Here is a 72089-nt window from a genome sequence, read left to right as displayed (position 1 = left end):
AAATACATGGCCCCATATGAAAGGTAGATATTTAAGACGTACAGATAGGGTTCTTGATTGTGTAGTGTCTAAATCTTGTTTTCCGTTAACTTAGTGTACCATTTTCGTTTATGCATTTAGTTGTCAAAAATAAAATTATTAAATTGCACTATATTTTGATGTACGCCACATGGACACACATCTTTGTAATCATTTTTTTTTCAATTGTTGTAATGATTTTGATTACATAAACGTTGAAATCCTTGTGTAATAAGCATTGACATAATGTGCTGTATTCTTTACATTGGATAGTTGTGAAAGATGAATATATTCAAATGCTGTTTGATATTTTAGTTTTGTGCTTAACTTTCCTTAATTTTTATGATTTTGTTTTGCGGTTTTCTTTAAATTATGTAGTTGTGAAAGATGAAGATATTTAAATGCTCTTTGATGTATATACAGTGTGTTTAAAATTATTTATTTGCTGAACTTTAAAGCTATACAAGCTGTAACAGATGGGAAATTAATTGCAAAATAAACGAACAAATGGAATAGCTTATTTGTATTTGAATATATATGATCTGATTGAATCAGAGTGGATCTGAAGCAATAAATCCCCGAAATCAGCAGAAAATGTCGATACATGAATCATTGTCATCCTGACAGTAAGTCCTGCTCGTAGTCTCCGATGTGCATTGATCTCTGTGGTCACTAGCTCGAAAAATGTGGAAGAGAGGCACTGCACAAATTTGTAAACAATTTGATATGCAAATTTTATAGCCAATTCATTATCAAAATTTTATTTGAGTGTCACCTTTGCGTAAATATTACCGATCTTACATGTATAATACTTAAAGTCTTCCATGACACGATGTAATATCTTAAAACAAACGAAACGTGTAGTTACTCACGTCTGTTTCCACCTTTGTATGACCTCGGTCACAGCAACCCAATTACGTTCGGCATTCATCGTCCCCACGTCCTAGTATACGATTATTGCGTCCGAGGCTATGGCTGTTTATACGCAACGCTCATTGTTTGTATGCTGAAAGGCGAAGATAACGAACAGTGATCAATCTCATAACTCCTACAAGCAATAAAAAATAGATAGGTGGGCAAACACGGACCCCTGGACACACCAGAGGTGGTATCAGGTGCCTAGGAGAAGTAAGCATCCCCTGTCTACCGGTCACATCCGCCGTATATCAATGGTAATATTGGTTCGTGAGTTTCACTACTGTCCTGGCCTTCTGAGAAAGAATACGATGCAGAAATTTTAATTTAATTTTAACGATATCATTAGGATTTGTTACTTTTTTTAGTAACTGTACAGTGCCGGGAAATGTCTTTTACGGAAAGAAAGCTGCTGGAAATTCAGAGTATTCGAAAGAGAGTCCTATTGGTCTCCAGCAGTGTGTTCGAATGTGTTATCTTAACAGCTCGTGTAAATCTGTGAGCTATAACAAGATACAGCTGACTTGTCACCTCCACGAAGAGGACATCCAACCGGAAGCTCTGGTCAGCGACGACTGCTGCCACTTTGTCAACAATATCACAGGAACACAGGTCTCCAGTTTAAACCAGTTTATTATTTTTTAAAAATTAAACATGGAGATAACGCGGAGTATAGATAAATGGCATGACCGGACATCGCTCTATCCGCGTGAAATTTTCCCAATGGAAGGTGCAATTACAGGCCTGTCAATTCTTTGATTTTATAGAATGTTCTGAAATAAAACTAGATATAAAGTATTGTACATTAAGGAGGAATAATATATGGTCATAATGGCTGGCTTCTCTTTCGAAGCATGAATGAAAATGTAAATATCAGGAATACTTGTAAATTCATTTCAAATTTAATTGCATATCTCGGTTGCTCCATAGATTAACGTATCCATTGCTGATTTATAGATCGTGGGTTCCAATCTTGCAGGTTTTTTTTTTTTTTCATTTTTCTCAGATATCTATCGATCAAAACTGCTTTTTATTTTAACTAAAGAAGGTAAATTTGAAAGTTTTTAATTTCGATATATCATTTTACATATCCTCCCTATGCCATCCATATCAGATTTCCTTGGTGTGTTTTTTCACCTTAAAAGAGATTTTTTGTCACAAAATATGGGCAAGGAGAGGTAATCTATAATTGAGGATTCAACGGGCTAAAGAAATTGCATGTTCAATTAAAGATATTTCCTATCCACTCGTATGCAATATGGTGCATCAAATAAAAATTAACTTTGTTCATTTTCAGAATCTGATGAAGAGTTGCGCTCAAAACACCTGTGGTCCATAAGAATCTTGCGTAAATTTGAAAAACACGAAAACCTGTATCAAATCCAGTTTGAATAAGTTAAAAGGTTTGGGTTTTTTATTTTTAATTTATTTTTATTTTTTTTACACATTTCTGTGTATTTCGATAAGAATAGTACTACTTACGATAATTGTTCAATAACTCATTCTATATCATTTCATACAAATGTTGAATTATTACGCTTTATACATATACAAATAACGTGATTGATTTATTAATTATCTGAATGATTTATTTACTCACTTTGACTTTTACCTGCATTCATCTAGTTTGCTTTTATAACCCAACTTTCCTTACCTACGCATTAGAAATAACGTTAAAAAGTTAATGACATCAATAATTTTGCAGGGTGTTCACACGGGATGTATTCATATGAGGAGGAAACGAAATTGTGTTTCAGAGTAGTCCACAACACCGTCCTAAACTGGACCGATGCGGAGAACTTTTGTCAAGGAGACGGGGGGCACCTGATAACTGTGGATTCAGCAAACAAAAATACTTTCATTTCTCAGCAATTAAAAAACATCTGTAAGTATATTGCATCTACTTACAATGATTATCAGAGAAAACTTTCAGGGGGAGGGCTAACGTATGAGTATACTTTTTTCTTCCCTGATAAGGGGATGCAATCCTGACATAAAAAAAAATTTAAATTAATGGGACAGTGTTACGTACGTAATATTCTCACTAGATTTGTAACAGAGTTTTGCTACGCATATTGTATTCAAGAGCTAATGTCTTGCATACTCATTGTTATCATCACCATTGTCGTCGTCATCGTCATCATCAAATGACATCTGATAGTCTCGTTAAGTATACTTTCCCGATATATATTAGATTAAGAAGGAAAACAACCCGCTTTGGATAAAGCAAGTATTTCTCCCTAGAAATATATACCCGAAAAATTAACTCTAGAATAAGACTTTTCCCACGGAAAACTAACTCTAGGATCTTATTTCCCCCACGAAAAACTTTCTCTAGAGTTGGACCACCACCACCACCCACCCCACCCCCACCACCCACCGCAAAACTGACTCTATGGGAGTATTTCCCCCGCAGAAAATAAGCTCCAGAGAAGGATTTCTCTCACAGAAAACCGACTCAAGAATAAGATTTCCCTCATGAAAACTGACTCTAGGGGTAAAATTTCCCTCATGAAAAACCGACGCTATGGTAACATTTTCCCCACAGAAAACTAAAACAAGGGTACGATTTCCCTCACGGAAAATTGCCCTAGAGTTGGATTTCCATCGTGAAAACTGTCTTCAGAGTACGATTTCCCTCATGAAAAACTGATTTTATGGTTGAATTTCTCCCACGGAAAACTTGTTCTAGAGTAGGATTTCCCCACGGAAAGGTATGATTTCCCCAACGGAAAACTGAACTTGAAGTAGAATTTCAATCCACTGAAAACTGCTGGTAGGATTTCAATAACTGAAATTTCAACCTTGAGTAAGATATTCTCCCGGAAATTCACTCCTAAATAGGATTTTCCCCAAAGAAAACTTACTATAGGGTAGGAATTTTCCAAAGGAAAACTTGCTCCAGAATAGAATTTTCCCATGGAAATCGTAGTCGAGTGTCAGTCTTCCGAAAATCCTCTTCTAAAGCACAACTACTCCCAAGAATATGAACCATTATTTTCAATATTCAAATTATCTTAAATATATCGATATATAGAATATTTTGATTAACTTAAATACGTTCACTATTACCCAATCGCAGATGTTTGCAATGGCTCGATTCTTTAACAACACGAGCCAGTTGTGGAAACGTAGCTCACATGGGATCAATTCAGGGTTTTTAAAGAAAATACTTCTATGGGAGAACAATTTTCCAGAGATTTTCATTGATATATTAACTTTCCATATTTTCTTTTGGTTGATATATGTTGAATTTTTTTAATCTACAATTTTAACCAAAAATGTATCATTTGTAATGGGGATTCTTTTTGTCATGTTTTGAATCCACCTACAGGCCCCACTTTTGCAGTTACTTATTTCGCCTTTTTAACACATTTTCATATTTTGTATAAAAATATGTACATGTATACATGCATTTGCATTCCAAAACGTGTTTCATATAATTAAAATGCATATTCATTCCTCATCTAAAGTGCATTTAAGTGAAAGCAAATTGTAAATCCCCTGTACACAAACGAAATCAAGCGGAACTATACCTCGAGGTAGCAGACTTTGTTCCTAGGATAGGGGTTTCAACAGTCTCGTTTAAAGGCAGCATTTCGCAAATTCTATAATCGTTATAACAATCTAGTTTGCCAATGCAGCCTATCATTGATTCAAATGCTGTGTCTGACGTGTTTCATACCTATTGTTAGGCCGTACTTGGCACACTGATTTTGAATACGGATAACTCCGTCTACCTGATCAAGAGAAAGGGCTTACGGTGGGTGTGACCGGTCGACAGGAGGTGCTTACTCCTCCTGGGCACCTGATCCCACCTCTAGTATATCCAGGGGTCCGTGTTGGCCCAACTCTCTTTTGTATTGCTTATAGGAGTTATGAGATTGATCAATGTTCGTTATCTTCACTTTTCACAATAATCATTTATTCTGTGTTACTCAAGTACTGTACATATGTAACCGTGTGCTATTAATGCAGACACAACACAGTTGATTTTTTCGTTAGGTTCTATATTTGTGATCTTGAAGATGAATATAATTTATATATACACCCTACAAAACATATAAAAACATATCAATTACAGTATCAACATAAATAAATTATCACATTGTTATGATAAAATCTAGATATCTTACATTTATCATAGGTAATAAAATAATTGCATTACACTGAATTAATCTGTACTATGTACTAGAAATAACTTCTATTTTACTCGAGCAAAATCGATTGAATATAATAAATCTCATTTATGAGTATATATACAATGCTAATATACAATATGATAAGCAATGATTACAATAGTTACCGAATTGTGGATTCAGGCAAAATAAAGAATTGGAACCATGTCCATGGTGTAATTACAACACATCAGACCTGTGCATAGTAATACACACATTCACACTTATGTAAACATATATAATATTGTCTTACATCAAGGCTGATATTATCATACCTACCGATACATAGCATTCATTCTATATCAGTGTAATTTACTTTAAAAACTATCAATACATGTATATTTGATCATTACTCTCTTTCTCTTATATACATGCATAACTATAACTCATCATTTTCATACTTCCATTCATACTCTAGAATTGTTAATGGTAATTATCAAAGAAAGAACTTACTTTCAAGGTCTTCACTAGCTTGTCCAATTTCCTTCAATTCTTAAATAATGGCCAAATACGTAACACTAGCAATCTCTCTTACTGTTAACTTCAAAGTGATTTAAATTTACAGAGTAAAACTCTCCAGAACTTTGACCTTCCAATAAAATTCCAAGAATACTTACAGTGACCAATCAAAGACTACTGACCTCTAAACTAGTCATCTGTCTATACTTGTCTTGAATGAATAAAACACTAAAGACAACTCTTATTATAAAGAAAGATAACTCTGGTTATACTTCAGTAATAGAAACGTGCAGTGCTGGTTAGTAATATGTACATGTATTTTATATGAGTATTTAGTTTGTATTATTTATTTACATTGGTATATCAATAATTATTTTTAGATTAATTGAAGTTTAAAAACACTTCAAAATAACACATTATCACACATAGTACATGTGCCACGTAGAAAAGCATGTCAAGCAAACATTGCTGTATTTGCCCATAAAAACTTCTTTCAGAAAGAGTTCCGTTGTTGGGGAAATACTGAAGAACAGGTGTATTCCGTTGTTAGGGATAAATGTGTGTATTGGTGATGATCTAAAAGTGATTAAGACCAGACATTACCATTACAGAAACATGAAATATTTGGAACTAATGATCTTAAAATGCGTAAACAATACATTATCATGTTACAATGCAGTATGCGACCTACTGAAAGTTTCTTCCTATATTCACATACTAAAGACATCGGGATGAGTGGGGGGAAACAACTTAATTATATCGGTTGGAATCGAATTTACTATTAAAGATTAAAGGTATTGAACTCTAAAGATAGACTAACAAGTTTGCCGATGAAAAAATAACAATAAACCAAATGATAAAAAAAAAATTCTAGTCTGTATTCTGACTACTAAAGTTCATCCCGAAATTCTGTATACTTCCCAAAAATGAATTCAAAAAATTGCCTCTAGACTATTTCGGGTCGACTTTTAGCTGGGCCCTGGCTTATTACCACTAAACAAAATATTTGGGCATTACAACATATGAAATATCATTTTTAGTTGAATTTCCTACCAAGATTCATAACCTGAATAAAACCCGTTAGAGCTATAAGTGACTGATAATTGTAAATCTGTCTACACTTGCACTTGTGACAGACATTTTGACTGGTGTCATTGGTTATCCAAAATGAAGGATAGAACCATAACGATTTAGAGACTCAAATATAAATTTTGATCGGTAAAAATCCATTATAGTACATAAATTATGCTAATAACAAGTATTTATGAAGATACACAGCTCTTATCATATCTATTTCCATTCAAACCACATTAACCATGTGTTTGACGACTTATGATAATGAAGTTCATTTGGGTAGTTAGTGGCACCGGTCAAAACGGCTCAGAAAAGTTCAAAAGGTTTCACAAAAATATCAGACAAGTACCAATCCCCATAATTTTTGTTTTTAAAAAGGTACCAATCGCTTCAAAGTGGAAATAGAAGTTTGTTATCGCTTAAATACGTGTCAGATATGAGGGGTTTTCATATGAAGGGAAACTTTTCTGTGTTTCTGAAATGGAGAGCCAATAAAAGAAAATAGTAGGATAATGTAGTCAAGGTTAAATTCAAAATCTGAAAATGAATTTCGAATTTCTTTCAGATAATCTAGGAATCAGCCTATTAGAATTTTGGATTGGAGTAAGTGATCGGGAGAATGAAGGAGTATACACTGGAATGAACGGATCTTCTCTTAGCTTCGCGAAATGGGGCAGCAATCAACCGAATAATCAGGACAGCGCGTGTACATCAGATGTTGATTGTGTCATCATTAAAAAAAATGGGAACTGGGAAGATGAATGCTGTCACCAGCTCTACGGATTTATCTGTGAAATCGTTTAAACAATATCAAACATTCTGTGAAATCGTTCAACCCTTTCTCTACCGGCACATTTTAAAGGTTTTTAAAGACTAAATGACAATATTTTTTACATCGATTTAAATTTGCATGTATAACGATTTCGAATAGACATGACACATAATTTTGTTAGGAATGGGAAAAGGAATAATTTCTGATAAATTTTGCCAAGGTATCTCATGACCTCAAAGAGGTCTACGGGGTCAAAATCATATAAGTGCACATTTCTGCAATCTTTTTTCTCTGAAATATATATATTACAAATCCTCTCACTAGATTAGAGTCTAAAATAGGAAATTTTAAATGTATGAGCTGATGTGCCTTTTACAATACCACAAAACATCACAATCAAATGAATCAATTTTATTGACAATCATTTTTGGTTGCTAAGTAACAACACTCATAGTACAATTTTGACCATAATTTGCCTTTCTGCATCCATTTGACACAATTTAAACATAATTACACTGCATGATGATTAGTAAATGTCACATTATTTACAAATATAATCTTTAAATAAATCTTAATCATTTTAAAAGGTTTTTAACAAAAAATATGATGAAGAGAATTAAGGTCAAAAGTCATAAAACGGAAACTTTGTACTTTATATACATATCCATCATTTTCTAATAATATGATGTTTTGTCATTATGTTCCACTAAATAGAATAAATATTGCAACATTAAAACAAAGATCTTTATTGTTTATCTAAAATAATTTAATTTTTTGCATTCAAATATATTTCGTTGCTAAGCAACAGCACCTTATCAAACATTATCAAAAAGTACTACCCGTTTTTCCTCCCCAAGTTCACGTATACCAATGTTCAAGTACTTACTTTCAATCACAAGATTTAAATGTACTTGCATTATATTTAACAAAAATTTTCTTATATTCAACCTCGTAAAACCTATTTCTAGACATCATTCTTGATACACTGTACTGGGTTGTTCCGATGGGGCATGCATTGACCAATATCTGTCTATCGACTAGAACTTCACAGCAGACATGTACAAGATAATGCACAAAAATCTGGGGGGAAAGTATTTTTTAATACTTAGCCCTAAATACTAATGTACCGTCAGAGCTTTTGAATACTCAATTGGCTCTGTAAATGTTTTCTATTACCAAGGCCCTCTGAAGATTACTAGTTACATTTAATTACTGATGAAATTTAATCAGAGGTAATTGTAGTACACATCTAATAAATGTGTTAGATGCACAGCCGGATTAATTTTGGTAAAGATTATTATTATGGGTGGGGTTAATCCAATTCATTTTGCCTTGGATTCATGGCCTTGATTTCTTGTTGCTACCCACCCTTTTTTGTGGGCAGGCAATATTTTTATGCTAGTCTTTTTACATATGTGTATGCAATAGGGGGTCATCTTGTTAGACCCCCTATCGGATGTTTTTATTTTGTGTATATATGTTCTCTTTCTCAATGTCAATTTTATAGATGTGTGTAACAGGGGGTCATCTAGTCATTTGCAGCATATGATCTTAATTTTTACTTGGTTTTAATGACCCCCTGTACTGTATATACTTTTCCTCATTTACTAAATAAATGACATTTTCTATTCTCAAACTTGTTCTGTTTTGCCTGCTTTGAGCAAAAAACGAGTGCAGTCCACTTGGCTAGTGCTTTTGAGCTAAGGATCATAAATCAGTGATTATTGTAAATAATAACTTTTATGTGAAGTGCGAGGTATTTGACTCTCACTTTACCCTGACCTGTTGTTATGTCTGGGTGGATTAATGGCTGTTTTTGATCTAATTTTACCCTTCTCCTTACTTGATGTATTTCATCCAATCAAATGTAACATATTCGTCACGTGGTCATTGTCTGTTTGTTTACTATGTACCAGGAGCCACGCTAGTTCAGAGCAGCAATTTTTGTACCCACCGTCCACCCCTTCTACCTCCATGTACTGTATAGGCCTTGATTTCTTGTTGCTACCCACCCTTTTTTGTGGGTAGGCAATATTTTTATGCTAATCTTTTTACATATGTGTATGCAATAGGGGGTCGCCTTGATTTCTTGTTGCTACCCACCCTTTTTTGTGGGCAGGCAATATTTTTATGCTAGTCTTTTTACATATGTGTATGCAATAGGGGGTCATCTTGTTAGACCCCCTATCGGATGTTTTTATTTTGTGTATATATGTTCTCTTTCTCAATGTCAGTTTTATAGATGTATGTAACAGGGGGTCATCTTGTCATTTGCAGCATATGATCTTAATTTTTACTTGGTATTAATGACCCCCTGTACTGTATATACTTTTCCTCGTTTACTAAATAAATGACATTTTCTTTTCTCAAACTTGTTCTGTTTTGCCTGCTTTGAGCAAAAAACGAGTGCAGTCCACTTGGCTAGTGCTTTTGAGCTAAGGATCATAAAGATTATTATTATGCATTTATTATTCGTTTCTATTTCTGTTACAATATGAAGAAAATAATTCAAATTATGATAATTAATTCTCTCATTACAATAATGTAATATGTGTTTTTCTAACAGATTGTGTTTTCTTTTCATAGAAAAATAATTTTTCATAAACATGGAAAAATCTTGGAGAAGAGCCTTCTTACCATCGGCCATGAATGCCCAGTCTGATTAAAACCACACCACCACCCCTTCTCATTATACACTAAATCCACCCCTTCTTACACTCGCGCGTCAAGTAAGGAGAGAATTCTGGAAAAGGGGGGTGTTAATCAGATTGATTAATACCGGACCAGGACAGATCAAATTATGTCAGCTCTTAATAAACAATTGGGTATTATTCACTTGGTTTCGATATTATAAAATATAAATATTTTCTTTCATGAAACGACAAATTATGGCATCAAATCGTGTTAATTAATCGCGAATTTTTCATAACATGACAAAACTGCATTTTTTTTTTCTAGTCGGTATATGTGGCTACATCAACTTGCATGTACATGTTTATACTGAATGCATGATCGTTTGGGTCATCCTGCAACAGGAGATACAGGGCATATTCTTCTTCTGACATCAGGTCGTTTTAAAAATGTAAAATACCAGCGTTCGCTGTGACAGTCACAATGAAGCTGTGTTGTTTTCGTTGAAACGAAACACGTGTGTTCCCTGTGCACGCTTTCAGAAAAGCCCGTGGGGCCCGCGATCCGGATCACGGACAAATAAAAGTATATAGGCTATATGCGAACTTCTTTTTAGTTTTCTTTGTTTGGCAGGAAAACAATTATTACTATGCCGAACAAATATAACGTTCATATCTGAATTTGAAGAATTTTATTTATCTTTTTTTTTAAATTTACTCTGCTGATGTACCTGTAACATTCTCAATAGGTGTTTTACGAAGTTACATCTGTTAGTTATATATATATATATATATATATATATATATATATATATATATATGTGTGTGTGTGTGTGTGTGTGTGTGTATATATATATATATATATATATATATATATATATATATATATAAAGCACTAAATAATCGTAACTAGCTACTGAAAATTTTCGCCCCAGCCTGGGGTCGAACCAGCGACGTCCGGCACCCACCGCCTGGCAAGATTGTCAAACCAGTTCGTAAGTCCACTCGGCCACAACGATATATATATATATATATATATATATATATATATATATCCAATAATAAAAGTCAATTGGCCGTGGTTTCAAAGATTTAGAGGCACTCCTTTTGCTTAGTCCTGTTTTTACGCGCCACCGGTCATATTGACCGGTACGGTAGAGAAGGGGTTAAACAAGTCCAAACATTATACCTGTAAAATTGTCTGAGTATTCAAAACAAGTTTATCTTTGTGAAATCGTTTCAATAAAACAAACGCCTGTCTTTGAATGTTTCTCATTATTCAAAACAAAACCTTTTTTATTTGTGAAACCGTCTGATCAAAACCAAATATTAATTATTTCTTTTGTTATGAGCAATTGTCGGAATAAACCCAAAGACTTTGTTAAAGACATCTAAATTCAATATAGAAGGGTTTTTTTCTTACAAAATAAAGATAATATCTATCCGCCATCTGAATGACTGAAAGTTCATAGGTTTGTTGAAACTGTTTGAATTAAATCATTTGAATTCATTTTGGGCAACAAAGAACACACAGGAGAGTCTGCAATGTATCTCAATTGGTAGTAATGATGATTCTCTAGATTTGTTTTATGTACATCAAAATATGGAAACAGCGAATTAATGGATATAACGAAGTTGCTGTGACGTCTCGGTAACATTTAGAGAATTGATGAGAATCGCGATGTACATAAACACACGGGACCCCGAGAATTCGTTGTAACCGTGTTCTACTGTAGGTCTGTAACACGTCAAGCCTTCTATCAGTTCTTTTCTTTCTGATTATGCAAGAAATCGGGTGCAATCACTTGTTTTCGTTTGTGAGAAAACAAAAATAGTTACTATATGTAGTACTTTCAAAAAGGTTTTTGTGGATGCCTTGTCCGATCTCCTGGTTAAAGACTACATATTCACGTTGGCTGTTTTCAGACGTATAGTAATTATCTGTGCGATTCTGACGGGCCAACGGACCTTGGCGTTGTTTGAAACGCCAAGGTCTTAGAATACCCAACATTTTTCTAAGGTTTTATAGATGTCTCGTCCGATCCCCTTGTTAAAGAGTACAGATGCACGTGGTCTGTTCTCAGACGTACAGCAATTATCTCTAGGATCCTGTTGCGCTTTGGTTGGTTGTCTGGAAAACCAAGACCGTAGAATACTCAACTTTTGGATGCATGAGACGAAGTACAGGACTTTGCTGTTTTTACGTGGAATAATTATCATTCGAACAAACAACAACAAAAGGCGAAGATAACGAACAGTGATCAATTTCATAACTCTTACATAAGCAATACAAAATAGATAGTTGAGCAGACACGGACCCCTGGACACACCAGAGGTGGGATCATGTGCCTAGGAGGAGTAAGCATCCCATGTCTACCGCTCACACTCACCGTGAGCCCTATATCCGGATCAGGTAAACGGAGTTATCCATAGTCAAAATCAGTGTCCCAAGAACGACCTGACAATCGGTATGAAACACGTCAGATAGCATTTGACCCAATGATAGGTTGTATTGACAAACTAGATCGTTATAACGAACATAGAATTATGAACATGAAATACCCTAATAAGAAGACATTTCGGAAGAATTTCAATTTTTTGGATTATTTTGCCATTGAGATTTCATAGGAAAACTTTGATAGATATGGGGTTGGAACTTTTTAGTAGTATCAAAACATTCATTAATAATATCACAAACGTCTATAACATTTTTTTAGGGGAATTATTTATAGAGTAGGGCTAAATTTGCAAAACATTGCAATGAGATAAGCAAACTGGATACTAAGATAAAAGTGAAGATAACGAACAGTAAAGAATCTCATAAATCCCACAAAAAAATACAAAATTTATATCAGGGAAAACATGGAACTCCGGACACACCAGAGGTGGAATCACGTGCCACAAATCACGAGGAGTAAGCATCCCCTGTTGACGAGTCACGTCCGCCGTGAGCACTATATCTTGATCGGGTAAACAAAGAATTCCGTAGTCAAATTAGTATGTAAAGAACGATAAAACAATTTGCATAGAATTCGTCAGACAGCATTTGACTTAATGACAGGTCGGATTTATAAATTAAATCCCTATAACAACGATAGAATTTGCGTTATACTGACTAAAATCAATCTAGTTGAATCTCCTATAACGCCAACTTATTTGTCAGTAGTCTGTCTGGATGTAAAAAATAAATGATCATACGCAGAACATGTTCTTGCGTATCGAATCAGTTCAGAAACATAAACGCAATAGAGGGTTTAGTGGAAATATCCACTGGGATGTTGATAAAGGTGAAGCTGAAGTTATCCTGTTTGTCTTCAATTTAGTTATTAGTTTATGTTCAATAAAGTATCGATATATGAAACAGATGTGGAAGACTGTGATTTCTTCTATTTCGAATTCACGTCGAGATATCGAATCGACATATGCTCACGACATTGACTGCCGATAACTCCGTTTACCTGATCAGGATATAGGGCTCACGGCGGGTGTGACCGGTCAACAGGGGATGCTTACTCCTCCTAGGCACCTGATCCCACCTCTGGTGTGTCCAGGGGTCCGTGTTTGCCCAACTATCTATTTTGTATTGCTTATAGGAGTTATGAGATTGATCACTGTTCGTTATCTTCACCTGCATGAGTGAAAATGAGTTTTGTTATACCTTAATAAATTACTTCCTATATAAATCAATACAATAATACAAATGTTCTCACAGTAAAATGTTGAACGGTCCTTTTTATGTTGGACTGCTCAGTCAGTAAGTGAACTTTTGACCTATGATGTCACGCCTCATTTGCACCAATACGGCCAATACACGGACTCGTTTAAAGAGTAATGTAAACGTCGACATCCATCTACAACAAGATTATGTAATAGACAGGTTCAGCATCATGTGCCTCTGTTGAGTTTTGCGACTCCTTGTTCGACTTAAATGATGTGGATTTTCTCGAATTACCTCTGGACAATATAGAAAGTGTATTATTGTAGAATTAATGTATAATGTAGAAAATTAATTATTTAAACAATCCAAAAACTGTTCATTTCTTGAAAATTTATTTACATGTTAAGTTTGTTACTGATTGGATAATACACATATATATAACATCAGCTACCGTTTTATTCTTTGATTACATATAATGAGAGAAGGTATAATAAAACATTTTTAGACTGCGTTTTTTTGTCAACATGTGTTATGTTGGACCTGAGGACGATACTATTGCATTCGGCCTTTGGTCTCGGGCAACAGTATGGTCCTCAGGTCCAACATAACACATGACTTCGGCCTTTGGCCTCAGGCAACGATATGGTCTTCAAGTCCAACATAACACATGTTGACCGAAAACTGAACGATACCAATATATCTAAATGTCAAGTACACGTTTCTTCATACAAATGTATCGAACCTCAACTTGTCATTACGTAAATGACGGATCCACAGTTTACATAGTATTTTCTTTTCAGATGACTTGGTTGGGTCAAGAATTTCAGGGGGAAAACAACTTTTTTTCACATCCCCCGATGAACGTGTGATTAACTGCTTGACAAGAAGGCATCAACCTATTTACGATGCATTCGTGAAATTTACAACATGCATATATTTGATGATCTTAGAATCTCCTAAAACCCGAACAGACGATGTGACGTCAAAATTATTGATTTTTGTGGTCTTGAATACAAAAGAGTTCCACATCATGGCAGCCTCTATAGATAGCGGGAATTTCAATTTTTAACGTTTTCAAATTAGTACTGAAGCTTATCTAGGCTGTATATCAAGAGGATAGTATGCAAAATGTTTATCATATAATTAATCCTATCATTCATCATGTAAAAAAAATTGGGTTGCCTTTTTCTTTAATAAAGTTCAGATTACGGAGCTGATGGCATAATTGGGAAGGATTATCATCCATAACCCGCGGTGGTTTAAAGAGCCTGTGATGGGCAATATCCAGAATCATAAAATTTAGTCTATATTCTGGTGTTAAACAATCTAGGTATGGATTAGCTTTGACCCCTTCGAATAATATATCTAAAACTTTAGTTAGAACAGAGTAACGTTTCGTGTGAATATCTTGTAGACATAATTGTCTGTTGACATAATAATTATGGTAAATAAGACATTGTGTAACCTATTCCCTCCTTACCGATCCCTAGCAAACGTCAAGAGATGTCATGTCGTTCTTTCAAAGAAAATAATCTACCAATCAGGGTTAAAGGGACATGGACATGATTTGAGCTGAAAATTTTCAAATTTTATTTTTCCAATTTTATTGTTTACTTAGTATTTCTTAGTACCTGCTTATTGTTTATTTCGTATTTCTAATGGTCAACCAAAATTTGAATATCAGTTGTTGAGTTATAAGCGAGATACATACCTCACAATTCTTTGTTATGTTAACAAGGCTCGTGCCATGTACTTGCTTACATATGATATAGATTGATTGATTGATTGATTGAATATTGTTTAACTCCCACTCGAGAATAGTTCACTCATATGGAGACGTCACCAAACAGACTGCTTAATAAATGATAGCATGTTTAAAACAAAATAAGATACGTCAAACACAAGAAACTATTTAATTGTGTTCAGAATTAACTTGTAAATTGAAAAATCTGCTTTAAATGAAACTTTTACTAGTATAGTTAACTATGTAAATAAATACATGGCACGAATCTTGTTTATATAACAAAGAATGGTGAGCTTTGTGTCTCCCATGTACCTTGATAACTGAGTTTCAAAGTTTTTATCACCATTATAAATACCCTAGTTAGTATTAAAAACATTGAAAATGAAAAAATAAAATTTGGAAATTTTCAGATTAAATCGTGTCCATGCCCCTTTAACATTTGTAATGCTTTACAATAAACGCTTGTATGGGCTAAAAGTGAATAAATGTATTATGATTGATTGATTGATTGAATATTGTTTAATGTGCATCTCGAGAATATTTCACTAATATAGATAATACATCCACTGCCGGGAGATGTCACCACTGCCGGTGAAGGACTACAAAATTTAGGCCTATGCTCGGCGCTTATGGCTATTGAGCAGGGAGGGATCTTTATCGTGTCACACCTGCAGTGACACGGGACCTCGGTTTTTACGGTCTCATCCGAAGGATCGCCCCATTTAGTCGCCTCTTACGACAAGCAAGGAGGTACTGAGGACCTATTCTAACCCGGATCCCCACGGGAATATAGATCATTTGAAGGATGAATATGTAAGAAATAATCAAATAAAAATATTCCAAGCAGTGTGCTCTGATACTGTAGCAATGTAGACTAAATACTTTATGTCCATGTCTAATTTAATTCTAATGACTCATGAACGTCATTCAGGTACATTACAGAATAGGATTTATCATCTCTATCAACTGATTAGAAATTAGTAAAATATTAACAATGATATGGGCACCAGTGTGTTCCATCTTGCAGAGAATGGTAGGGAATGCCTAAGAAAAAGAGTTATTGGTTTCCCAGAAAAAGATTATAGAAAATTGAGTAATAGGATTTACAATTTCTGATCAATCTCAAACCATTCCCTGCGTGACGATCGTTTGCAAAAAATCAATATGAAAGGACATACGGGACGCTTCAAATTCAAAATCAAGACGTTATCAATTTAACATTTATCTGTGAAACACGAGAAAATGGACAAAGGCTTTCTATCATATGCTGCGCAAAAAGTCTGTCAAATCCTTGACCTATTAATAAAAAAAATTAATATGCCGACATATATATACGTATTCTTCGTTCCCATGTTTTTAAATTGATTTCGTTAACAACTGGGTAAAATCAATATTTTTTTTCTTTGCGAGTATAAATTTCAAAACTTTAACCTACAAACTTAATTGTTCATTTGTTAATTTCTTTGAAGACAGGTTGATTACTTCTTTTCCTTTTGTTATATTTGATTTCATAGTGTCATTTCTTAATTCCATTTCTTCAGGGGGTAAAAGTTTCATATTGGTAAAATTCAGAGGTTGTATTTTTGTCATAGGGTGTGATCATTCAGACCAAATTTTTAACAATAATGTCCATATCGAAACGAAAGGCTGTCATTATTAGTCTGCCTCCGTGGTCAATAACTCAAAACTTTCAATCTAATAATTTAACATTGTCTAAATCTTTTTGAAAATCCCCATCGATAAACATTTTATAAAAATGCTTTTCTTATCACGTTCTTCTACAATTCTTGAATTGCCGTTTTAATTCTTGCATGTTGCTTTTGATCTTCATTTACACTGCACGAAAAATTGCGTTTAATATAAAATTAAACACCAATTATTCACCAATTAAATGTCAAATTTAAACGTAAAATGCACATTTAATAGAAAATTAAATGTCTTTACTTTGCGTTTCCAGTGGCGTATAATTTTCCGTAAAGGCCGAAATTTAATGACGTTTAATGTCGATTATATGCCAAGTAAATGCCATGTTTAAATAAAATTAAACGTCATTTTACGTCTAATTGAGAATTTAATCATCTTACTTTACTCCATTAAATTTCACATTTAAGCAATATTAATCGTCAATATACTCGAAGTTTGGCGTATAATCCACCCATATTAAATTTCATTTTACTTGGAGTTTCACGTATTTTCATATTTTACTCCATTAAATTTGACATTTAAGCAATATTAAACGTCAGTATACTCGAAGATTGGCGTATAATCCACCCATATTAAACTTCATTTTACTTGACGTTTCACATATTTTCCTCCATTGAATTTCACATTTACAGCTGTAAGCAATATTAAACGTCAAATTACGCAAAATTTGGCGTATAATGCATCCATATTAAACTTAATTGGAGTTTCGCATAATTATTCTGCATCTCTATAAAGCTTCCATATAAGCTAGAGTTCAACTTTCACTTTAGGAAAAATTTCGATAAGTATAAGCATACGAGCTATATAGTAAGCTTCCTTCTGTGAAAATTCACAAAAGTTATCATGAATTAGTTGCCTTAGAAAGAAAAGGCATGAATAATTAACATTTTTTATTACATTCTTTTTTATTTCACATAACATCTTGCCTGGGATGTAAATTCATATATAAGAAAAAAATATATGTAATGAACAATATTACGATACAATGTGAAAAATATTGCTATTAAAAATATCAAAATACAGGAATACCAAAAAGGATTACATTCAGAAATATGTCCCAGACATTTAAGAAATGTATGAAATGAAGACAAATACCATCCAATACAATGCAATCATACTATTAAAGCCTATCACAAGGTTGAATCCAACAACCGCACACCTGAGTATAAACTACATTACTAAACAAATTGATGGTAAATATGACTAGATACACACACACACACACACACACTATGCTATCACACAAAAATCATATAAAACTCATGAAAGGAAATATATAAAAATATATCTTTTGATACAAAGCTAGCATTGCACTGTGATGATGTAAGATTGTCTTGGCATAATATAAAACTACTTCACACATTGATGGGTATGTAAACTGGAATTTTCCCAGTAGGCTGCCCTAAACATTGCTTCTTTCCTCTTTTGACACATTTTTTCTCTAACAAAGCAGTGAAAGTTTATGGGGAGAAGCATGTCCATTCAATGAAGACAAACCGAAAAAGTAATGTTTTCTTATTCCTTTGAAAAGCAAAATGAACAAATCTTAATGACATATGCAATATATCTTCATCTACAAGTATCATGGTATATGTACATAATAACTAGAAAACTGACAGGTCAGAAAAGGACCTGTAATATATATTTCAGAGGCAGGAATGACATAAAAGGTACATATAAAAAAGTTAAAAGTTCCATAACTCTATAAGGCATGACATAAAATATTAAATATAAAAATTAAGTCTCAGAACTCTGCAACAACAAAGTTAATAACTAATCAAATTGAAAGGGATCTTCATTTGCCTAACATTTTATTAATGTTTTAGTGTATTACCTTAAAAGATTTTTTTAAAAAATCAGTTACATAAATGAAAAAGAAGGTATCCATACAATTACAAAATTAACAAGGAAATTGTTAATATTCTATTACATGCAAGTATTGAGAGCGGTAATACGCGTGTTACAAAGAATCTATTTATTTATTGGTCTCATCCTCAAGCTCACTCTCATTCTGTTCAGCTTGAATTTGAATTTGAAGTTTCTTTTTCTCTGCCCTTCTCCTTCGTCCCCCATCTCTATCACTAGCAAAGCGAAACCAGTCTTTTGCCACGTTGAAAATTTCCACGTCTGTTGCATTAACACAGAGGCGATTCTTCCTCACTGTTTCTGATTAAAATAGATAAAAGAATGTTCATCAAAAGTGTTTATTTCTCAAAGCTTGTTCATGAAATCTCTCTCTCTCTCTCTCTCTCTCTCTCTCTCTCTCTCTCTCTCTCTCTCTCTCTCTCTCTCTCTCTCTCTCAATACTGGACTGTGTCCTAAACTGACATGCAGTGTTTTATGTCATCATCGATTAAAATTTGAATTCCCCACTGGAGTCGAACTTGCGATGAATAGATTTGCAGTCGACATGTTAACCTATTTAGCTATTCAGTTAGTACTTAAATATGTGTTACTGATATTCATATTTTCATTCATGTTTAAAAGGAAGTTAGCCATCATTAAGAGGTAGTGTACCTCCTTAACCAGGGCATATTGCATTGCCAATATCTAAAAAGAAATACTTATCAAATGTTTATGAAGAATTTTTACAACACAAACAAAAGCTCTCTCTCTCTCTCTCTTTCTGAATGCTGGACTGTGTCCTAAACTGACATGCAGTGTTCAATGTCATCATAGATTAAAATTTGAATTCCCCACTGGACTCGAACTCGCGATTAATAGATTTGCAGTCGACATTTTAACCTATTTGGCTATTCAATTAGTACTTAATTATGTGTTACTGATATTCATATGTTCATTCATGTTTAAAAGGAAGTTAGCCATTATTAAGAGGTAGTGTACCTCCTTAACCAGGGCATATTGCATTGCCAATATCTAAAAAGAAATACTTATCAAATGTTTATGAAGTTTTTTAATGCTTTACTGCAAAGTGTCACACGTTTCTTATAATATGTTGCTGTAAAGTTAGTATCTACAAAGAGATTGACTATTAAGAACAACTTTGTTAAACAATATCTTAATTACTTAGATAGCATAGGACAGTTTCGCACTATAGGCCCTAGATGGAAATACCTCATATTTGAAGTGATACTACATGTGTAAAACTGTATACAATAATTTTAGGATACATGTTAGATATAGCTGAGTGCTTAATGAAAATGTAGATATGCAACATGTTGGTATCACCATGATTCCTAGCATATAGATGAATGTAAATACGAAACTAAGACACGTCGTCAGTTCCTGGAGAAATTCCGGTGAAAACATGCAAGGTCCAGCAAAAGGTCTGTAGCTGAGAGGGAAGATGGATGGTCCCATATGAAAGGTAGATTTTTAAGACCTACAGACAGGGTTCGTGATTGTGCACAGTGTCTAAATCCCCTCGCTTGGTACCGTGATGGTGTGGGGGTTGTGCGAATTAACCCATATGAGAGAAAATCAAAGCGAGAAAGGGGCACCTGTTTTATGCACCAGCACAGGTATGTATGGATAACATGTAATTTAGGGTCATAATTTATTAACTACATGTACATGAATATGAAATTTAAGTATTGATATAAAAGGGATATATGATTTTTCATTAGTCTGTCATAATCCGACTTTGACCCATACCCACATGTTTCAGGATCCCCCGCCCCCAAATGTACCCTGCCACCTTGGTAAATTACTGTGATCTGATATCCTGCGAATCCGACATATTTTTAAGAACCCTATATCTAGAATGTATTTACAAAATAATATTCAGCATTTTGAGTGTGTACCTGGATGATTTAATCAGTTGGTATTATGTAATGATATCAATGCTCAAACTTTGAAAATCTCATTTTGCATTGCCATGATTTGATCTTACATTTACATTATGTAGTGGTTTAAAATGAACACTTAGATGTTGCTTGCATAATCAACATTTCGACACTAGAATTTTTGTGATTCTTTGCATTATTACAATGACTTTCATTGCCAAACCTTGGAAATCTTGTTTTGCATTAACTTAATGTACCATTTTTGTTTATACATTTCTTGTCAAAATTGAAATTATTAAACTGCACTGTATTTCAATCTACACCCCCATGGACACACTTTTTTCAATTACTGTAGTGATTTTTATGGTATAAACTTTGCAATCCTTGTGTAATAAGCATTGACATAGTGTGCTGTTTTCTTTACATTCGATAGTTGTGAAAGATGAAGGTATTTAAATGCTATTTGATGCTTTAGTTTTGTGCATAACTTTTCTTAATTTTGATGATTTTGTTTTGCAGTTTCCTTTACATTATGTTGTTGTGAAAGATGAAGATATTTAAATGCTCTTTGATGTATATACAGTGTGTTAAAAATTGCTTATGTGCTGCCCTTTAAAGCAATACAAGCTGTAACTGATGGGAAATAAATTGAAAAATAAACGAACAAATAGAATAACATATTTGTAATTGAATATAGATGATTTCATTGATTCAGAGTGAATCTGAAGCAATAAACCATCAAATCAGCAGAAAATGTTGATTTATGAATTATTCTCATCCTGTCAGTCCCTGCTCGTAAACACCGATGTACATTAACCTTGGAGGTCACCAGTTCGGAAAAATGTGCAAAAAAGGCACTGTGCAAATTTGTAAACAATTTGATATACCAGTTTTATAGCAAATTCATTATCAAAATTTTATTTGAGTGTCACATTTGCGAAACCATTATTTTCTTACACATATAATACTTTATAAAAGTTATTCACAACACGATGTAATATTTCAAAACAAACAAAATGTGTAGTCACTCACGTCAGTTTCTCTCTTTGTATGACCTCGATCTCAGCAACACAGTTGTGTTCGGCATTCATCGTTGCCAGCTCGGAGTATACGATAATTGCGTCCGAGGCTATGGCGGTTTATACGAAACGTCCATTGTAGGTATGCTCTCAAGCAATATAATTCCTTTGCTTACGAGTATTTTGCTGAATTTTTCATCAGATTTTGGGGATAATATTAGTTATACGGATAAGTGTTTATTAGTGTCTAGTTATATAGTGGAAAATTACCGTCAAGCCGTTATAACTCGCATTGCTTTGATCAATTTTACATAACGTAGTTGTGAAAGATAAAAATATTTAAATGTTGTTTGATGTATATATGCAGTGTGTTTTAATTTTGTGCTGAGCTTTACTTGATTTGATGGCAGTGCCAACACAAAGTAATTATGTGCTTTTTAAGCGCTAAGCGTAGCTTAAGCGCTTATTGCCGCCAGTTGGATTTTGCTTTCGTCATCATGTTTCCGGTTTATTGCCACCTATAGGCCAATTTATGCATCGCTGTAGTCAACAAGTCGTGTTTAAAGTAGTCGTAATTTTGCAACCGATCTAGCACGGGGATAACATTCATTTCTGCAGTTGCATTTTTTCCCCTGAAATACAGTTCGTTGAAGAGTGAATAAAATATGAATAAAAAGGATGATATTTTTGTCCTCATTCTTGGGGAAAGTGAGACACAGATGCAGGTCATTCTTCAGTTAAAATTCCCATTTCAATCTGCGTCTGTAATAATTAAAGTGATTCAAAATCTAAAATTGAATAAGAATATTTATATGAAACCGTTTTAGCTAGGGTGCCTTTGCATTGTTACCTTCGTATGGCGCTTAGAGGCCAGGAAAATCAATTTGCATGGTGCGATCTATAATTAGAAGCCACGTCATTAAGCTATACACGAGTCAGGAGGGTTTTCCACTTGTGTTTTGGCTGCTGTTCCGACTCAGTAAAATTTTTGTCCGATGTAGCAAAAATGTGTGCAACACGGTAAAAAATTAACTTGTCCGCGTCCATTGTGAACGAGAAAGAATTTGTGCACGATTATGCTTTGACAGCGAAGGACAGGGATCGGTGTTTCAGAAGGATTATATTGCGTAACTACTTACACCTTCCCCGATCATATATGTAAGTCGGTCATGCAGAAATTTAGAGGATGCAACGGTGTAACTTAAGCTTACTTTATTATTTCTAAACGACCAAGATATTCTTCAGAATCATCGTCAACACAATCAAATTTGATTTCGTGATTTAGTTTCAAAAATGAGATTAAAAATAATAGTCTTGGGGCAAGGAAAAGGTAAAAGGTACAACATTATATTATATTATATTATGGAAGACAATACCCCGGTTTCAAGTATTCAAAACACCGCGTGGAATTTTACGAGGGCTGTATACTGAAATACATATGTTTAGAACAAGTGTTAGATAAACATTGCCATTGTGTCAAGCATGAATGTGAAATGGTTTGCGGTCCACAACACGCTACATACAACGAAAAGTAATCATGTTTTCAATTTCTTTGTACTTCAAACAAACAATTGACAATGACATGCATATGCTACATGCATTTCCGAACGTACAAATGATGAGGAAGGGGGAGGGGCATGGATGTACTGTCGTTGTTCCCTGTCCCCACATTTTGTTTTCGCTGAGCGATCTTTTCAAATAAAAAAGATGCATTTAGTTTTTGGTGAGATGCCTCTTCATTATTTCTAACAGCGCTTTGAACATTACCGTTTGAAAATTACTTTTGTAACTTTTCAGTCTCTAGTTTGGGATTCTCATTTAGCTACATTTACATGTTGTAAATCTTGCATATTTATTGCGAGTCACTTCTATTACGTTTTTTTTATTCATATTAAAACTCCTACATAAGCTTCGAATCTTATGGTTTTTTGCTAAGGTTATTAGCATTTTCATATAAAGAACTGTTTTATAAAATTAAAACAATAGCAATGTGTATTATGTCTCATTCAGACAAACGGATGAGTCTCCTTTGCAATATGAATATGAGCTTTTACACAAGAAGTGTAATACACACAAGTTGATGAGTACAGCGTTTAATGTACCTGTGTACAAACTCTTGGGTGTTTTTTTTTTTTTTTTTTTTTTTTTTTTGTTTTTTTTTTAGATTAACGCATAACAAACAATCACTACAATTGCTAAATGTAAATCCATGCTTATATGTTAATCTAATTCATCATCATATTTGAATTAGTATATCCTCTTGCACTAACTTTCATGTTAAAAATAAAATTCTCCACTCTTGTTGATGACGCAGTATTCAGTTTCAAAGTAATATTGCACATGTATGATGAACATCTTTTCTAAATAACTTCCTAAATTTTGTTTTCAGTTATACATGTATTTAACGGACTTATTTGGATTCAGATTCTCTCCAACCTGATTTTGAATTGAAAATAACTTCATTATTTATTGCAAAAATAATTCCACTTTCATGGTTTGATTGCTATTGACATATAATTAAGCACTGGATTCTGTATTACAAGTCATACAGATACATGTTTATGTGTGTATTTAAATGATTTCTGGTAAGGTAATGAAATGGATGTAAAGCGTTTCATAATCCTGCATTATTGGTGTGTTTTAACATGTGGCATTTGTTAGTGTATGTGGTTATGTGTAATTTTCTTTTTTGTCCAGTTTGTTTGTTCCTTTCTATTATAAGTGACTTACCTATATGTATCAAACTACTGATTTGTTTCATTTCAGTTGTATTCTAAAAATATTTCATACACTATTTAACTGGAACACAACAGTAAGTTAGTTGCGTAATAACAATTGAACACTTTATACCGAAAACTACCATTACCACTGTTTTCACATTTTCTACCAAAAATGTTCTTCTCTATAACATCACATCTGTAAGAGAAAAAAATGCATAGTCATGTAGAGCATTTAATGATCCAGGGACCGGAGCAGAGCGAATCAGAAACCCTTGCCTTGGGAAGATGGGTGGGAGCTAAACAGGGTATAAAGTGTTCATTTGTCAAATATTTGAATAACATAGCCTTAAATGCTATTGATTGATTGTATCTTGTTAAACGTTCTTCTCAAAAATTTTTAATTCATATGGAGACGTCACGAAGACCGGTGAAGGGCTTCAAATTTAGGCCTATGCTCGGCGCTTACGGCCATTGAGCAGTGAGGGTTCTTTAGCGTGCCACACCTACTGTGACACGGGGCATCCGTTTTAAAGGCCATCTCCGAGGACCCATGACATTCACACCTGATGCCGAGAGTTTGGGGATGGAACTGTCACTACCTGTTTAACGAACTAGGTCTGTCGCGGCCGGGATTCGAGCCCCGACCGAGCGCATACAGAGCGAACACTTTACATTACCATCCAATATTTCTAATATATATATATATATATATATATATATATATATATATATATATATATATGGGTTTTTTTAATCATTAATATCTTTTTTAATCTACCCTCAGCCCTCAGTGATTCTCCAATTCTATCATTTGGAAGAATATTTGTGGTTTTTCAATAGAAGCAGTGTTTGCATGAGATATCTGTTTGAAAAAGAAAAATCCCTATACAAATTTAATATTCCTCCTATCTGATTTTATTATTCTATAATCTCTTAATATAATAATTCCATTAAAATATTCACGAAATAAGGTATCATTTTAAAATATTTATTAGGATATAAATACGGGTTGGTCACGTCATGAAATTCAAAGTGACGTAAAAAATTGATCACGTACCAACCCGTATTTATATCCCGATCAATATTTTAAAATGATACCTTATTATTTACATTTACATTTTTGATCGATAACTTTGCTGAATTGTGTCAACAACATGTTTCCATACATTTCACATTGTTGACCTACATAACGCTTCGTTCAAAATGACGAAAACACAAAAACGAAGTTCCATCAAATATGAACTGTTTTAATCATTAAGACGGTAAAGAGCAAGTATATCAACATATACATTAACTCAGGAGTATATAAGGGAAAACTCTTTCTTATGTCTAATTGGGGGCCTGATGATTTAAACGGAGGGGGGTGCAAGGTTACACTTAAAAGTTGTGATGCGCTTTCACTTTTGAAAGTTGAAGACGCAGTTGTTGACGACCGACTTTGAAAGATATTTTGTGGACAATACGGAGTTAACAGAAGACTGAGGTGGAGGAACATGAAAAACAGGCGTAGGCAAATCATTTATAGATAGGACAGAGGACACAGCTTAGATGAATCTCCGGAAATAACTGAACATCGCAGAGAATGTGGAAGTGCACAAAGGTAAGGGGCGGTGTTGATTTGGATTTGTAATTGTTGACACACATGAGCTCACTGAACTCTTTTGTTGACTCGATAAATGTGTGTAATAGGTTTTCAACGACGCCTCGCTTCGATGCCCCGACATAAACTTGGAAACCAACATCACATCGTGGCTGCTGTGGCCGTGGCACGGAGGTTGTGTGATGTGTAGGTCTTAATGCACTTTGACGACTTATCGACCCTAAATCACGTGAATGATCTTTTTGCTAAAGCCTAATGTCACCGTCTAGCAGTAGGTACAAAATTCCGCATCACCGACCACCAGGGTGTAATTGTAGCAGACGAAATTTTAGACATATATTAGTGAGACATTGTTTTACAGAAATATTTTTATCAATTATTGATGAAATCCACTGCTTGGAATACATATAAAATCATAAATACATTTTGTGATGCTGATTTCATCTATTGATAGACTTCTGTAGTAAGCGAGAGCGATTGCTACATCTGTATTACCTTAGTAAAATTAGTATCTGTTACGTACTTTTAACAAATATTCGTACACATAGCCGTGACCTCTATTAACCGCGTAGTGGATTTATACAGTGATAAAAAAGTATTGCTCGTAATAGTGTTATAGAGGAGAAAACAATTGAAAATGTAAATATCTTACATTATCAGGAAACTTGCACTTGCATTTTCTATTCATAAACACCGATTCAGTTTTTGCCAGTCTGTGACAGAAACACAGGTTGAAACACATCTCCTTGCAGCGGTGCTCAATATAATTTCAATATACTCAGATCTGAGAAATGATAATAAAAAAATGTTTGTAATGTATTTATCTCTATTTACAATATAATATTTATAATAAAAAAATTTGTAATGCAGATCCTGCTCTGAGTCGACTGTATTGCTTATGTCGATATCCCAGCATTGTTACTTTGGCACATTTGATATCAACTGAACATGTTCTTGATAGAAAAAAATAAAACCCAGAGAATGTATTCGTCAATATGGTACTGACTACAACCCGGTCTTCGATGTCGGTCCCGTGACTGAAACCCGGACCGGCTTTTAGTATTCTTTACAGTTCGTTATCTTCGTCTTTCATATGTCGGTCTCATCGATCCTGGAGTTTTCACATATCATTTTATGAAAGAAGAAAATAGTATGATCAATCAACTATCAGAATGCAGGCATGAGATACCATCTATGAATTAACGAGAAATGGGGCTGAAATATTCTGATAAATTCTTTTTTTTTTTATCGAATAAAGAAGTCTTGGACCAGGACCGAAGACCGGGACGAAGACCTGGTTTTAATCGGTACCCACGTCAGCTATTGATGTTTGATTTATGAGAATGATATTCCTCTTGATATTGAATGGTTAAAATATTTGTTTCAGATTTAACATTGTTTCATTGATGGAATATAGTTGTCTTGTATTTTGGGATAATTCTAAAAATAGCCTGACTTTGAGAAATCGTTACTTTGTATCCAAAAAAATACCCGCTTTGAATTTTTTATATATTGTGCTATAAAGCCCCTTCAAACTTTTGGTCATAGTATTTAGAAATTCCTATGCTTCATTTTTTAGGAAGAAAGACCTGAAAAATCCCCAAAAATTTCAAATTTGAAATTTGAAGAAACCACTTATCTTAGACTGCTAGACATGTTGCTTTCTGTACTGACTATCAATCTGCCTTTTATTGTTTTGAGTGTAGAAACAATTATGATTCAATTAAACAAGTTACTTTAATGATATATTTTGTATGTTAAATGCAATAAAATGTTGAAATTTCGCAAAAAGTGGGTGTTTAATACTATCCAATGGACAAATATGGTGAGAAATGACGTTTTGTTTTATGGCAACAGGGTTATTTTTTTTTAATTTTGATATATATGTTTCCGTAACGTATTTAATAAGAAACATGTAAAGAAAGTATGAGAATATTTTGTGACATACTATTTCTCAGTACCTAAAGTAATTCTTTGATCATTACATGGAATTGCTCTTACGTAACAACTTCCCGTTCTAGTGTTTTGAACTAACCAGCTATTAATTTTTTTAAATTTCATTTTAGCTTTCTCATTTGCCCCGAGCTTTAATAGAATCTATTAGTTTCAAATTTCAAAGCTTTATATTCAAAAGCCGAGACATATCCGCTTCTCCAAGCATAGAACAAATAAAATATTTACCCTTATTCAAATTATTAGCCGAAAAGAAAACTGCTAAGTGACTTGTGGAATTCAATGGACCATTTTTCAGTTACAGACCAATCATATATCAATGGTAATCTTGATTCGTGAGTTTCAATACTGTCCTGGCCTTCTGAGAAAGAATACGATGCAGAAATTTAATTTAATTTTAACGATATTATTAGGATTTGTTACTTTTTTTAGCAATTGTAAATTGCCAGAGAATGTATTTTACGGAAAGAAAGCTGATGGAAATTTAGAGTATTCGAAAGAGAGTCCTATTGGTCTCCAGCAGTGTGTTCGAATGTGCTACCTAAACAGACCGTGTAAATCTGTGAGCTATAACAAAATACAGCTGTCCTGTCACCTCCACGAAGAGGACATCCAACCGGAAGCTCTGGTCAGTGACGACTGCTGCCACTTTGTCAACAATATCACAGGAACACAGGTCTCCAGTTTAAACCAGTTTATTATTTAAAGAATTAAACATAGAGGTAACGCGGAGTATAAATAAATGGCATGACCGGATGTTGTTCTATCCGCGTGAAATTTTCCTTATGGAAGGTGCAATTACAGGATTGTCAATTCTCTGATTTTATAGAATGTTCTGACGTGAAACTAGATGTAAAGTCTTGTACCTAATTAAGGAGGAATAATATATGGTCATAATGAATGACTTCTCTTTCGAAGCATGAATGAAAATGTAAATACCAGCAATACTTGTAAATTCCTTTCAAATTTAATTACATATCTGGGTTGCTCCGTAAATTAACGTGTTCATTACTGATGTCTAGCTCGAGGGTTCAAATCTTGCAGGGTTTTTTTATTTCTCTCAGATTTCTTTCTATCAAAACTGCTTTTTCTTTTAACTGAATGAGGTAAATTTGAAAGTTTTCAATTTCGAATTTTTTTTTACATATCAACCCTTTGTCATACATATCCGATTTCTTCGGTGTGTTATTCCTCCTTAAAAAGAGATTTTTGTCACAAACTTTGGATAAGGGGAAGCAAACTATAAATATGATTTCAACGGACAAAAGAAATTGCTTGTCCAATTAAACTATCTATTTTGTATTGCTTATACCAGTTGACAGGGGATGCTTACTCCTCCTAGGCACCTGATCCCACCTCTGTTGTGTGCAAGGGTCCATGTTTGCCCAACTATCTATTTTGTATTGCTTATGGGAGTTATGAGATTAATCACTTGGATGCAAGATGTCCCATCACGCATAAAATAAAAATCAATTTTGTTCATTTTCAGAATCTGATGAAGAGTTGCGTTCAAAACACCTGTGGTCTACAAGAATCTTGTATAATTTTGAGAAACTCGACTACCTGTATGAAATCCAGTGTGCATAAGTTAAAAGGTTTGGTTTTTGGTTGGGTTGGGTTTTTTTTTTTTTTTTTTTTTACACACTTCTGTGTCTTTCCACAAGAATAGTGCTACTTACGCTAATTTTTCACTAATTAATTCAATATCATTTCAAACAAATGTTGAATTATTACACTTTATGCATACACAAGTAACGTGATTGATTTACTAATTATCTGAATGATTTCATTTGAGAGCAATTTTACTGACTTTTACCTGCATTCATCTAGTTTGCTTTTATAACCCAACTTTCCTTAGCTGCGCATCAGAAATAACGTAAAAAGGTTAAATGACGTCAATTATTTTACAGGGTGTTCACACGGGATGTATTCATATGAGGAGGAAACGAAATTGTGTTTCAGAGTCGTCTACAACCCCGTCTTAAACTGGACCGATGCGGAGAACTTTTGTCAAAGAGACGGGGGGCACCTGATAAATGTGGATACAGCAAACAAAAATACCTTTATTTCTCAGCAATTAACAATAATCTGTAAGTATATTGCATCTACTTACAGTGGTTCTCAGGGTTGGGGTAGGGCTAACGTATATGGTTTTATTTTTTCTTTCCTCATTAGGGGAAGTAATCCTGTTGAAATGCTATAAAATTTCTTTAAAAAATTAATGGGATAGTGTTACATACGTAATATTCTCACTAGATTTGTAACAGAGTTTTGCTACGCATATTGTATTCAAGAGCTAATGTCTTGCATACTCATTGTTATCATCACCATTGTCGTCGTCATCGTCATCATCATATGACATCTGATAGTCTCGTTACGTATACTTTCACGATATATATTAGATAAGAAGGACAACAACACGTTTTGGATATAGTTAAAACAAGCATTTCTCCCTCGAACAATATACCCGAACAACTAACTCTAGAATAAGACTTTTCCCACGAAAAACTGACTCTAGGATATCATTCCCCACACGGAAAACTTTCTCTAGAGTTGGATCCTCCCACCGGAAAACTGACTCTAGGATATCATTCCCCACACGGAAAACTCTCTCTAAAGTTGGATCTCTCCACCGGAAAACTGACTCTATGGGAGAATATAAGCTCGAGAGTAGGATTTCTCTCACGGAAAACTGACTCTATGGGAGAATATAAGCTCGAGAGTAGGATTTCTCTCACGGAAAACTAACTCAAGAATAGGATTTCATGAAAACATTCTCTAGGAGTAAAATTTACCTCATGAAAAACCTACTCTATGGTAACATTTCCCCCACGGAAAACTGAAACGAGGGTAGGATTTCCCTCACCAAAAACTTACTATATGGTAGGATTCCTCCTACGGAAAACTGACTCTAGGGTAGGATTTTCCTCACGCAAAACTGACTTTATGGTTGAATTTCTCCCACGGAAAACTGACCATAAAGTAGGATTTCAACCCAAAGAAAACTGCTGGTAGGATTTCTATAACTGAAATTTGAACCTTGATAAGGATATTCCCCCGGAAATTGACTCCTGAATACGATTTTTCACAAAGAAAACTTACTATAGGGTAGGATTTATCCAAAATAAAATTTCCTTCAGAGTAGGGTTTTCCTATGAAAATCGTATTCTAGAGTCGGTTTACCGAAAACCCTCTTCTAGAGCACAACTCCTTCCAAGAATATGAACCATTATCTTCAATATTCAAATTATCTTTTAGATATACATAGATATACGTTGTAATGAAAGAACCTATCATGTAAGAAACAAACAAGACGGATTTTAAAAAAAAAAAAAAAACTTTTAAATGTTTATTAAATAAATGTTCGTGTTTTCTCTGTACTAGTTATAATGATGAAGCCTGTATTATTAAATGCGTTATCGTTATTAAGAGCATTACCTTCAAGCGTACTTCGACGATTTTGTGCGTTTATCTAACCAGGGACCTATATACTAGTATATAGGTCCCTGATCTAACCCACATGTCAATGATAGCGCGTGTGTCATTCAAAACACCATCCCTGGAATCGGGTGTGTTAGTTCATAATTGGCGGTGAACTTTAGCCGTAATGTTAGAAGGCTTCACTAATCACCCAAGCTGTTGAACCATTTATTGCGACCTGAGTCTACTCGGAAAAGGCGAGCGTGGATTAGCGGTCATTAATTATAATTGATGTAGTCGCGGGTGTGAATGTGTTACTTAACGACGCCAGGTATGGTAAACAGAGCGGAAAATTGATTGCACTTCGAGATAAACCAGGCGAATTTAGGGTATGGGACTTTGAAAATGCTTCGACATAAGCGGAGTATTCGAGATTACCGTGTTCGAAATATCAGAAGTTTTAAAATCATTAATATAGGGAAAACGGCCGGGACCGGCAGTCGACTTCGACTCAAGCGGGGTATTCGAGATAAACCATATTCGAGATACAGATATTTTACTGTATATATATATATGGAGAGAGAGAGAGAGAGAGAGAGAGAGAGAGAGAATATTTTGATTAACTTGAATACTTCAGTATTACCCAATCGCAGATCTCTGCAATGGCTCGTTTCGTTAACAACACGAGCCAGTTGTGGAAACGTAGCTCACAAGGATCAATTCAGGGTAACAAAAGAAAAGACCTATAGGGGAAAACAATTTTCCGGATAATACTCATTATTAAATCAACTTTCTATAGGTTGTTTGGATTGATATATGTTGAATTTTTTAAATCTACAATTTTAACCCCCAAAAAATATCATTTGTGATAGAAATTCCTTTTGCCGTGTTTTGAATCCATCCCACGATACACTCTTACATTTTTTTATTTCGCCTTTTTAACACCTTTCCATATTTTGTATAAGGAGTATACATGCATTTCCAATCGATGAAATGATTAAAATGCATGTTCATTCTTCAATTAAAATGCATTTAAGTGAAAGCAAATTGAAAATCCTATGTACACAAACGCAATCAAGCGGAATTTGTACACAGACGCAATCAAGCGGAACTATACTTCGAGAATACTTTGTTCCGAGGACAGGGGTTTCAGCAGTCTCGTTTAACGTCAGCTTTTCGCATATTTTATAACCACTATAACCCTCTAGTTTGCCAATACAGCCTATCATTGATTAAAAGGCTGTCTGACGTGTTTCATACCGATTGTTAGGCCGTTCTTGGCACACTGATTTTGAGTACGGATAACTCCGTTAACCTGATCAAGATATAGGGCTTACGGCGGGTGTGACTGGTCGACAGGGGATGCTTACTCCTCCTAGGCATCTGATCCCATCTCTGGTATATCCAGGGGGTCCGTGTTTGCCCAATTCTCCATTTTGTATTGCTTATAGGAGTTATGAGATTGATCACTGTTCGTTATCTTCACTTTTAACAATAATCATTTATTCTGTGTTACTCAAGAACTAGTACATGTGCCACGTAGAAAAGCATGTCAAGCAAATGTTGCTGTATTTGCCCATAAAAACGTCTTTCAGAAAGAGTTCTGTTGTTGGGGAAATACTGAAAAACATGTGTATTCCGTTGTTAGGGTAGATGTGTATATTGGTGATGATCTAAAAGTGATTAAGACCAGACATTACCATTACAGAAACATTATATATTTGGAACTAATGATCTTAAAATGCGTAAACAATACATTGTCATGTACCCGGTAACATCGGAGTAGGCGACCTAATGAAAGTTTCTTCCTTACTCCACATACTAAATGCATCGGAATGAGTAAAAAGCAACTTGATGCATTTGCTTGGCCTAAAACACAGGAAATTACATCGATTGGGTTCGAATTTACTATTAAAGATTAAAGGTATAGAATTCTAAAAACAGACTACCAAGTTTGCCGATGAAAAAAATGAATAAAACAAATGATGAAAGGTGAAGATGACAAACAGTAATCAATCTCTTAACTCCTACAAGCAATACAAAATAGATAATTGGGCAAACACGGAACCCTGGACACACCGGAGGTGGGATCGGGTGCCTAGGAGGAGTAAGCATTCCATGTCGACCGGTCACACCCGACGTGAGCCCTATATCCTGTTCATGTAAACGGAGTTATCCGCAGTCAAAATCAGTGTGCCAAGAACGGCTTAAGAATCGGTATGAAACACGTCAGACAGATAAAAACTTCTAGTGTGTTTTCTCAGTTCTAGATTTCATTCCGAAATTCTGTATATTTCCCAAGACACGCAACAATGAATTCAAAAAATCAAATGATGGAAGGAACTATCACAACACATCAACTCAAATATAAATTTTGTGGGTAATAATTCATTATAGCACATACAGTATGCTAATAACAAGTATTTATGAAGATACACAGCTCTTATTACCTCTTATCATATCAATTTTTATCCAAACCACATCTACACAGATGTTTCACAACTTATGATAACGAAGTTAATTTGGGTAGTTAGTGGCACCGGTCCAAATGGCTCAGAAAAATTTAAAAAGTTTCAGACAATTACCAATCTCCATTCTTTTTGTTTTTAAAAAATACCAATCGTTCCAAAGTGGAAATAGAATTTTGTTATCGCTTAATTTCGTGTCAGAGTTTAGGGGTTTACATAAGAAAGGAACATTCTCTGTGTTCATGAAATGGAGAGCCATTAAAGAAAATGGTAGGATAATGATGTCATGGTGGAATTTAAAACTTGAAAAAGACTCCGAATTTCTTTCAGATAATCTAGGACACAACGTATCAAAATTTTGGATTGGAGTAAGTGATCGGGAGAATGAAGGAGTATTCATTGGGATGAACGGATATTTTCTCAACTTTACTAAATGGCGCATGAATGAGTCGAATGATCGGGACCGCACGTGTGTAACAGATGCTGATTGCGTCATGACCAGAAAAGATGGGGACTGGAGAGATGACTGTTGTCACCATCTCTACGGATTTATCTGTGAAATCGTATAAACAAAATCAAACATTCTGTGAAAACGTTTGAAACAACCCAAAGATTATGCCTATGAAATTGTCTGAGTATTCAAAAACAAACGTTTATTTTCTGTGAAATCGTTTCAATAAAACCAAAGCCTGTCTGTGAATATTTCTCATTATTCAAAACAAAACCTTTTTTTATCTATAAAATCGTCTGATCAAAGCCAAGGATTAATTATTGATTTTGTTATGACGAATTGTCAGAATAAACCCAAATACTTTGTTAAAGTAATTTAAATTCAATATCGAAAGTTTTCTTTGGTAAAAAAAAACAATAATGAAAGGTAACATGTAGTCGTCATCTGAATGACTGAAAGTTGATAAGATTGTTGAAACTGTTTGAAGAAAATCATTTAAATTTATTTTTGGGCAATAAAGAAGACACAGGAAAGCATACAATGGATCTCAATTTGTAATAATGATAATTCTATAGATGTATCTTATATACATCAAAACATGGTTAAAGCAAATTAATGGATATAGCGAAGTTGTTGTGAATTCCCGGGAACATTTAGAGAATGTATGGTAATCGTGATGTACATAAACACACGGGACCCCGAGAATTCGTTGTAACCGTGTTCCACTGTAGGTCTGACATTTTGATACATATGTAACGCGTCAAGCCTTCTATCATTTCTTTCTGATTATGCAAGAAATCAGGTGCAATCACTTGTTTTCGTTTGTGAGAAAACAAATATAGTTACATTTCCAATTTACTATATGTAGTACTTTCAAAAAGGTTTTGTTGATGCCTCGTCTGATCCCCTCGTGAAAAACTACAGATTTACGTTGTCTGTTCTCAGACATGCAGTAACGATCTGTACGATCCCGACAAGCTTTGATTGGTTGTCTGGAGAGCCAAGGTCGTAGAATACCAAACATTTTCGATGCATGAGACGAAGTAGGGGATTTTGCTGTTTTTACGTGAAATGTTTATTATTCGATCGAACAAAAATATAAATCGGTCATTAATACATGAAATACCCTAATAAGAAGATATTTCTGAAGGATTTCAATTTTCGGATTATTTTGCAATTGAATTTTTAAGAAAAGATTTTATAGGAAAACTGTGATCAATATGGGCTTTTAACTGTTTAGCAATATCAAAACATTCATAAATAATTTCACAAAATTCTATAACAATTGGGAGGGGGGCTATTTATTAAGTAGGACTTTTGCAAAGTATGGAATGAAATAAGCAAACTAGACACTGAAATAAAAGTGCTAAAAACGCTAAGATGAAAGTGAAGATAACGAAGAGTGATCAATCTCATAAATCCCACAAAAATACAAAATTTATGCCAGGGCAAGCATGGAACTGCTGCCCAAAATCTCTGTCAAAGCCTTGACCTATTGATAAAAAAATTTTAAATCAACATGCCAGCATATATATACGTATCCTATGTTCCCATGTTTTTAAATTGATTTCATTAACAAATGAGTAAAATCAATATTTTTTTCTTTGTGAGTAGTACAAATTTCAAACCTTTTTCCTACAAACTTAATTGTTCATTTTAGACAGATTGATTACTTCGTTTTCTTTTCTTATATTTGATTTCATACTTTCATTTTTTAATTCCATTTCTTCAGGGGGTAAAATGTTTATATTGATAAAATTCAGTAGCTGTATTTTTGCCATTGGATGTGATCATTCAAAGTATATTTTTAACAATAATGCCCATATCGAAACGAAACGCTGTCACTATTAATCTACCTCCGTGACCCATAACTCAAAAATTCCAATCTAATAATTTAACCTTGTCTAAATCCTTTTGAAGATCTATAAACACTTTATAAGAATATTTTTGTAACCACGTTCTTCTACAATTGCCGTTCTACATTTTGCATGTTGCTTTTGATCTTCATTTAGTACGCAACACTATGAAAGAAACACATTCCAGCCCCTTTAATTTGAGTTAGTTTTAGTTCTTCATTGATTGCATTTGTTTCAACCGAAGTGGAAACATGCTCTGGAAGCATGTTATGATTTTCCTGTTTACCTACCAACGATACGAGTCTCTTATTCTTTAACTGATTGAGTTTTAAACACTACCTTCTACATTGGCCTTAATAGAGTTGAGAGCATCAGCAAATTCCTCTACGCCGAGTTTTGATTTTACATCTGCAGATTGGTTTTCTATAGAGGATTCAGTATGCGATACCGTTTCAGCAAAAACCCTTATGACCTCCAGCATTAAATTTCTAGACGTCGAGCCTAAGTTTTCTTGAAACAATTCTTTGTTGGCTTCATGAGCATCCAAACTCAATTTACACTTCAATCGAAATTCTTTAGGGAGAAGTTTCATTTCCAAAAACGAATCTAGGAATTGTTAGTGACTTTCGTATCTGGTTTCTTCGAAAATATTTTACGCAAAATCCTTAAGGTAATTCCCCATACCATACCTTGATATTGAAAACCCTAAAACCCTAAAACCCTAAAAAATTTCTTTCAAAATGTGCGTGTAGTTTGTCGAGGATACACATGTATATATTAACCAAATTTACGAAAGCAAATGTTTAACGGTCTTTCCAAGATAGTTCAATCGCTTCTAAAAATAGAACACATCACTTTAAAACACACCAGTGTCAATATACATGTACATAGGTTTCGAGGCATTCAGTTTATATAAACAACTGAAATGTTTCTTTTATATGAATTAAAGAAAGTATATTTTATTGGACTGTGTTCAACAAATTTCCATCTACTGAACCATGCTGTTCTTTCAGAGTGATGAAAACCTGGTATAATGGTCCTAATTTTGACTTTTGCCAAAAGGCCGGCTTTCGGTACTTTCAGTAATTTGATTAAGTTTTCTGACAGCCCTGTTTATTTCGTCTTTTTTAATCACACAATTTAGAATCTCATTAGAATATCTACACCATTTGTACAAAATTCGAAATTACCGTCAGGTTCATCATCACAGTCACTACGTGTAGCATTAATATCGCTCAAAAATTTGAACATTTCATTAATATTGGCAGCACACTTACTGGAATTAAAATCTTCCAATTTCTAGAACGTAGATAACCGAGTTTCCCTGGTATTCCCTTGCTATGATTTTAATACAATTTTCCATTGCGTGCTTTGATAACTTGGTGATGTACCTACTTTTTTCCGAGTCTTATGTCTATAATTGATTCGTTTCGCCTAACGAAATCCTCATTGAGCAGATTTACAGTCTTCTTTAAAGTAGGGTTGTGTTTGTAGACGGTTATTAATTTTTGTAAATCTATCAAAGGTTTCTTTGACTGTATTTATAAATATATTACCTGTATCATTAGCCACATTGATATTTCCTTTGCAGATACTAGACATTGTTGATTATTCGTCCCAAGAAACTTTTAATAATATTTACTATTTGTACATCGATACCGTTACGGGGGGGGGGGGGATATATCAAATAAATCGTTCTAGTATATGCATTCTTTTGCAAACACTTTGAAAGAATCATTAGATGATAATTTTGTGATTTTGTGTCGTCCTCATTGACTAGCGCACAAATGTGATACATCATAATTGTTTTAAATAAATGATGATTGTGTATACTTTGTGAATTCCAGTTTTTGAACCCTCCCTGACTCTCCCACTCCTCTAGATCCGCGTAATGAATGACTTCGTCTAACGTCCTGATGCATGTAATACACTCCGGGTTTTTCGCAGAAACAAGATAAGATCCCCGTGAGAAGTACCTGAAATGTCATGAAAAATGAAAACATTATAAGCCATCTAACAATTCCACTTAATCACTTAATAATTATATTCGGCTACGTATAGGGAGTTTGGGGAAAGTTCAGAATTATTTTTCTTCACACCCCCCCCCCCCACCCATTTGAAAATGTTATCCCCTCCCAAGTCCTAAATTGCGCGCGCGTGAGTATTTAAGGAGGAGGACAGCGTTCGTCATATACTACATCAGTTCAAGCTCAATTCGAGGACATTGTAGCATACATTTTACATTACAAGTGATCTTAAGAAGAAACTAAATAACACAGAATATTGCATGCCTATCAGTACAAAATCAATGTCATTGCGAAAATTAGAACTTCTGGCTTATTTCTACTGTACAGAACAGCATCGGAAAATCGTCATTGCAAACTGCATCGAATGATTCCAAGTTTTTTTTTAACTTTATTTAGGCACGTAACATTGTTTTCCGAAGTGGTGAGGGGGCGAGGGAGTTAACTTAATTTGTATGCAATATTCTTGACAAGCAAACCTCTCCCTCAAAAGAGTCCGAAGATTAATAAAGACTAGACGCTTCAAATTGTGACTTACATGGCTTCTATCACTGGCATTATCAATGATATAGAAATATTAGTTACTTGAAATAAAACTTGAGCATTTGGGGAAGTCACACTGTGACAAGCAAACTGTAAGAGATGTTCACTGAACCTCTGTTCACTATCGGCACTTTTTCCCACCCATAAGTGTCTATTCTGTAATAAATAAACTCCAGTATGATGGGGAAAATAACGGACTGGTAAAGCGTGTGACAAAAATTAGTAGAAGAAGCCATCTAAAAAAAACACCTGCAAAGAGTAAAAGTTCTCGTGACACAATAAGTAAAGTTAAATATATTGACTTGGTTGTTAAAGGGGTGATGTTTTGTCAAAATTGAAGAAAAACCGAAGGCCGAAAGAAGTCACAAACTAAATATGATATAAGGAGAGGCATTTTACTTTCTCCGAATATATGGAGATGAACATCATGCAGAATCACGTGGTTGAGAGTATGGCAATGATCAGAGAGAAATACTTGTCATTTATCCCGACTCACATGACAGTGATTACAAAACATGAAACCTGAAATCAAATACAGAAAGAAAATTTGGTATCGAAATTGGATTTTGAAAAATCTCCAAAAGGGCGAACTTATATATTTTGCATGTGTTGCTACTGAACAAGCATTTGCGTTAGCCCTTTCAGTCAGATTTTCGACCATGGCCTTTATCATATCTAAATAATTGCATGTTTCTCTCAAGTCGTATCAAACAACCCATCTTCTTTTTTTCAAGGGCAAAAAGGTTTCCCAAATCGTACACTCAGGACATGTGCCTTAGCTATGAATGGCAAATAGATTTTAACTGAAATGACTGTGTACCATCTGACCAGAAGTACTGAGTTAATTACACAATATTTATATATTTTATATTTATATCTCTCAAGTGATTCGATACGCTAGAACTTATTCTACGTATGGTCAGTTTTTAAATTGAGGCAAGCTACTGACAAAGAAATTGATGGGATAGGGGTTTCAACAGTCTCATTTAAACTCATCATTTCACAAATTCTTTGGTCATTATAACGATTTGCCAATACAACCTATCATTGGGTGAAATACTGTCTGACGTGTTTCATACCGACTGATAGATCGTTCGTGGCACACTGATTTTGACTACGGATAACTCCGTTTACTTGATCAATATATAGGGTTCACGGCGGGTGTGACCGGTCGACAGGGGATGCTTACTCCTCCTAGGTGTCTGATCCCACCTCCGGTGTGTCCAGGGGTCCGTGTTTGCCCAACTATCTATTCTGTATTGCTTATGGGATTTATGAGATTGATCATTGTTCGTTATCTTCACCTTTCACAATTAAACATGTTAGGTTACTGTAGAAGTTACTCACAGACGTTGGAGTTGGAAACTTCCATTTGCAATGCAATGTAATTGCACATTCGGGATTAATACTGCCTGCAAGCATAGATATATATCTTACAAATGAGCTTTAATTATATCAGTTAATTTCATAGTGTGTACGCCTATTCGTAAAGGTGTCTTTGTTTTCAGAAGTCGAGAACCATCCGCCTCTCCAAGCATGAAATAGATAAAATCGTTACCCATGTACAAATTATTAGCCGCCAAGACTTCTAAGCGATTCGCAGAATTTAATGGGCCTTTTTCGATTACATGCCAATCATATATCAATGGTGCTATCGGGTGGAGGGTTTCAATACTACATTGGCCTTCTGAAGAATACGATGCAGAAATTTAATTTAATTCTAACGATATTCTTCGGATTTATTGCATTCTTTAGCAATTGTAAATTGCCGGGAAATATATTTTACGAAAAGAAAGCTGATGGAAATTTAGAGTATTCGAAAGAGAGTCCCATTGGTCTCCAGCAGTGTGTTCGAATGTGTTATCTTAACAGACCGTGTAAATCTGTGAGCTATAACAAAATACAGCTGTCCTGTCACCTCTACGAAGAGGACATCCGACCGGAAGCTCTGGTCAGTGACGACTGCTGCCACTTTGTCAACAATATCACAGGAACACAGGTCTCCAGTTTAAACCAGTTTATTATTTTAAAATATTAAACTTGGAGGTAACGCGGAGTATAGATAAATGGTATGACCGGACATCGCTCTATCCTCGTGAAATTCTCCCTATTGAAGGTGCAATTACAGGACTGTCAATTCTTTGATTCTACGGAATGCTCTGAAATGAAACTAGATTTAAAGTTTTGTACCTTAAGGAGGTATACTACACCAGAGAAATTTGAAATGGATGGAAAGTGGATGATATGTACAACAATATTTTGAAATTGAAAACTTTCAAATTCATTTTATTTAGTCAAAAAATGCAGCTTTAGTTCAAAACAATCTGGAAAAAGAATTAAAACCCCTGCTGGACTCGAACCCCCGATCTACAGTTTAGCATTCGATATGCTAACCCACTGAGCAACTCATCTAGGCGATATTTTTTTAATGAATATACAAATATTGCTGATATCTATATTTTCATCCATGTTTTAAAAGGAAGTCAGCCATGATGACGATGTAGAGTACCTCCTTAAGGAGGAATAATTCATCCTCATAATGGGTGACTTCCTGTAATGTATGGAAATGTACATCTATGCAATGCTTGTATATTCCTTCAAAATTTAATCGCATATCTGGGGAGTTCCGTGGATTAGCATGTTGATTGCCGATCTATAGGCCATGGGTTCAAACCTAGCAAGGAGTTTAATGTCTTTCAGAACACTGCATATTGAAAAACTAAACAAGGTATATTTGAAAGTTTTCAATTTCAAAATATTATTTTACATATCCTCTTTCTGTCATCCACATCAGATGTCTGTGATTTGGTAGTCATCCTTAATAGAGTTTATTGGTGACAACATTTGGGAAAGAAGAACAATCTATAAATGAGGTTTCTACAACCTAAAGAAATTTCATGCCCGCTTAAAAGAAATTTTATGTCCACTCAGGTGTAAGATAGCCCGTGAATTTTCATTGTTCATCAAGGGTGATATCTAAACAATATTGTTCATTTTCAGAATCTGATGAAGAGTTGTGCTCAAAACACCTGTGGTCTACAGGATTCCTGTATAATTTTGAAAACTTCGACTACCTGTATCAAATCCAGTTAGTATTTTTAAAAGTTAAAAAGTGTCTTTTATACATTTCTGTGTATTTCCAGGAGAATAGTACTACTTACGCTATTTTTCATTAACTTATTTCTGTCATTTCAAACAAATGTTGACTTATCACGCCTATATATGTATAATAATCAAAACAACATGATTGATTTATTGATGATGTGATTGATTTCATTTGAAACAATTTTACTTAACTTTCCTTGCATTCACTTAATTTCCTTTAATACCATATGCATCTTTCCTTACCTACGCATCAGAATAAACTTTAAAAATCTAAATGACATCAATTATTTTACAGGGTGTTCACACGGGATGTATTCATATGAGGAGGAAACGAAATTGTGTTTCAGAGTCGTCTACAACCCCGTCCTAAACTGGACCGATGCGGAGAACTTTTGTCAAAGAGACGGGGGGCACCTGATAATTGTGGATTCACCAAACAAAACGACCATCATTTCTGAACAATTAAACACTAATTGTATGTATATTGCAATTATTTACATTGATTATCAGAGAAAACTTTCGAGGAAGGGGTGGGTGGGTGTTCTAACGTATGTGGTTATACTTTTCTCTCCATGATGCAGTCCCACAAAAACCTTTACGACATATTCGTATATTAGATTAAGAAGGAAAACAACACGTTTTGGATATATTTTTCATTTCGTTTCTTCCGGTCTTTAAGGGAAGCATTTCTGTCTAGAAATATATACCCGAAAAACTAACTGTAGAGTAGGATTTTCCCAACGGAAAACTGATACTAGGGAAGGATTCCCCCACAGAAAACTGACTCAAGGATAGCATTTCACCGAAGGAAACCTGACTCTAAGGCTGGATTTCCTAAACGGAAATCTGACTCTACAGTAGGATTTCCTCCAGGAAATCTGAATTAAGGGGTACAATTTCCCTCATGAAAAACTAACTTTATGGTAGGACTTCCATCATGGAAAACTGACCCTTGAATAGGATTTCTCTCATGGAAAACTGACTCTAGAATATTTCCCTCGGAAAACATTCTATCGTAGGATGATAGGATATAATATGATTTCCCTCATAGAAAACCGACTTTAGCGTAGGAATTCCCCCACGGAAAATGACTCCAAAGTAGGATTTCTTCCATGGAAACTTGCTCTAGAGTACATGTGGGACATTTCTCTCTGAAAATGACTCTAGGGTATAGGATTTCCCCCATGGAAAACTGACTGCAGAGTAGCATTTCCCTAACAGAAAGCTGACTGTATAGTAGGAATTTCCCCTCTGAAAACTGACACTGGAGTAGGATTTTTTCCTAGGAAAACTGCCCTAGAGTAGAATCATCCCACGGAAATCATATTCTAGAGTCGGTTTTTCGAGTGAAGGGGATCCTGTTCCAGAGTATAACTCCCATCCAGGAATTGGAAGCATTATTTTTTATATTCAAATTATCCTATATATAATACTTTAATCAAATTAAATACGTCCACTACTATCCAATTGCAGTTAAGATTACTGTAGATTCCTTATCAATACGAGCCAGCTGTGGAAACGTAGCTCACTAGGATCAACTCTGGGTAACAAAAGAAAAGACCTATAGGGGAGAATAATTTTCCGGAAAAACTCGCATTGCTATATCAACTTTCATCGGGTTTTATTTTGTCCTGTATCTGTGGAATTTTTAAATCTAATACTCAGTATTTGAACCGATTTATCATTTGCGATGGAAACCCGTTTTGTCATTTTTTTGAATCCGCCTCAGGACACACTCTTACCTTTTTTCGCCTTTTTACATCGTAACACTTTTTCATATTTTGTTTAAAAATTTGTTTAGATGTATTATCATTCAATAATCTAGTTAAAATACAAGTTCATTTTTCATATAACAGGCATTTAAGTGAAAGCAAATTGTAAATTAACCGTACAAAAAACGCAATCAAGAGGAAATATACGTCGATGTAGCATACTTTGTTCCGAGGAGAATGATCATTCAAGTACAAAACAATTCCAAGCAAAGGTGCTTTTATTTGCCAAGCGAGAACCTCTCTGGCAAAGAGTTATGTTGTTTGGGAAATACTGATCAAAGAACAGGTGTATTTCGTTGTTGGGATAATTAATGTGTATTAGCGATGTTCTAAAAATTGTTAAGATCGGATAATTTTATTACGAAAATATGAAATTGTATCACTTAAAAATAAATTAAATTAAAAATGCGATTTAACAATCTCGTTTAAAAGGACAAGGGACGTTATTGACTATATACCGCCGAGAATTTCTTTATTTTTTCAACTTTCATACCATGCTTAATTACTTGTTTTATTTACTCATCTAGGACGTAATCATTATCCCACTTACATGAAAATGACGTAATATTTTATTATGACGTCATGATTGTGCGCTAAAGTTGGGTCGTTTAGCGGAATCTGTTGATTTTTGATAAGATATGAATAAACTTTATTAAAAACAAACACTTTTGCATGCAACAACCAGATTTATATTTTGCATGTTTGATTATCCATTAATAATCTTCTTTCATTATCAATATGGTGTCGGTTGTTGGCTGCAAACAATATGAATTTTGAAAAAGACTGAATGCGGAAATCGGCAGTTTTCCAGTATGAATCTGTGTTATATAGTATTTTCCTTGGAAAGGAAATATTGCGGTGATGCAAAGTGCGACATTGTAGAGAAAATCCACGGAGATACACTGTGCCTCCGTGTTCCACGGTGTGTGTTATTTGCGAATACACACAGCTGCTAAGAGCTTTGTTCTGGCCACGGCGCCTTGTGGAGATGTGAAAATGTGCTGCAGGCCAAATAATCACGATAAGGGTGGAATTTTAAGAAAAGAAAAAAATGTTAATACCCCCCCCGATACTTATTTTATTTTCCAGCATTTTGAGCCAATTCCAACGATACCAAACACTATATATTATGTTTTTAAGAAAACCTGGTTTTGAAATTTTTTGTTTTAGTCTTCTTTCTTCCTTAAAATATTCTTAAATTCTATGTTTAAATAATGCGTACTTGCAGGCAATTCCTGTTTTGAATACGAATTAGTATATTCAGTAAATGAAAAACATACATGTACAATATGTGATAGGGATATTTAATATTTACCGATGTGCTCTCTCTCTCTCTCTCTCTCTCTCTCTCTCTCTCTCTCTCTCTCTCTCTCTGACAAATGCGCTGTTTAACATAATTACTTCGATTATATTGTGTTAATATGCATCTTGACAAATATAACTTGATCCAATATAGAAATTAGAGCATTGTCGATGATTAAAAAATTGGAATTAATTTATTACATAATTAATAGAAGCAAAAATACAAACCATCGAATGATTTATTTTTAAAATCCCGAGTTAATTACATTTGACCGAGACTTATGTTCAATGTACTTTGATAGAGGTTTTCATAAAAAAAATGTTCATCGGGAGTGTCTGGATAATGTAATGATTTTTGTATAATAAGTATATACCATGCAAATCCCTAGGGTCTTTGTCACAGTATAACTAAATTACGGTTAGCTAGTTTGGGTTTTGACTTCTTATGAAAAGTGTGAAATTTATTGGGTCGGCGCGATATCAGATCTAGTGTAAGATCACGGATATCTTGCGCGCCGACCCAATATATTTCACACTTTCCACAAGAAGCTAAGCACTTCTGTTGATTTCAAATACACGGATTAGGTGACCCCCATTGTTCTACTGATGCGAAAACCCCTTCTAATTTGCATGGAATGTACAAGTTATACACAGGTCATTGTTATAGTCATACATCACAGTACTACGAAAGCCTAGAAGGGTCAAATCAGGATAAAAGAAAAAAAATTAAGTCGTAATAACGAGATAATAAGTCGTAATAACGAGATAATAAGTCGTAATAACGAGATAATAAGTCGTAATAACGAGATAATAAGTCGTAATAACGAGATAATAACGAGATAATAAGTCGTAATAACGAGATAATAAGTCGTAATAACGAGATAATAAGTCGTAATAACGAGATAATTAAGTCGTTATTACGAGATAATAAGTCGTAATAACGAGATAATAAGTCGTAATAACGAGATAAAAAGTCGTAATAACGACTTATTATCTTGTTATTACGACTTATTTTCTCGTAATAACGACTTAATAAAATTATCTCGTAATAACGACTTATTATCTCGTTATAACGACTTATTATCTCGTAATAACGACTTATTATCTCGTTATTACGACTTATTATCTCGTAATAACGACTTAATTATGTCGTAATTACGACTTATTACCTCGTTATAACGACTTATTATCTCGTTATTACGACTTATTATCTCGTAATAACGACTTAATTATGTCGTAATTCCGACTTATTATCTCGTTATTACGACTTACTATCTCGTTATTACGACTTATTATCTCGTAATAACGACTTAATTATGTCGTAATTACGACTTAATTATGTCGTAATTACGACTTATTATCTCGTTATTACGACTTAATTAAGTCGTAATTACGACTTGAATTTTTTTTTATATATTCTAATTTGACCCTTCTAGGCTTTCGTCGCTAACCCGACAAACATTTTTTAAAAATTTTGAAAAATGACGAAGTATAACCAAACTGCAGATTGAACTTTATAGAGCCCCGTGCTAAGATTACTTATATTTTTCAATGTATCAAAAGGGGTATGTTGTCGGTTAAGTTGTGTAAAGTTCTTGACAAGTAATAAAAAAACAACAAAAATGGTGCTTAAATTGTCCGATTACGAAAACCTTAAATTGGGAACATGTGTGGTGGTGGGGGGGGGGTGGGGGGGTGTAGTAGTCTGAAACTGTCTCAATTCCCCCTTCCGACTTCAATTTCTTAAATCGTGCTGTGGGTAGGTCGCTACAAGCTACAAGGCTAAATCCTTAACTTTCAAGCTTTTGAATTACACACTCTCCGATTCTACGTGCTTGTAATCAATATTTAAGGATGTAAATCCTCGGTGTCAAATACAACTAGTTCATGAAAAAAAGACTAATATCAATATAAACAGAAATAACTTAACGATTATTTGCTTTTATTCATATTCGCTATCGATTATTAAAATCTTTAATTTAATCTTTAGATGCATAAGATAATGAAAGCAACACACACCACACACACACACACAGAGAGAGAGAGAGAGAGAGAGAGAGAGAGAGAGAGAGAGAGAGAGAGAGAATCTTGAAAGGACAATATCTTTCTGATTAATTATCCATTTCCTTTCATTCTGATATTTTTTTTTTTATTTCCCATGTTGCTTCCTCTAAAACGATGCTACGTGCTTAGCTGTCTATCTCTTTCTCAGTCAAAAATAAAATAAATACATGCTATATATACTGCAACATCATTGGATTTACTGGATAATTCTTCGATTTCACCTTCATAATACATGTTAATGCAAGTGGGCTATCTAGGCATTTTTTTTCCATCTTCGCTAGCCAAGATTATTCGTACACAAAGGCACAGTTGACCCAAAACCCATTGCTAGTGGAGATGAGATGAATTTTACCCCCGTATTATGTTATAACTGACCAAAACCTAGTGCGTTTGTTTTACAACTTTCATTCAGAAGACGCGCAAGTTTGTGAGTCACTGAATAAACGAGAAAACGTCTGCATTTTTATTTCAATCGTTGTCAACTCTATACTTTGTGATATTTCAAGACTACAGTACATGTACTCAATTCAATTTATTGGATCTCATCACCATTATGCAGTGGTATACAAAAATATAAAGACAAAAAGCTGTTTGATATACATTAAGTAAATAATACATGCGTGTAATAAAGTATTTATCAATTTAGGGGGGGAGGGGGGACGTGTTATTATGAATGTGAAGTATGGGCATTCTAGGTAGAGGACCACATTTTATTTTATTATTTTCTTAATGAAAGTTTTCTAAAGGTTTGTTTAAAAGGAAAGATATTTTTAATTTTTATTTGTTTAGGTGATAAAAATTTGATTCTTTGCTCACATTGCTTCACAGATGAATACATAATGAAATTCATTTCCAATGTAAACATGTACATGTATATAGCTGACCTTAATCACCTATTCCTAATTACACTGAAAACCTTATGTTAAAATTAAACCATTGCTTATGGTACACATTTCTTTGAACTGCTATTTATCAATTTGAAATTACTGGCATGTGATTGTCGTTGTTCATGACCCTTCTTTTATTTGGTGAAATTGTGCTGCACGTGCCATGAAACAATGTATCGACGAGTGGTAGGAATAACACAGGTGTTTATATACAGGATATCGAGAATTTGGGCGTTTCATAAAAGGTGTGAACGTCTACAGGGAAGTCTACATACGGATATATGTGTACCGAAAACACCTTTAAACAACAATTATATTTTACATATAAATCGCATCTTTTTCATGTACATTGAATCTGTAGGTTAATGACATTATGATACCATTCAATCCACAGGCAAATGCATCGCTTGGGGTCGAATTTACTATATAAAGAGTACTCTTTACATAGTGAATTCGACCCCGAGCGATGCAATTGCCTGTGATTCAATCAAAACTTGAAATAAATTTATACGTAAGCTGATGTATATATATAATATTATATATATAACTTTTAGAAAGATATTTCATGAGATTCAGAGGAATGAATATCCCCCAACGTGATGACGTTGTACCGAAAAAGCGATCGTCTGAAGACGGCGTCAGAGTTAACAATGCAATATTTGAACGCTGTTTTCGCAAATTCAACAAAAAAGAAATGCTACATGTTATATATGAATGAAACGAGAAAATTGTCGCTTTTCTACCTGCAAAATATTGTTAGTTTTTGAAGCGCGGCCATATTTGGCCAATAACGTCCCTTGTCCTTAGCATTTTTCAAATTATATGGTCGTTATGACGATTTAGTTTGCCAATGCAAGCTATCATTGGGTCAAATGCTGTCTGACGTGTTTCATACCGATTGTTACATGTAGGCCGTTCTTGGCACACCGATTTTTACTTCGGATACCTCTATTTACCTGATCCACATATATGCCTTACGGCGGATGTGACTCGTCGACAGGGGATGTTTACTCCTCCTAGGCATCTCATCCTGATATTTTCTATTGCTTATGGGAATTATGAGATTGATCACTGTTCGTTATCTTCACCTTTCATGTATCATGTTATATCATATCAAGAGACCTATTAAAAGCCCCCCCCCCCCTATATTCACAGACTAAAGGCATTTTGATGGGTGAAAAAAAGCTTCATTTACATTTCTTTGGCCTATAGTCATAAACTTGTACTTTTTGCCAAGACTGTTCGACTCAATAGGTGTTTTATTTCTTTTGTTGCCCTGAATTGACCCTTCTCTGACTGAGCTAGAGACACACCTATGGAAAATTGTAACACGTAGATGTGAACTGTGTTCCACACTCTCCACCATGACCACGTACAATCACCAAAAAAATTGTCTAGGAATCAATGTGTTCAAAGGCGAATTCATGTACCTCCAAGGAAACAAACGAAACATGGAAGATATAAGAAAAATATGTCCAACATTCAGAGGAAAGTCCCTGAATTCTGACAATGCAATTCCACAATTTTATTTCTGCTTTGAAACGATCAGTTTTTTTAACACCAAAATAATGGGGATTGGAATTTGTCTGAGATATTATTTAAATTAAAAGGAAAGCAAATAAAAGAAAATTGCATCAAAATATATAAGGTAGATCTCCATACCTGTGGTCATTTTATACTCGCATGAGTGCAATTGTGCCGGAAGTAAGAATGTCAGTTTTATACTGAATTTTGCTCATTCAGAAATAAATAAGTGAATAATTATAAAAGGATTTACATCATTTTAAAATTTCCATCTTAATCGTAAGAGTTTTTGCGAAAGAGGCCAGAAGAATAACTGCGAATTTCTTTCAGTTTCACTAGGACACGGTGTCTCACGATTTTGGATTGGATTAAGTGATAGGGAGGATGAAGGAGTGTACACCGGGATAAACGGATATTCTATTAATTTCACTAACTGGAACAATAATCAGCCGAATAATTATGACACCACGTGCCTAACAAACTCGTCAGATGCTGATTGCATCAACATCAAATTAGATGGCAAATGGACAGATGATTGCTGTGACGACCTCCATGGATTTATCTGTGAAATCGTGTGAACAAATCCAAAGATTTGTGAAATTTTCTGAATAAAAGTTTATAGCTCTATTGAAACTGTTTGAATGAAAGGTGAAGATAACGAACAGTGATCAATCTCATAAATCCCGTAAGTAATACAAAATAGATCATTGGGCTAAAAAGGAATAGAGTTATTTGCATCAATTTTTGAAAATCACTTCATTTAAGAAAGCGTGCGATGTACCTCAAATTTATTTTGTAGTAATGATAATTGATAGCATTTTCCACAGGGACTCCCTACCACCTGTGGACAATGTATCGCCAAACATTTTGTATCGCGATATGTCAGGAATATTTTTCACAGTATCGTGATAATATCGCGAAATTTTAGGACATTCCGTCAGAACAAATTTTAACATCAGGCAAAACAAGGGATCGGTATCACAAAACAAGAAAAAACAGATTCCAAAGAACTTGTTCACTTTCACCATGCAGATCGAGCCTCATTCGGCATGAACATGTAGAAAGTCAATTTGATACAAAACCATTATCTGGATTTGGCACCTGCAAGTCAATTTTCCAGAAATAACCCTTCCCAGTTACAAATGATTGGAATCGAAATGCCAGTGGAAAGTTGATTCATGAGAGGACAGGGGGAGATATTTTGTCCGTGCAACTAATAGTTGTATATCTGCAAGGGTATAGGAAAGCAAAATGTAATTCAAAGAAAAGTAACTCTGACTCCATTACCGACAAAGATATATACACAGTCAAAATGTTCCTTTGTTTTTAATAAATTTGTTAAACAAAATTGCATTTAATCACAGTTTCAAAACAAACATGAATAATAGTGTCGCGCACAATACACCATCTGTCCATCAGACAGTGACAAGATTTCAGTGCAATATCTGTATCCAGGATGAGAAAAAGTCCGAGAAACCATTTGACCTATTCTAACCTTAAAGTACCACAGGTCATAGTGCACAAATATTAAGCTGAAATGCAAACTGAATCTGTTTTTCTCTGAGGGGAATGCTGTAACAACATTTCAGGACAATATATGTATCCATAACGAAAATAGATATGGAAAACCCTACTTTTAGCGCCATTTAATGTAGGTCACAGTGCACCGATCCAGATGAAATGTAAACTCACTTTTACACTTCTGAAGGGAGAAATTCTGACCAAATGTCAACGCTGTACATGTATCCGTTACGAGAAAAGGTCCAGAAACCATTATCTCGGACGAACACACGGACACACGGATGGACGCATGCTGAACTGAACCCTTTAATGCTTTACTGCAAAGTGTCTCACTTTTCTTATACTATGTTGCTGTAAAGTTAGTATCTACATAGTGATTGACTGTTAAGAACAACTTTGTTAAACAAAGTCTTAATTATTTAGATAGCAGAGGAAGTTTCGTACTATAGGCCCTTTAAAAATGGATATACCTCATATTTGAAGTGATATTACATGTGTAAAAATGTAAATACAAAATTTTAGGATACATGTCACATGTAGCTGATTGCTTAATGAAAATGTAGATATGCAACATGTAGGTGTCACCATGATTCCTAACATATAAATGGGTGCAAATACGAAACTAAGACAACTGGTCAGTTGCTAGAGAAATTCCGGTGAAAACATGCATAGTCCAGCAAAAGGTTTGTAGAGGGAAAATACATGGCCCCATATGAAAGGTAGATATTTAAGACGTACAGATAGGGTTCTTGATTGTGTAGTGTCTAAATCTTGTTTTCCGTTAACTTAGTGTACCATTTTCGTTTATGCATTTAGTTGTCAAAAATAAAAGTATTAAATTGCACTATATTTTGATGTACGCCACATGGACACACATCTTTGTAATCATTTTTTTTTCAATTGTTATAATGATTTTGATTACATAAACGTTGAAATCCTTGTGTAATAAGCATTGATATAATGTGCTGTATTCTTTACATTGGATAGTTGTGAAAGATGAATATATTCAAATGCTGTTTGATATTTTAGTTTTGTGCTTAACTTTCCTTAATTTTTATGATTTTGTTTTGCGGTTTTCTTTAAATTATGTAGTTGTGAAAGATGAAGATATTTAAATGCTCTTTGATGTATATACAGTGTGTTTAAAATTATTTATTTGCTGAACTTTAAAGCTATACAAGCTGTAACGGATGGGAAATGAATTCCAAAATAAACGAACAAATAGAATAGCTTATTTGTATTTGAATATATATGATCTGATTGAATCAGAGTGGATCTGAAACAATAAATCCCCGAAATCAGCAGAAAATGTCGATACATGAATCATTGTCATCCTGACAGTAAGTCCTGCTCGTAGTCTCCGATGTGCATTGATCTCTGTGGTCACTAGCTCGAAAAATGTGGAAGAGAGGCACTGCACAAATTTGTAAACAATTTGATATGCAAATTTTATAGCCAATTCATTATCAAAATTTTATTTGAGTGTCACCTTTGCGTAAATATTACCGATCTTACACGTATAATACTTAAAGTCTTCCATGACACGATGTAATATCTTAAAACAAACGAAACGTGTAGTTACTCACGTCTGTTTCCACCTTTGTATGACCTCGGTCACAGCAACCCAATTACGTTCGGCATTCATCGTCCCCACGTCCTAGTATACGATTATTGCGTCCGAGGCTATGGCGGTTTATACGCAACGCTCATTGTTTGTATGCTGAAAGGCGAAGATAACGAACAGTGATCAATCTCACAACTCCTACAAGCAATAAAAAAATAGATAGGTGGGCAAACACGGACCCCTGGACACACCAGAGGTGGGATCAGGTGCCTAGGAGGAGTAAGCATCCCCTGTCTACCGGTCACATCCGCCGTGAGCCCCATATCCTGATCAGGTAAACGGAGTTATCCGTAGTCAACATCAGTGTGTCAAACACGTCAGAGAGCATTTTACCCAATGATAGGTTGTATTGACGAAAGAACTAGATCGTTATAACGACCATAAAATTTGCGAAATGCTGACTTCAATCGAGACTGTTTAAACCCCTGTACCATCAACTTGTTTGTCAGTAGCTTACCTCGATTTAAAAACTGACTATACCCAGAACAAGCTCTTGCATATCGAATTAGTTGAGATACATGTATATAAACACCATATGCAGGTGATAATGGAATATTGCTACATAAATATGGAAGTTGATGGAGAAGCTGAAATCATCCCGTTTGCCACACAGTTGAGTTGTCAATTTGTCGTTAATGTCTACTTTCAATAAAATATCTAAGCATGAAGCAGAAGTGAGCGACTCTGTGGTGTCCTTTATTTCGAGCTCACAGGGATATATCAAATCGACATATTTATGAAAGTTATCATTGTTAATAGACAAAACGTCATCAATATATCTAAATGTCGAATTGAAAGCCACAGCCAGAGTTTTTCTTCTCTTGTAGAAGTTTTTGAATACATTCTGCTTCATATGAATATGATGTCTGATGTTGATTCAATTTCCTGGGCTGCCTATTCTTTGTTTTTGTTTGGAATTGGTCCATTTTGTTAACTTATTCAAACTTGTTGTTTACATTATCTTTCTCTCAAACTTTGTTCATCTCTTACTTCGTTTACATAGCTTATTTTCATTTATTTATTTATTTATTATTTATCTATTTTTTGTATTTGTTACTTACTATTATCTTTTATAAATTATGCATGGTTAAAATAGAATCTCTCTGGGTACGAGTTAGCTTTACTATTTGTCAACGTAATTGGGTTAACTCGCTCCACTTGAGATTAATTAAGTTTATTGTTTTTCTTTTCGGACATTTTGGATCAGCTTTTTGGACGAATAAGGCATGTCCTAATTCGCTCCACTTTTAACATTGATTGGCAAGCCTAAAGACAAAAAACATGTAGTCTGCGTTGTAAATACGTTTGTAGATTAGTGTAGTTGTAGTGCTAGATGTATTTATATGTAGTTTTTGTTATTATGCTCTGTTGATATTGACCACATTATGTAATTGTTTTCGTTTGTCCTGAAGAAGGGACGGGTCGTCCCGAAAATTTGACAATCTCGTTGTTCGTGTCGTTGGTCATTTTAGTGCTTTGTATATTTTTTTGTATTTGACCTTGTATCCATGTTGTGGATCCGACCCTTTGAGGTATCAGGTGTTGTTGGAACTTTAGTGCCTTTATATAAAGCACAAACAAACAATTATAACACTCAACCTTACGTTTACCCCTAGGATCTAAACGATACATGTGAAAATCAATTAATTAATATATAAAGCACTAAATAATCACAACTAGGTACTGAAAATACAGAAGTGGCCGAGTGGACTTACGCACTGGTTTGACAATCTTGCTAGGCGGTGGGTGCCGTACGTCGCTGGTTCGATCCCGGGCTGGGATGAAAATTTTCAGTACCTAGTTGTGATTATTTAGTGCTTTATATATATATATATATATATATATATATATATATATATATATATAGGCAGTACAGAAGATATAAAGATGTAATACATACAGGAACAGTATATGAAGAGTGCATAAACTTACACAACGTTCTATAGTAATATTATTGCATAACGTGAAGTCGTATATAAACACTGTATATATTACAAGTATTCATAAACATTTACACTGATTCATAATATGTACTGTATCTGATATATGCCCAAAAAATGCTCTATGTTCTAATTAATAATAGTGTCATTACGTAGTTTCGCGGCACATTTATTGTAATAAGATATTTACCTAAATTACTCAGCTCTTTGATGTCATTTAAACTCAGAAGCTTTGTCAATTTAAATACACTTGGTTTTGCATAATAGAATTGTTTGATATAGTTCTTAATTCATTATAAAGAGGGCATCTTAGAATGAAGTGGAATTCATCTTCAATATCATTTAAATTGCAATATTTACAAAACCTCATATTTCTGGGAATAGTATTATGTCTACCGGTTTCTATCCATAATGAATGTGACGAGGTTCTATAATGGGTAATAAGCTGCTTACTATACCAGTCTATTGGTTTTGTTAGATAATACTGTACATAAAAATTGTCAACAAGGTGCCGGTATAGCATACACTTCGTTGAACTTTCAAAACTACACATATTTTGTCTGTATATATCTAACATTGTTTGTTCGATAATTTCATAAACATCTTGGTTCCTATTGTGGTCCAAAAAGTAAGTTGAACCCAGATCAAACAATTCTTCTTTTATATCAACTAAGCAGTTATTATTATAAGTGAATATGTCTTCGTAACAAGCCCTTAAAATACAATTGTCTGTGTTCTTTAGTTTTATCCACTACTTAATTTTTTTTAATTTTCTCTTAATACGTAAAGGTAATCTTCCTAATTCGCAGTAAACTATATTGTTACATGTCTTCCTACTTACACCCAGGACATTCTCGCAAAAATCAATGTGTACTTTCTTAACGTCTGGGGCTTTATAGAATCCTCCTATTTCAAATACATAGGATACTACGCTACTAATATATATGTCAAAAACCGAACAATTAGTTTTTACATTAAAACAATGATTTTTAAGACTATTACTAGTTGCAAACATTGCTTTTTCTACCTTGCTCAGCAGCGTGTTTTTGCGTTTTTAAAAACTTCCCGTTGTAACACATAACCATTTCTAAATAATTAAATTCATTTACAATATTCAAAAGAACATCATCATCATACCATTTTTCTTTTTCTACAACTTTACTACCATTTCTAAATATCATTATTTTTTGTTTTCCACACATTAACATTCAAATCCAATGCTTTCGTGTAATTAGATAAAGTATTTAACATCCTTTGTAAGCCGACAGCGCTCTTAAAGTAATATTCCCTTGTTTATTTTGCTGAATTTTTCATCGGATCTTCCGGATTATATTAGTTATACCGATAAGTGTCAATCGGTGCATTACCGTCATGCTCTTATAGCTTGCATTGGTTTCATTAATTTTACATAAGGTAGTTGTGAAAGAAGAGGGTATTTAGATGTTGTTTGATGTATATATGCAGTGTGTTTTAGTTTTGTGCTGAACTTTACTTAATTTGATAACAGTGTCAACACAAAGTAATTATGTGCTTTTTAGTATTCAGGTTAATTTCTCATGGGAGAATTTTATTTTGTACTGTAGGGATATTTCACATCAAGCTTACACTTGATTATGCAAGTAACACGCCTATGGAAGAAAAATTGTATTACATTTCTACTAGCTTTTCAGGAAGGGGGGGGGCTATTGACAAGCAGCCCCCACCCTCAAAAAAAATAAAAAATCACAGGCTTAAACCTGATATACACTATCTTCAAAATCGGTCGGAGATGTTGAGAGACAAACCAAACACATTTTCCCACATGTTTTTCTTTCGATCTTCGAAATCTTAAACCGTGAGGGGGGACCTTCGCCATATAGGTTCAATTCACCACTTCAACTTAACATTCCTACCATCCAATACTTATACAAAGATATGGGTGGGTTTTTTTTTAAATCATAAATGTTTTTAATCTAACCCCCCAAACCCTCGACGATTTTTCAATTTTATCGTTTGGGAGAAAGTTTGTGGTTTTTCAAAATAAGCAGTGTTTGCATCAGATATCTGTTTCAAAAAGAAAAATCCCTATACAAATGCAAGGTGAAGATAACGAACAGTGATCAATCTCATAACTCCTACAAGCAATACAAAATAGATAGTTGAGCAGACACGGACCCCTGGACACACCATAGGTGGGATCAGGTGCCTAGGAGGAGTAAGCATCCCCTGTTGACCGGTCACACCCGCCGTGAGCCCCATATCCTGATCAGGTAAACGGAGTTATCCGCAGTCAAATCAGTGTGCCAAGAACGCCTTAACAATCGGTATGAAACACGTCAGACAGCATTTGACCCAATGCGAGGTTGTATTGACGAACTAGATCGTTATAATAGTAATCCTATTTGGTTTTATTATTCTATACTATCTTAATATAACAATTCCATTTAAATGTCTTACATTCTCAAGAACTTGCACTTGTATTTTCTATTCGTAAACACCGATTCAGTTTTTGCAAGTCTATGACAGAAACGCAGGTTGAAACTCATCTCCTTGCAGCGATGCTCAATGTAATTTCAATATACTCAGATCTGAGAAATAATATAAAAAAAAGATGTTTGTGCTGTATTTATCTCTATTTACAAAATAATAATGAAAATAATAAAATTTGTTATGCACTTACTGCCCTGAGTCTACTGTATTGTCGATATCCCAGCATTGTTACTTAGGTACATTTGATATAAACCGAACATGCTCTTGATAGAAAAGAATAAAACCCAGATAATGTATTCGTCAACGTGGTACTGACTAAACCCCGGTCTCGGTCCCGTGACTGAAACCCGGACCGGCTTTTAGTATTCTTTACTGTTCGTTAAATTCCCCTTTCATTTGTCGGTCTTACCGATCCTGGAGTTTTCACATATTTTAATAAAGAAGAAAATAGTATGATCAATCAACTATCAGAATGCAGGCATGATATACCATCTATGAATTAACGATAAATGGGGCTCAAATATTCTGATACATTCTTTTTTTATCGAATAAAGAAATCTTGGACCAGGACCGAAGACCAGGTTTTTGTCACGTGACCGAGAACGAAGACCGAAACCAAGACCGGGTTTTAGTCGGTACCCACATCAGCTATAGATGTTTGATTTATAAGAATGACATTCCTCTTGATGTTGAATGGTTAAAATATTTGTTTCAGATTTAACATTGTTTCATTATTGGAATGTACATGTAGTTGTCCTGTATTTTGGGATAATTCTAAAAATAGCTTGACTTTGAGATATCGTTACTTTGTATCGAAAAAAAATACCCACTTTGAATTTTTTAAATATTGTGATATAAAACCTATTCAAACTTTTGGTCATAGTATTTCAAAATTCCTATGCTGCATTTTTTTAGGAAGTAAGACCTTAAAAATCCCCTAATAATTCAAATTTGAAGAAACCACTTATCTTAGACTGCTAGACAAAATACTTTCTGTACTGACTATCAATCTGCTATTTATTATATTGAATGTCTAATACAAATATGATTCAATTAAACTAGTTACTTTAATGATTATTTTGTATGTTAGATGCAATAAAATGTTGAAATTTCATTTTTAAAATGGGGTTTTCAATGCTATCCAGTGGACAAATATGGTGAGAAATGACTTTTTGTTGCTATGGTTCATTTTTTTTCAATTTTGATATGCATTTTTCAGTAAAGTATTTAATAAGAAACATGTAAAGTAAGTATGAGGATATTTTGCGACATACCTTTTCTCAGTACCTTAGAAATTCTTTAATCATTACATAGGATTGCTCTTAAGTAACAACCTCCCGTTCTGGTGTTTTGAATTAACCAGCTAATAATTTTTTAAAATTTCATTTTAGCTTTTCCATTTGCTCCGACCTTTAACATCTATTAGTTTCTAATTTCAAAGCTTTATATTCAAAAGCCGAGTCGTATCCGCTTCTCCAACAATAGAACAAATAAAATATTTACCTTTGTTCCAATCATTAGCCGAAAAGAAAACTGCTAAGTGACTTGTGGAATTCAATGGACCATTTTTCAGTTACAGACCATTCATATATCAATGGTAATATTGGTTCGTGTGTTTCACTACTGTCCTGGCCTTCTGAGAAAGAATACGATGCAGAAATTGAATTTAATTTTAACGATATCATTAGGATTTGTTACTTTTTTTAGTAACTGTACAGTGCCGGGAAATGTCTTTTACGGAAAGAAAGCTGCTGGAAATTCAGAGTATCCGAAAGAGAGTCCTATTGGTCTCCAGCAGTGTGTTCGAATGTGTTATCTTAACAGCCCGTGTAAATCTGTGAGCTATAACAAGATACATCTGACTTGTCACCTCCACGAAGAGGACATCCAACCGGAAGCTCTGGTCAGCGACGACTGCTGCCACTTTGTCAACAATATCACAGGAACACAGGTCTCCAGTTTAAACCAGTTTATTATTTTTAAAAAAATTAAACATGGAGATAACGCGGAGTATAGATAAATGGCATGACCGGACAATGCTCTATCCGCGTGAAATTTTCCCAATGGAAGGTGCAATTACAGGCCTGTGAATTCTTTGATTTTATAGAATGTTCTGAAATAAAACTAGATATAAAGTATTGTACATTAAGGAGGAATAATATATGGTCATAATGGCTGGCTTGTTTTTCGAAGCATGAATGAAAATGTAAATATCAGGAATACTTGTAAATTCATTTCAAATTTAATTGCATATCTCGGTTGCTCCATAGATTAACGTATCCATTGCTGATTTATAGATCGTGGGTTCCAATCTTGCAGGGTTTTTTTTTTTTTTCATTTTTCTCAGATATCTATCGATCAAAACTGCTTTTTATTTTAACTAAAGAAGGTAAATTTGAAAGTTTTTAATTTCGATATATCATTTTACATATCCTCCCTATGCCATCCATATCAGATTTCCTTGGTGTGTTTTTTCACCTTAAAAGAGATTTTTTGTCACAAAATATGGGCAAGGAGAGGCAATCTATAATTGAGGATTCAACGGGCTAAAGAAATTGCATGTTCAATTAAAGATATTTCCTATCCACTCGTATGCAATATGGTGCATCAAATAAAAATTAACTTTGTTCATTTTCAGAATCTGATGAAGAGTTGCGCTCAAAACACCTGTGGTCCACAAGAATCTTGCGTAAATTTGAAAAACACGAAAACCTGTATCAAATCCAGTTTGAATAAGTTAAAAGGTTTGGGTTTTTTATTTTTATTTTATTTATTTTTTTTTACACATTTCTGTGTATTTCGATAAGAATAGTACTACTTACGCTAATTGTTCAATAACTCATTCTATATCATTTCATACAAATGTTGAATTATTACGCTTTATACATATACAAGTAACGTGATTGATTTATTAATTATCTGAATGATTTATTTACTCACTTTGACTTTTACCTGCATTCATCTAGTTTGCTTTTATAACCCAACTTTCCTTACCTGAGCATTAGAAATAACGTTAAAAAGTTAATGACATCAATAATTTTGCAGGGTGTTCACACGGGATGTATTCATATGAGGAGGAAACGAAATTGTGTTTCAGAGTAGTCCACAACACCGTCCTAAACTGGACCGATGCGGAGAACTTTTGTCAAAGAGACGGGGGGCACCTGATAACTGTGGATTCAGCAAACAAAAATACTTTCATTTCTCAGCAATTAAAAAACATCTGTAAGTATATTGCATCTACTTACAATGATTATCAGAGAAAACTTTCAGGGGCAGGGCTAACGTATGAGTATACTTTTTTCTTCCCTGATAAGGGGATGCAATCCTGACATAAAAAAAAAATTAAAAAAATTAATGGGACAGTGTTACGTACGTAATATTCTCACTAGATTTGTAACAGAGTTTTGCTACGCATATTGTATTCAAGAGCTAATGTCTTGCATACTCATTGTTATCATCACCATTGTCGTCGTCATCGTCATCATCAAATGACATCTGATAGTCTCGTTAAGTATACTTTCCCGATATATATTAGATTAAGAAGGAAAACAACCCGCTTTGGATATAGTTAAAGCAAGTATTTCTCCCTCGAAATATATACCCGAAAAATTAACTCTAGAATAAGACTTTTCCCACGGAAAACTGACTCTAGGATCTTATTTCCCCCACGAAAAACTTTCTCTAGAGTTGGACCACCACCACCACCCACCCACCCCCACCCCCACCCCACCACCCACCGCAAAACTGACTCTATGGGAGTATTTCCCCCGCAGAAAATAAGCTCCACCGAAGGATTTCTCTCACAGAAAACCGACTCAAGAATAAGATTTCCCTCATGAAAACTGACTCTAGGGGTAAAATTTCCCTCATGAAAAACCGACGCTATGGTAACATTTTCCCCACAGAAAACTGACACAAGGGTACGATTTCGCTCACGGAAAATTGCCCTAGAGTTGGATTTCCATCGTGAAAACTGTCTGCAGAGTACGATTTCCCTCATGAAAAACTGATTTTATGGTTGAATTTCTCCCATGGAAAACTTGTTCTAGAGTAGGATTTCCCCACGGAAAGGTATGATTTCCCCAACGGAAAACTGAACTTGAAGTAGAATTTCAATCCACTGAAAACTGCTGGTAGGATTTCAATAACTGAAATTTCAACCTTGAGTAAGATATTCTCCCGGAAATTCACTCCTAAAAAGGATTTTCCCCAAAGAAAACTTACTATAGGGTAGGAATTTTCCAAAGGAAAACTTGCTCCAGAATAGAATTTTCCCATGGAAATCGTAGTCGAGTGTCAGTCTTCCGAAAATCCTCTTCTAAAGCACAACTACTCCCAAGAATATGAACCATTATTTTCAATATTCAAATTATCTTAAATATATCGATATATAGAATATTTTGATTAACTTAAATACGTTCACTATTACCCAATCGCAGATGTTTGCAATGGCTCGATTCTTTAACAACACGAGCCAGTTGTGGAAACGTAGCTCACATGGGATCAATTCAGGGTTTTTAAAGAAAATACTTCTATGGGAGAACAATTTTCCAGAGATTTTCATTGATATATTAACTTTCCATATTTTTTTTTGGTTGATATATGTTGAATTTTTTTAATCTACAATTTTAACCAAAAATGTATCATTTGTAATGGGGATTCTTTTTGTCATGTTTTGAATCCACCTACAGGCCCCACTTTTGCAGTTACTTATTTCGCCTTTTTAACACATTTTCATATTTTGTATAAAAATATGTACATGTATACATGCATTTGCATTCCAAAACGTGTTTCATATAATTAAAATGCATATTCATTCCTCATATAAAGTGCATTTAAGTGAAAGCAAATTGTAAATCCCCTGTACACAAACGAAATCAAGCGGAACTATACCTCGAGGTAGCAGACTTTGTTCCTAGGATAGGGGTTTCAACAGTCTCGTTTAAAGGCAGCATTTCGCAAATTCTATAATCGTTATAACAATCTAGTTTGTCAATGCAGCCTATATTATACCTATTGTTAGGCCGTACTTGGCACACTGATTTTGAATACGGATAACTCCGTCTACCTGATCAAGAGAAAGGGCTTACGGTGGGTGTGACCGGTCGACAGGAGGTGCTTACTCCTCCAGGGCACCTGATCCCACCTCTGGTATATCCAGGGGTCCGTGTTGGCCCAACTCTCTTTTGTATTGCTTATAGGAGTTATGAGATTGATCAATGTTCGTTATCTTCACTTTTCACAATAATCATTTATTCTGTGTTACTCAAGTACTGTACATATGTAACCGTGTGCTATTAATGCAGACACAACACAGTTGATTTTTTCGTTAGGTTCTATATTTGTGATCTTGAAGATGAATATAATTTATATATACACCCTACAAAACATATAAAAACATATCAATTACAGTATCAACATAAATAAATTATCACATTGTTATGATAAAATCTAGATATCTTACATTTATCATAGGTAATAAAATAATTGCATTACACTGAATTAATATGTACTATGTACTAGAAATAACTTCTATTTTACTCGAGCAAAATCGATTGAATATAATAAATCTCAATTATAAGTATATATACAATGCTAATATACAATATGATAAGCAATGATTACAATAGTTACCGAATTGTGGATTCAGGCAAAATAAAGAATTGGAACCATGTCCATGGTGTAATTACAACACATCAGACCTGTGCATAGTAATACACACATTCACTCTTTATGTAAACATATATAATATTGTCTTACATCAAGGCTGATATTATCATACCTACCGATACATAGCATTCATTCTATATCAGTTTAATTTACTTTAAAAACTATTGATACATTTATATTTGATCATTACTCTCTTTCTCTTATATACATGTATAACTCTAACTCATCATTTTCATACTTCCATTCATACTCTAGAATTGTTATGGTAATTATCAAAGAAAGAACTTACTTTCAAGGTCTTCACTAGCTTGTCCAATTTCCTTCAATTCTTAAATAATGGCCAAATACGTAACACTAGCAATCTCTCTGACTGTTAACTTCAAAGTGATTTAAATTTACAGAATAAAACTCTCCAGAACTTTGACCTTCCAATAAAATTCCAAGAATACTTACAGTGACCAATCAAAGACTACTGACCTCTAAACTAGTCATCTGTCTATACTTGTCTTGAATGAATAAAACACTAAAGACAACTCTTATTATAAAGAAAGATAACTCTGGTTATACTTCAGTAATAGAAACGTGCAGTGCTGGTTAGTAATATGTACATGTATTTTATATGAGTATTTAGTTTGTATTATTTATTTACATTGGTATATCAATAATTATTTTTAGATTAATTTAAGTTTAAAAACACTTCAAAATAACACATTATCACACATAGTACATGTGCCACGTAGAAAAGCATGTCAAGCAAACATTGCTGTATTTGCCCATAAAAACTTCTTTCAGAAAGAGTTCCGTTGTTGGGGAAATACTGAAGAACAGGTGTATTCCGTTGTTAGGGATAAATGTGTATATTGGTGATGTACTAGAAGTGATTAAGACCGGACATTACCATTACAGAAACATGAAATATCTGGAACTAATGATCTTAAAATGCGTAAACAATACATTATCATGTTACAATGCAGTATGCGACCTACTGAAAGTTTCTTCCTATATTCACATACTAAAGACATCGGGATGAGTGGGGGGAAACAACTTAATTATATCGGTTGGAATCGAATTTACTATTAAAGATTAAAGGTATTGAACTCTAAAGATAGACTACCAAGTTTGCCGATGAAAAAATAACAATAAACCAAATGATAAAAAAAAAATCTAGTCTGTATTCTGACTACTAAAGTTCATCCCGAAATTCTGTATACTTCCCAAAAATGAATTCAAAAAATTGCCTCTAGACTATTTCGGGTCGACTTTTAGCTGGGCCCTGGCTTATTACCACTAAACAAAATATTTGGGCATTACAACATATGAAATATCATTTTTAGTTGAATTTCCTACCAAGATTCATAACCTGAATAAAAACCCGTTAGAGCTATAAGTAACTGATAATTGTAAATCTGTCTACACTTGCACTTGTGACAGACATTTTGACTGGTGTCATTGGTTATCCAAAATGAAGGATAGAACCATAACGATTTAGAGACTCAAATATAAATTTTGATCGGTAAAAATCCATTATAGTACATAAATTATGCTAATAACAAGTATTTATGAAGATACACAGCTCTTATCATATCTATTTCTATTCAAACCACATTAACCATGTGTTTGACGACTTATAATAATGAAGTTCATTTGGGTAGTTAGTGGCACCGGTCAAAACGGCTCAGAAAAGTTCAAAAGGTTTCACAAAAATATCAGACAAGTACCAATCCCCATATTTTTTGTTTTTAAAAAGGTACCAATCGCTTCAAAGTGGAAATAGAAGTTTGTTATCGCTTAAATACGTGTCAGATATGAGGGGTTTTCATATGAAGGGAAACTTTTCTGTGTTTCTGAAATGGAGAGCCAATAAAAGAAAATAGTAGGATAATGTAGTCAAGGTTAAATTCAAAATCTGAGAATGAATTCCGAATTTCTTTCAGATAATCTAGGAATCAGCCTATTAGAATTTTGGATTGGAGTAAGTGATCGGGAGAATGAAGGAGTATACACTGGAATGAACGGATCTTCTCTTAGCTTCGCGAAATGGGGCAGCAATCAGCCGAATAATCAGGACAGCGCGTGTACATCAGATGTTGATTGTGTCATCATTAAAAAAAATGGGAACTGGGAAGATGAATGCTGTCACCAGCTCTACGGATTTATCTGTGAAATCGTTTAAACAATATCAAACATTTTGTGAAATCGTTTAACCCTTTCTCTACCGGCACATTTTAAAGGTTTTTAAAGACTAAATGACAATATTTTTTACATCGATTTAAATTTGCATGTATAACGATTTCGGATAGACATGACATATAATTTTGTTAGGAATGGGAAAAGGAATAATTTCTGATAAATTTTGCTAAGGTATCTCATGACCTCAAAGAGGTCTACGGGGTCAAAACCATATAAGTGCACATTTCTGCAATCTTTTTTCTCTGAAATATATGTATATTACAAATCCTCTCACTAGATTAGAGTGTAAAATAGGAAATTTTAAATGTATGAGCTGATGTGTCTTTTACAATACCACAAAACATCACAATCAAATGAATCAATTTTATTGACAAACAATCATTTTTGGTTGCTAAGTAACAACACTCATAGTACAATTTTGACCATAATTTGCCTTTCTGCATCCAGTCGACACAATTTAAACATAATTACACTGCATGATGATTAGTAAATGTCACATTATTTAAAAATATAATCTTTAAATAAATCTTAATCATTTTAAAAGGTTTTTAACAAAAAATGTGATGAAGAGAATTAAGGTCAAAAGTCATAAAACGGAAACTTTGTACTTTATATACATATCCATCATTTTCTAATAATATGATGTTTTGTCATTATGTTCCACTAAATAGAATAAATATTGCAACATTAAAACAAAGATCTTTATTGTTTATCTAAAATAATTTAATTTTTTGCATTCAAATATATTTGGTTGCTAAGCAACAGCACCTTATAAAACATTATCAAAAAGTACTACCTGTTTTTCCTCCCCAAGTTCACGTATACCAATGTTCAAGTACTTACTTTCAATCACTAGATTTAAATGTACTTGCATTATATTTAACAAAAATGTTCTTATATTCAACCTCGTAAAACCTATTTCTAGACATCATTCTTGATACACTGTACTGGGTTGTTCCGATGGGGCATGCATTGACCAATATCTGTCTATCGACTAGAACTTCACAGCAGACATGTATAAGATAATGCACAAAAATCTGGGGGGAAAGTATTTTTTAATACTTAGCCCTAAATACTAATGTACCGTCAGAGCTTTTGAATACTCAATTGGCTCTGTAAATGTTTTCTATAACCAAGGCCCTCTGAAGATTACTAGTTACATTTAATTACTGATGAAATTTAATCAGAGGTAATTGTAGTACACATCTCATAAATGTGTTAGATTCACAGCCGGATTAATTTTGGTAAAGATTATTATTATGGGTGGGGTTAATCCAATTCATATTGCCTTGGATTCATGGCCTTGATTTCTTGTTTCTACCCACCCTTTTTTGTGGGCTGGCAATATTTTTATGCTAGTCTTTTTACATATGTGTATGCAATAGGGGGTCATCTTGTTAGACCCCCTATCGGATGTTTTTATTTTGTGTATATATGTTCTCTTTCTCAATGTCAATTTTATAGATGTGTGTAACAGGGGGTCATCTAGTCATTTGCAGCATATGATCTTAATTTTTACTTGGTTTTAATGACCCCCTGTACTGTATATACTTTTCGTCATTTACTAAATAAATGACATTTTCTATTCTCAAACTTGTTCTGTTTTGCCGGCTTTGAGCAAAAAACGAGTGCAGTCCACTTAGCTAGTGCTTTTGAGCTAAGGATCATAAATTAGTGATTATTGTAAATAATAACTTTTATGTGACGTGCGAGGTATTTGACTCTCACTTTACCCTGACCTGTTGTTATGTCTGGGTGGATTAATGGCTGTTTTTGATCTAATTTTACCCTTCTCCTTACTTGCTGTATTTCATCCAATCAAATGTAACATATTCGTCACGTGGTCATTGTCTGTTTGTTTACTATGTACCAGGAGCCACGCTAGTTCAGAGCAGCAATTTTTGTACCCACCGTCCACCCCTTCTACCTCCATGTACTGTATAGGCCTTGATTTCTTGTTGCTACCCACCGTTTTTTGTGGGTAGGCAATATTTTTATGCTAATCTTTTTACATATGTGTATGCAATAGGGGGTCCCCTTGATTTCTTGTTGCTACCCACCCTTTTTTGTGGGCTGGCAATATTTTTATGCTAGTCTTTTTACATATGTGTATGCAATAGGGGGTCATCTTGTTAGACCCCCTATCGGATGTTTTTATTTTGTGTATATATGTTCTCTTTCTCAATGTCAGTTTTATAGATGTATGTAACAGGGGGTCATCTAGTCTTTTGCAGCATATGATCTTAATTTTTACTTGGTATTAATGACACCCTGTACTGTATATACTTTTCGTCATTTACTAAATAAATGACATTTTCTATTCTCAAACTTGTTCTGTTTTGCCTGTTTTGAGCAAAAAACGAGTGCAGTCCACTTGGCTAGTGCTTTTGAGCTAAGGATCATAAAGATGATTATTATGCATTTATTATTCGTTTCTATTTCTGTTACAATATGAAGAAAATAATTCAAATTATGATAATTAATTCTCTCATTACAATAATGTAATATGTGTTTTCCTAACAGATTGTGTTTTCTTTTCATAGAAAAATAATTTTTCATAAACATGGAAAAATCTTGGAGAAGAGCCTTCTTACCAGCGGCCATGAATGTCCAGTCTGATTAAAACCACACCACCCCCCTTCTCATTATACACTAAATCCACCCCTTCTTACACTCGCTCGTCAAGTAAGGAGAGAATTCTGGAAAAGGGGGGTGTTAATCAGATTGATTAATACCGGACCAGGACAGATCAAATTATGTCAGCTCTTAATAAACAATTGGGTATTATTCACTTGGTTTAGATATTATAAAATATAAATATTTTCTTTCATGAAACGACAAATTATGGCATCAAATCGCGTTAATTAACCGCGAATTTTTCATAACATGACAAAACTGCATTTTTTTTTCTTTCTAGTCGGTATATGTGGCTACATCAACTTGCATGTACATGTTTATACTGAATGCATGATCGTTTGGGTCATCCTGCAACAGGAGATCCAGGGCATATTCTTCTTCTGACATCAGGTCGTTTTAAAAATGTAAAATACCAGCGTTCGCTGTGACAGTCACAATGAAGCTGTGTTGTTTTCGTTGAAACGAAACACGTGTGTTCCCTGTGCACGCTTTCAGAAAAGTGTGTGTGTGTGTGTGTGTGTGTGTGTGTGTGTGTGTGTGTGTGTGTGTGTGTGTGTGTGTGTGTGTGTGTGTGTGTGTGTGTGTGTGTATAAAGCACTAAATAATCATAACTAGGTACTGAAAATTTTCGCCCTAGCCCGGGGTCGAACCAGCGACGTCCGGCACCCACCGCCTAGCAAGATTGTCAAACCAGTGCGTAAGTCCACTCGGCCACAACGATATATATATATATATATATATATATATATATATATATATATATATATATATCCAATAATAAAAGTCAATTGGTCGTGGTTTCAAAGATTTAGAGGCACTCCTTTTGCTTAGTCCTGTTTTTCCGCGCCACCGGTCATATTGACCGGCACGATAGAGAAGGGGTTAAACAAGTCCAAACATTATACCTGTAAAATTGTCTGAGTATTCAAAACAAGTTTATCTTTGTGAAATCGTTTCAATAAAACAAACGCCTGTCTTTGAATGTTTCTCATTATTCAAAACAAAACCTTTTTTATTTGTGAAACCGTCTGATCAAAACCAAATATTAATTATTTGTTTTGTTATGAGCAATTGTCGGAATAAACCCAAAGACTTTGTTAAAGACATCTAAATTCAATATAGAAGGTTTTCTTTCTTACAAAATAAAGATAATATCTATCCGCCATCTGAATGACTGAAAGTTCATAGGTTTGTTGAAACTGTTTGAATTAAATCATTTGAATTCATTTTGGGCAACAAAGAACACACAGGAGAGTCTGCAATGTATCTCAATTGGTAGTAATGATGATTCTCTAGATTTGTTTTATGTACATCAAAATATGGAAACAGCGAATTAATGGATATAACGAAGTTGCTGTGACGTCTCGGTAACATTTAGAGAATTGATGAGAATCGCGATGTACATAAACACACGGGACCCCGAGAATTCGTTGTAACCGTGTTCTACTGTAGGTCTGTAACACGTCAAGCCTTCTATCAGTTCTTTTCTTTCTGATTATGCAAGAAATCGGGTGCAATCACTTGTTTTCGTTTGTGAGAAAACAAAAATAGTTACTATATGTAGTACTTTCAAAAAGGTTTTTGTGGATGCCTTGTCCGATCTCCTGGTTAAAGACTACATATTCACGTTGGCTGTTTTCAGACGTATAGTAATTATCTGTGCGATTCTGACGGGCCAACGGACCTTGGCGTTGTTTGAAACGCCAAGGTCTTAGAATACCCAACATTTTTCTAAGGTTTTATAGATGTCTCGTCCGATCCCCTTGTTAAAGAGTACAGATGCACGTGGTCTGTTCTCAGACTTACAGCAATTATCTCTAGGATCCTGTTGCGCTTTGGTTGGTTGTCTGGAAAACCAAGACCGTAGAATACTCAACTTTTGGATGCATGAGACGAAGTACAGGACTTTGCTGTTTTTACGTGGAATAATTATCATTCGAACAAACAACAACAAAAGGCGAAGATAACGAACAGTGATCAATTTCATAACTCTTACATAAGCAATACAAAATAGATAGTTGAGCAGACACGGACCCCTGGACACACCAGAGGTGGGATCATGTGCCTAGGAGGAGTAAGCATCCCATGTCTACCGCTCACACTCACCGTGAGCCCTATATCCGGATCAGGTAAACGGAGTTATCCATAGTCAAAATCAGTGTCCCAAGAACGACCTGACAATCGGTATGAAACACGTCAGATAGCATTTGACCCAATGATAGGTTGTATTGACAAACTAGATCGTTATAACGAACATAGAATTATGAACATGAAATACCCTAATAAGAAGACATTTCGGAAGAATTTCAATTTTTTGGATTATTTTGCCATTGAGATTTCATAGGAAAACTTTGATAGATATGGGGTTGGAACTTTTTAGTAGTATCAAAACATTCATTAATAATATCACAAACGTCTATAACATTTTTTAGGGGAATTATTTATAGAGTAGGGCTAAATTTGCAAAACATTGCAATGAGATAAGCAAACTGGATACTAAGATAAAAGTGAAGATAACGAACAGTAAAGAATCTCATAAATCCCACAAAAAAATACAAAATTTATATCAGGGAAAACATGGAACTCCGGACACACCAGAGGTGGAATCACGTGCCACAAATCACGAGGAGTAAGCATCCCCTGTTGACGAGTCACGTCCGCCGTGAGCACTATATCTTGATCGGGTAAACAAAGAATTCCGTAGTCAAATTAGTATGTAAAGAACGATAAAACAATTTGCATAGAATTCGTCAGACAGCATTTGACTTAATGACAGGTCGGATTTATAAATTAAATCCCTATAACAACGATAGAATTTGCGATATACTGACTAAAATCAATCTAGTTGAATCTCCTATAACGCCAACTTATTTGTCAGTAGTCTGTCTGGATGTAAAAAATAAATGATCATACGCAGAACATGTTCTTGCGTATCGAATCAGTTCAGAAACATAAACACAATAGAGGGTTTAGTGGAAATATCCACTGGGATGTTGATAAAGGTGAAGCTGAAGTTATCCTGTTTGTCTTCAATTTAGTTATTAGTTTATGTTCAATAAAGTATCGATATATGAAACAGATGTGGAAGACTGTGATTTCTTCTATTTCGAATTCACGTCGAGATATCGAATCGACATATGCTCACGACATTGACTGCCGATAACTCCGTTTACCTGATCAGGATATAGGGCTCACGGCGGGTGTGACCGGTCAACAGGGGATGCTTACTCCTCCTAGGCACCTGATCCCACCTCTGGTGTGTCCAGGGGTCCGTGTTTGCCCAACTATCTATTTTGTATTGCTTATAGGAGTTATGAGATTAATCACTGTTCGTTATCTTCACCTGCATGAGTGAAAATGAGTTTTGTTATACCTTAATAAATTACTTCCTATATAAATCAATACAATAATACAAATGTTCTCACAGTAAAATGTTGAACGGTCCTTTTTATGTTGGACTGCTCTGTCAGTAAGTGAACTTTTGACCTATGATGTCACGCCTCATTTGCACCAATACGGCCAATACACGGACTCGTTTAAAGAGTAATGTAAACGTCGACATCCATCTACAACAAGATTATGTAATAGACAGGTTCAGCATCATGTGCCTCTGTTGAGTTTTGCGACTCCTTGTTCGACTTAAATGATGTGGATTTTCTCGAATTACCTCTGGACAATATAGAAAGTGTATTATTGTAGAATTGATGTATAATGTAGAAAATTAATTATTTAAACAATCCAAAAACTGTTCATTTCTTGAAAATTTATTTACATGTTAAGTTTGTTACTGATTGGATAATACACATATATATAACATCAGCTACCGTTTTATTCTTTGATTACATATAATGAGAGAAGGTATAATAAAACATTTTTAGACTGCGTTTTTTGTCAACATGTGTTATGTTGGACCTGAGGACGATACTATTGCATTCGGCCTTTGGTCTCGGGCAACAGTATGGTCCTCAGGTCCAACATAACACATGACTTCGGCCTTTGGCCTCAGGCAACGATATGGTCTTCAAGTCCAACATAACACATGTTGACCGAAAACTGAACGATACCAATATATCTAAATGTCAAGTACACGTTTCTTCATACAAATGTATCGAACCTCAACTTGTCATTACGTAAATGACGGATCCACAGTTTACATAGTATTTTCTTTTCAGATGACTTGGTTGGGTCAAGAATTTCAGGGGAAAAACAACTTTTTTTCACATCCCCCGATGAACGTGTGATTAACTGCTTGACAAGAAGGCATCAACCTATTTACGATGCATTCGTGAAATTTACAACATGCATATATTTGATGATCTTAGAATCTCCTAAAACCCGAACAGACGATGTGACGTCAAAATTATTGATTTTTGTGGTCTTGAATACAAAAGAGTTCCACATCATGGCAGCCTCTATAGATAGCGGGAAT

This window comes from Ostrea edulis, chromosome 3, assembly GCF_947568905.1.
Source record: "Ostrea edulis chromosome 3, xbOstEdul1.1, whole genome shotgun sequence".
NCBI classification, from domain to species: domain Eukaryota; kingdom Metazoa; phylum Mollusca; class Bivalvia; order Ostreida; family Ostreidae; genus Ostrea; species Ostrea edulis.
The sequence above is the reverse complement of the archived record's forward strand: the minus strand, read 5'-3'. Positions refer to the sequence as shown.